The sequence below is a fragment of the Patiria miniata genome, unplaced genomic scaffold (assembly GCF_015706575.1).
Source record: "Patiria miniata isolate m_02_andy unplaced genomic scaffold, ASM1570657v1 HiC_scaffold_9, whole genome shotgun sequence".
In the NCBI taxonomy this organism is placed as follows: domain Eukaryota; kingdom Metazoa; phylum Echinodermata; class Asteroidea; order Valvatida; family Asterinidae; genus Patiria; species Patiria miniata.
Window position 1 is genome coordinate 14,725,205 of NW_024037076.1, and position 72,089 is coordinate 14,797,293.

At 40.2% G+C, this 72,089-nt stretch overlaps 2 protein-coding genes and 1 long non-coding RNA gene across 3 annotated transcripts; all 3 read right to left on the reverse strand.

The window, feature by feature from the left end:
• Positions 1-1,408: 1,408 nt before the first annotated feature.
• Positions 1,409-1,822, reverse strand: LOC119720878 (ataxin-8-like). The gene is made up of 2 exons (XM_038190745.1): positions 1,646-1,822; positions 1,409-1,561 (listed from the first exon to the last, which is right to left on the reverse strand). Exons 1-2 carry the CDS (start codon positions 1,820-1,822, stop codon positions 1,409-1,411), a joined length of 330 nt encoding a protein of 109 aa, XP_038046673.1.
• Positions 1,823-10,218: 8,396 nt separating this feature from the next.
• LOC119721013 lies at positions 10,219-11,541 on the reverse strand. Its single transcript, XR_005270131.1, has 3 exons — positions 11,500-11,541; positions 10,487-10,831; positions 10,219-10,239 (listed from the first exon to the last, which is right to left on the reverse strand). It is a non-coding gene; the product is annotated as an uncharacterized LOC119721013 (long non-coding RNA).
• Positions 11,542-23,964: 12,423 nt separating this feature from the next.
• LOC119720879 (low-density lipoprotein receptor-related protein 12-like) lies at positions 23,965-26,442 on the reverse strand. The gene is made up of 5 exons (XM_038190746.1): positions 26,439-26,442; positions 25,749-26,093; positions 25,492-25,608; positions 24,864-25,217; positions 23,965-24,095 (listed from the first exon to the last, which is right to left on the reverse strand). Exons 1-5 carry the CDS (start codon positions 26,440-26,442, stop codon positions 23,965-23,967), a joined length of 951 nt encoding a protein of 316 aa, XP_038046674.1.
• Positions 26,443-72,089: the final 45,647 nt, after the last annotated feature.

Below are 72,089 nucleotides of genomic sequence, written 5' to 3' on the forward strand. Positions count from 1 at the left end.
AGGCATAAAATTTTCCTCATATTTGGCTTAAACATTTATTTGCATAGAGTACGATCACATTATTTTACAAATACCAGTTCAATCATGAAATATTGGGTCAATCCTAAATTGTTGCACAAGCCAGTTGTGGATGTAACATAATACGAAACAAGGGAATCCATATGTTACATCAACAACCCAATTTAATTTGTGCAAGCCATTTTGGCAAAACAGTTTAACATCTGATATTTACATGGTACATCTTCTCGCTATAATTTGTGTACAACTTCAACTCCAGTCCACTTGTTTTCTTTTCAAAATGAGTTATTTTTGAACTGAAAGTTTCTTTGTCACACTTTTTCCTCATGTTTTATGCCGGACACGATAACATTTACAGAATTCGGGTATAAAAGTTATTTTTGAATATCATCGAGCGTGGTATCATTTAAAAGATTATCTTACCCTTATTGTCAAATGATATTTGTTTTAAATATGTATATATATATATATATATATATATATATATATATATATATATATATATATATATATATATATATATATATGTTTTTAGAGAGGCCTGATAATATTTCGTCTTAGAGCAAATACTTTTTCAAAGGCAATGACAGTGGAACTAGAAACAAACATTTAGGAGACACACAAGCAAGCAGGGTTGGGGGTATCTGGGGGTGGCAGACCAGTACAGGTGAGATGAAAGGGGATATTAAGGGAACAAAGGATGGTAGAGAAAGGGGTTTTGAAGGAAAGAATGATGCAGGGGGATAAAGGAGAGCAGTGCATGAATGTGGTATTGTTGTGAAAGGGGATGATAAAAGGACGGGATGGGGTGGGGCAGGGGGAGACAGGTGGAAATGGAAATGGTAAAAAAAGGGCTGGGCAATTAATATGGTAATGGTGTATAAAAGGGGATGGGGTATAGTGGGGGCAGGTTTTACTTTTATTGGGTTTGGATTATAATTCACGATTGAAAGTTTTAACTTTCAATTGTGAATTATAGTAATTTTAAAATTACTTGCTTTTGCTAATCAGGATATAGGAAGGTTTTCCTCCCACGGGTTACTATTGGAAACGAGGTTGAAATTAAAATAGATCCTGAGGTTGTGTCTTAATTCAGACTAATTGTCTGATTTATTGATTGACTTGTGGTGAACTGGTGAGGATCTGGCTACAACTACTATTAATTTTAAATCAATATTAGGCTTTGGCCTTCACCGATGTATAAACTCTGTATATTCGTTATGTGATCTCGAGTGAGACTCGAACCCACGACATCATGCTTTCTAGTACCGACGTCTTACCAGTCGACCACCGAGCTAACGGGATCGGTTGGAATTTTTAATGTTTATACGTCGGTGAAGGGCAAAACCTGATATTGATTTACGTCACCCCGACGCAAACATTCCATCTCTTAAACACAATTAATTTGTGAATCGGTGCGACGTCCACGAAAAGATGACATTTTGAATGTCTTGTCTTCAACCTCGTCGCCAGGGTATCGAAGCCGTACAAAGAACACTCGAACTTTCTCGTTGATGGATGAGGGACGAGGTTGCCTGTACTCCTATTGCAAAATGATTATCGCCAAAAACAGTTTTCTAACACCTGTTGCATTAAAACAATAGCACAAAAGCTAGGACAAACCAACCTGTTGTAGTTGCATCACCACCTGCTGCTGCTGTAGTTGCATCACCACCTGCTGCTGATGTCGTTGCCTCACCACCTGCTGCTGCCGTGGTGGCGTCAACACCTGCTGCTGCTGTTGTTGCATCACCACCTGCTGCTCCTGTCGTTGCATCACCACCTGCTGCTGCTGTTGTTGCATCACCACCTGCTGCTGCTGTTGTTGCATCACCACCTGCTGCTGCTGTTGTTGCATCACCACCTGCTGCTGCTGTTGTTGCATCACCACCTGCTGCTACTGTTGTTGCATCACCACCCGCTGCTGCTGTCGTTGCATTATCACCTGCTACTGCCGTTGTGGTGTCATCACCTGCTGCTGCTGTTGTTGCATCACCACCTGCTGCTGCTGTTGTTGCATCACCACCTGCTGCTGCTGTTGTTGCATCAACACCTGCTGCTGCTGTTGTTGCATCACCACCTGCTGCTGCTGTCGTTGCACCATAACCTGCTGCTGTGGTGGCCTCACTACCTGATGCTGGTGTTGTTGCCTCACTACCTGCTGCTGTTGTGGTGGCGTCACCACCTGCTGCTGCCGTAGTTGGCTCACCACCTGCTGATAATGTTGTAGCATCAGTACCTTCTGTTGCCGTAAATGCCTCACCACCTGCTGTTGCTGTGGTGGCATCACCACCTGTTTCTGTTGATGGCACTGTTGTCGAATTTGGTGCATGGGTAGGTTGTGTACTTTCTGTAAGAAATGGTGTGAGATATCCATGAAACAGGAACTTTTTAACAACTAAAATTCACTCAAACGAGTCACGAAGGTCGAGTCCGATACGAGTGATTGACCTGTGTAGTATATGTGGTGAACTTGTGGTGTACTGGTAGTTTACTTGTGAGGACTGGCTACCACTACCATGACATTTGATAAAAAAACATATTTTTCAATTCTTCTTTCCCGGCCAGTCAGTAAGAAGTCCACGACGAGATGACAGTTTAAGTAAACGAGGTTGCCTTTACTGAAATCGGTAAAAAGAAATATCGCATTTACCTAAAGAACAATTTTCTAAAACCTGATGCATTAACAACTAGCAGTTGCAGGTGGTGACACATTCAAACAATTTCGGTATTACTGGAATGGCACTGAAATGGTCTACATCGTATCTTGAGAACCGAGTCCAGTCTGTAAAAGTTGACAGGTCCTTCTCATCTAACACAACACTACGCTTTGGTGTCCCTCAGGGATCAGTGCTTGGTCCCTTGTGGTTTTCCCTTTACTCCTTACATGTGGCCAACATTGCGAGAAAACACGGTTTGTCGGTTCAGCTTTATACTGATGACATCAAGCTCTACTTGCCTTTCGTCTCAGTGAATGCAAATATTGCGGTTGCGGCAAGGACCATGTTATGAAAAAGTAGAAGATTGGGTATAGCAATACGCCTAATCACGAAGACCATACCAGACGCGAACCAACGTCTTCAGTTTTGTACGTACACAAGATTGAGATTGATAAATAGTTCCAGATAACCAGCTCAAACACGCTCCCAAACACCCTTTCTGAGCACGATTGCTATATTTACAACCTGAAGCGCGAAGATGCGTGGAATGACGATTTCCATCGGTTTCAGAAGAAATACTCAAAACTCGTAGCATTGTGCACATTGCCTTTAATCGAAACCTTTAACATACGTGTACTTTAAAATGAAAATATATTGGCTGATTCAGGACTGTTACGAATAAACTAATGCATATTAAAGAAAAGACACGTTTGTTACTTAACCTATACGATAGGTGAAAATCGGAGAATGATTTCAGAAAAGGTGAAATTACCTGTGGACATGGTTTGTGATTGTACAGTGCCAACGGCAAAAATATACATTGCAGCGAAGAAAAGCAGTAGTCTACATTTCACCTCTGGACACATCTTGTTAGCTTGAAATTGTCCCCGAAAACAAATCAACTTTTGGAACCGAGCAGTGGCGATTGGATTTGTGTCAATGTGGTAGTCTGATGTGACTCCAGGCCTATGTGAGTGGGCGTAAACAGCAAGCGCGTTATTTACTTGTTTCAGGGTTTGCTGAGCAACAAAGTCTATTAACCGACACCCAAAGTCTAACCGTATAGGGCCTCAAACGCAACAAAAAATGGTTGCAAGGAAATGTCAACAATGTTTGCTTGTGGAAAGGCTCCTTGAGAAGATAAACCCCCAAGTTATGCATTAATATACATATATCTATAGACTGTTTATTTAGCTGAGTATGGTATAAAAAAACTACAGTATGGAAGTCGCAAAGGTTAGATTGCCTAATTCGCATAACCTATGGAATGTACCATAGCAACTGGATATCGATAGTAAACAGTTAGCAATCTCTGCACTCTGTACGGATCGACCAAACTCCATCCTCGTCAGGCTACGTCTATTAGGGCGCCCCTTTTTATTTTTATAATAACTGCCATTTTTTTGCCTCTGTAGAAGGGTCGGTAGTTCGAAAAAAATCTGGAAAAAATTCAGTTTCACCGGTAAGGATGGCTCAATTCAATGATGCAAAGTGCGTCTCTACTTTTGTTTATTTCAATGAGTTTATCATGTCTTATCACTGCATAAAATAAAACCATATTTGGGAAGATTTAGCCTAGTTGATTTGAAATATATCTGCCCCAAGTAGATCACTTACGTTTTGGATGTAGTGGCAGCCATGACCAGTAAATGTATACTATATACACTTACCATAATGAGAAGAAACATCCTCTGTGTATAATGTGGGTGTTTTTAGCTGATTAATGTGTAGTGTTATCTGGAATTTGATTTATTTATTGTTTTAGAGTGTGTACAACTGGGGTATTTTCAGCTGATTAATGCTGATTAATGCATTGTGCCTCATTGGCGTTTATTCTTTTTTTTCTTAAAAAAAGTATTTGTTTTTTTTTATTAATGTTTTGTAATGTACAGGTTTTTAAGGTTTCTGAGAATTTTTGATCATATTAATGATAATTGATCAGATTTTCATTGTAATCCTTTGTTGGTTTTCGTTACCTTTGATAGGGATTTATAGTGTAGCACCTCAGAACATTTCATTTTTGATTAAAGGGAATGTACGTCATTGGCTTTTGCTGTAATTTTCAGAAATTAACTATTTGAAGGGTTAGTATTATAGATCAAATATTGTTACCCTGACATGTTTGAAATTTTGTGTTTCGAAAATGCTTGACAAACCAAGAAAAACAAAAAATGTTTAAGTAGTCAGGCTCCCTGACTCCACTAAAGATAAAATGGATAGTTGTCGGAAAATTGTAAGGTAAGGGAACCAGTCTAGCTGGCCTGCACCCGTTCATGAACATGTAACCAATAGCAAACAAAATTTGGACTGAAAAAAGTTGTAAATTTGGAGCAGTAGTTGAAAAATAGTTAGGTTTTTCCAACGGTGGTCGGCCGACCACTGTTGGAAATGTATACAAAAATACAATTTCCTTGAAAATGACTTGACACCAGGTGCCATAATTTTACAGGATGCTTTAGACTGTCGTTTACCAACATCCTAGTAAGGTATTTCGTAAAAACTTGGTAGTTTTATTTTTCGATGTTTGCAAATGTTGTATATTCCCTTTAAGGTGCGTTGTAATTATTATTTGTATTATTATACAACTAAATGGTACCTTTGGGAGATGTGACATTTAGAAATGAAAAAATATAGATCGAATGTGAAATTGTATAACATGCATTTGAGAAAAACTCAAATGTCAATCGTGGGGGAAAAAGTGCCCCTGCGGACGTTCTGGGATCGTCCGACCCCAGAACCCCTACTGGCCTGAACTGACGTCAGCTTTTCGGGAAGAAAAATGCATATGTAATATCTACGGACGGGTGTACACGATTATATTTTAGTTTTACATGTGACCGTAAATTGTCAAGTCATACAAAGTCTTCCCTTTAAAGGAAGGGATAAGAGTACAACAACTCTCAGTTTCACAGTTGCAGAAATAACCCAAAGAAAAATGACAAACAAATACTCTGTCGATGTTTGTGTCTGTGAATCTTGAATTGTGGCGCCTAAGAAAAGTAATATGTAGTAAGTCAGGGTCGATATAATCATTGTTATTATTGTAGGTTAATCACATGTGGAAATAGGAGTGGAAAAAAGAGGTAATAGTTTGCGACAAAGCTTACCTGGATTTGTCGTCAGCAGTGGATCACCAGTTGTCCATTGCTGTCCATCTGTTTCGAAAATGAGAGAGAGGCAATTATGCACAATTAACTACTCGCTTTACGAAGTCAAGCAAATATCTCACTTCGGTAGATGCATGCATATATTGGCATATATTAATTGCACAGAGTCTCTGTAACCGAACTTTTGAAATGTCATTCCCGTTCTTGAAATATACTTTAGAGATGGACCATTATTAATTTTGGCAGATTTGATGATCGAAATTTGATTTCGGACTTTTTTTTAATTAAAGAACCAATTTGTGACTCTTGAGTAATGGATCCAGTACGTGACACTATGGGAAAAGAAATTACAACAGGCAGATTGGGATAGGTGGTAAAAAGATGCCAAAGACTAAAAAGATTGAGAAAAAAATGAGGTAATAAACAGCACACAAGGCCTATGAAATCGTGTAGGTCTGTAAAATCACGCATAATTACCGCAGAACACTTCATCGCTTCCATCGTAGCAATCCGACTCATAATCGCACCGCCAGGAGCCATTGATACACACTGAATGTCCGCAGTCAAACTCACTCGCAGTACAAGTCACATTTTCTGATGAAAAAATAACATTTTAGTTCTGATCAATTGCCATCAAGAATTCGTCAACGTTAACTTTAGTTAGCTTTAAAGGCTTTCAGAAGAAAGACAACGAATTTGTCTTTATTAAATCAGTGATCGTTCAGTGTTTTTTTTAGCCGACTGAAGATTTAGTGACATTTTATCACCACTCAAATAAAGCATTCACCAAAAATTCACAAGTGGTCACGAGTGATATGCGCGTCGCCGCGTGTGGATCAATTCTTACCAGCCGATGGGATGCTTGAAGCAGACAACACAAATCCAGATGGCGTTGAACTCCAATAGGACGTGAATCTCAACCAGATCTGATTTGCATGAGAGATCAGATCGGGAGGTTTCTTCCACCTTCGCCACTCGAAGAACTGGTTGCTGTAAATGTTGTCACCATCACCCGCCAAAAAGTAGGCGGAGTATTCATCAGCTTCGAAACTGGAAAAGGTGATGTAGATTTTCTGGTTCTCCTCCGCGTGGAGGATCCAATTCTTGTCGATGTAATCTGAATAGTTGCCGGGATAGTTTGGCGAAGATATCTCCAGGGTGTCGCTTGCATTGATGTACAATACAACAGTATCTGTGAAGGAAGGTCGGTTGGTATCAGAGCGGATTAAAGAGTTTTTAAAAAAAATGTTTGAGCTTTAAAACGGTGTCGAGTACGTTTGTCTTCAGAAAGGATATGTTGATTGTCCAGCTTTGTTCCTCCCGTGATTGGTAATTAGCCTATTACGGAACACCTTTGCAGATGCTTATGCTGATTATATACATTAAGATCAGGCATTATTCGTAAAAGAAAAAGAAATACCGAAATATAAGAGCTTAAATGTTTTTTTTCTTCGCACTGGTGTCATGTCCCAAAATTAACTGCATTTCTTTATTATCCGCTGTATCGGTCATGTGGCAAGCGATGGTATACGCATATACTGAGACGTGAGCATATTCGATCTTTTAAAAGCAATGATATGTTGAAAAGTTTTCTGCAAAAATAGTTTCTAAACAAGTCAAATGTGACTGTTCCCATGACATAACACCACTTTTTTTAATACCAACTTGTACGTGTACTTGGGTCATATGGAACGTTCATTGACATCATTTTTGTTGTCAGTAGGTTTTATATGAATTAATGAATCCCCTTGATCTCAGAAAAAGTACAAGATTTCTGTTGTTTTAGCCACTGTGACATTGACCATTGACCTTTCAGTCCCAAATGCAATAAGTTTCTTAGGATTACCATGAACAATCCACGAACCAAATTTGAAGTTCACATTAAAAGTATTTCTCAAGTTAGCGCGCTGACACGATTCTATTGTTTTAGCCACTGTGCCCTTGACCCTTAACCTTTCGGTCCAAATGCAATAGGCTTCTTAGGATTACAAAGAATAGCCCACAAACCAAATTTGAAGTTCATATGTTAAGTATTTTCAAGTTATCGTGCTGACAAAAGGAAAAGTGTGAGGACAAGTAAAGGTGAAAAGTGTGAGGACCTGGGACCTTTTAGGGTGTAGGAGTGAATATTTACCAGTATTATACCCCGTTGGTGCCACACTCGTCCACATCTGCCCACCTATTGAACACAATAAGAAAAAAGTCGTAAATCAAATATATTGTTACGTGTTTGGTTTGTCGTCAGTTGCCTATAACTCTATTTTCTAAACAAAACCATTCTCCGTTTTAAGGCCAGTATCGTATGATGGCTTCATTCCTTTAACGCCCAATAAGGAAACCTCTCAATTTCGACTGTAATTCAACAAATTCAGGATTAATAGTTTCATATTTAACACATAACCGATTACTTTAATAGTGCACAAAATTGAAGTTTATACAAGTGTGTGACAAAATATCATGCATAATTACCGCAACTGAGTTCATCGCTTCCACCGTAGCAGTCCCATTGATAATCACATCGCCAGGAGCCATTGATACACACTGAATGTCCGCAGTCAAACTCACTCGCAGCACAAGTCAAATTTTCTGATACAAAAAAGGTAAAAGGACGATACATTTAGTTCTGATCATTTTTAATGCAAACATCCTCTGCACATTTTTTTTTGTCACGAATTAGTCAACGGAGTTTAATTATGGGCTATCCCAAAACAACGAAGCCATCTGTTAAATCGGGCTTCATCTAGTGCATATTACAGGCCCATAACATAAACAAAACACATGTGCAAACCTATTAAACAATAGAAAAGTCGTCAACAAAATATGATTCTAGGGTGATTGCTTTGTTATCAGTTGCGTAACTCAATTTTCTGAACTAAACTCTTTGGTGCATTTAAAACCAGCGTCGTCTGATGGCTTCATTGCTTTAACGCCTAAAGAAATATTTCCATCTTTACTGCACTTCAGTTAATTCAGTAAAGTTTGATTTGATAGACTACGCAATAGAGGATAGCATTTTGTTTCGAAATTGAAATAACAAGGAGATGACAACCAAATCCAAGCTGGCCAGGATTGACAAAAGTGTAATAAAACACTGTGACTCGAAAGCCTGTCCATCCTTCAGTTCAGATCACTTTTATACTGCAAACATCCTCTGACGTGTTTTCTCAACAATTTGTCAACAAGTTAATTAATTGGCCATTACAAGACAAATGGTCACAAGTCAAATTGATCACAAATGGTCACGAGTGACCGGCTTGTGGATCAATTCTTACCAGTCGATGGGATGCTTGTAGCAGATAACACAAATCTAGACGGCACTGAACTCCAATAGGACGTGAATCTCAACCAGATCTGATTTGCATGAGAGATCAGATCGGGAGGTTCATTCCACCTGCTGTAGCTGTGCCACTCGAAGAACTGGTTGCTGTATAGGTTGGCACCATCACCCGCCGAAAAGTAGGCGTAGTATTCATCAGCTTCAAAACTGGAGAAGGTGATGTAGATTTTCTGGTTCTCCTCCGCGTGGAGGATCCAAGTCTTGTCGATGTCATCTGAACTATTGCTTGGATAGTTTGGTGAAGATATCTCGAGGGTGTCGCTTACATTGATGTACAATACAGTGGTATCTGTGACAGTAAGCCAGTCGATGAAAGCTATTTAAAAGTTGTTAGAAATCTTTAGGTTTAAAACGGTGTCGGGTAGTTTAAGGTTGGAAATTCACAGAATTAAAACAACTTTGCAACTACTTATTGGGTTGACCCCAAGCTCAGTCATAATGTGAAATTTGGAACTATAAGCAATAGTTCGTTTTAGCGAAGGTGTCGGATCCTCATAGTAACTTCCATCTGTATCGGCCAAAATCTAATCAACTTAAAAGATATTTGTCAAACGTACATGTGCCAAACCGATATGTGAACTTAATCTTTCTTTAATAATCAATATTGTTGTGAAATTTTCATTACGCAAGAGCAATTGTGGAGTCAATTTTTACCGGGATTATACCCGGTGTCTTGACGGTGATCCACGTTTGAAAACAATTAATACAAGTCGGAACGTTACATCTATTGTTGTGTTGATTGTTTTCTGGTTGGTACCGTTACTCAATTTTTAAGATGCGAATAATTATTATGTATCCAAGGCTAGAGTCGACTGATGGATTCATTTTTTACACACCTAAAGAAATATCTTCATCTTCACTGCTATTCAATCAATCAGGAAAATTGAATGTGATTGACAGCAGAACGCCGATGACATTTTATCAACAAAATTAAGGTTATTGCCACGATGTGACAAAAAAGTTGTGGATTATAAAGATAATATCATTCATAAATAATTACCACAACTGAATTCATCGCTTCCATCGTAGCAGTCATATATTTTGTCACAGCGCCAGGAGCCATTGATGCACACAGAATGTCCGCAATCGAACTTACTCGCAGCACAAGTCAAATTTTCTGATAAAAAAACGAAAGAAACCAATACATTGTAATTAAGTGTTACCACAAACGTCCTCGGCAGTTTGTTTTCAAAAATAGTCAACGCATCATGGATATCAAAATACAACGAAAATTGTTTAGGCTTTATCTTATGTATATTGTTGGCCCACTTAAGATTTCGTTAAATTTCGTGACAACAACGTGAAAGCAGAAAGTTATTGATCACGAGTTGTTGTGAGTGACCGGCTTATAGATCAATTCTTACCAGTCGCTGGGATGCTTGAAGCAGATAACACAAATCCAGATGTCGCTGGAATTGAATAGGACGTGAATCTCAACCAAATCTGATTTCCAGCCGAGATCAGATCGGGAGGTTCTTTCGACCTGTACCAATTGAAGAACTGGTTGCTGTAAATGTTGTCACCATCACCCGCCGAAAAGTAGGCGGAGTATTCATCAGCTTCGAAACTGGAAAAGGTGATGTAGATTTTCTGGTTCTCCTCCGCGTGGAGGATCCAATTCTTGTCGATGTAATCTGAATAGTTGCCGGGATAGTTTGGCGAAGATATCTCGAGGGTGTCGCTTGCATTGATGTACAATACAACAGTATCTGTGAAGGAAGGTCGGTTGCTATCAGAGCGGATTAAGGAGTTGGTGAAAATGTTTGAGCTTTAAAACGATGTCGGGTACGTTCAGGAAAGGATATGTTGATTGTCCAGCTTTGTTCCTCACTTGATTAGTAATTCATCAATTACGAAACACCTTTGCAGATGCTTTTGCGGATTATATATTAAGCTCAGCCATTATTCGTCAAACACACAGAAATACCAAAATAGTTGCAATATAATTTTTTTTCGCAATGCCTTAGATCCCGAACTGAACTACATTTCTTTATAATCCGCCGTATCGGTCGTATTATAATCAAATTTAAACTATGGCATACGCATACTGAGACGGGAGCATATCTGTTCTTTTAAATATGTATATGTTGGAAAGTTTGCTGCGACCGGAACGAAATTAAAAAAAAAAACCCGTTAAGATTTGACCCAGAATTGGCTTGACACGATTCAGGGTCAAAATCGACACTTCTCTGGGTCACAATGACACTATTGGCAGGTGATTCTTGGTCAACTTTGACAAAAATAATGAGTCGGAGAAGTGTCACTCAGACCCCCAAAAGTGTCAGTTTTGACCCTGAAAAGTGTGAGGTCAAGTAGAACTCTTATTTCGGGTCAATGTGACCCGTGACTTTTAATTAGTATAGGAGTGAATATTTACCAGTATTATACCCCGGTGGTGCCACGGTCGTCAGCGTCTGCCCACCTGTTAAAAACAATTAAAAAAAAGTCGCAAATCAAATCTGTTGTTGTGTGATTGGAATGTTGTCAGTTGCTTACTTCAATTTTCTAGACGAAACCATTTTGTGTGTTAAGGGCAGCGTCGTCGGATGGTTTATTTCCTAAGGAAATATCTTTATTTCTACTGTAATTCAATAAATTCAGGATTAATAGTTTCGATAGGCAACACATAACCGATGACTTAGTGTCATAAAATTGATATAAATACAAGTATGTGACAAAAATATCATGCATAATTACCGCAACCGAGTTCATCGCTTCCACCGTAGCAGTCCCATTGATAATCACATCGCCAGGAGCCATTGATACACACTGAATGTCCGCAGTCAAACTCACTGGCAGCACAGGTCAAATTTTCTAATACAAAAAAAAAGGAAAAAGGACGACACGTTTAGTTCTGATCACTTTAAATGCAAACATCTTCTGCATTTTTTGTCATGAATTAGTCAACGAGTTAAATTACAGGTTATCACAAAACAACGAAACCATTTGTTAAATCGGGCTTCATCAATTGCATATAACAGACCCATAACATAAAATAAAAGCACGTTTGGCCAACCCATTAAACAATAGAAAACTCGTAAGTAAAATATGTTGCTAGATGAGTGTTTTGTTATAAGTTGCGTTACTCAATTTTCTCGACAAAACCATGTTGTATTTAAAACCAGCGTCGTCTGATGGCTTCATTACTTTAACGCCTAAAGAAATGTCTCCATTTTTACTTACTGCACCTCAATAAAACCAGGAACGTTCAATTTGATAGACTACACAACAAAGGATTACATTTTGTTTCAAAAGAAAAATTACAACCCAATTCAAGCTGATCAAATTAGTTGTTTTTGCCCTTCACCGACGCTTAAACACTGTATACTCAGTGCGTTACCACCCGAGTGGAAGTTGGAAAAATCACTCGGGTTGGACTCGAACCCACGACCTCCCTATTTCTAGTGAAGATGTCTTACCACTCGAGCACCTAGCTAACGGAATCGGTTGGTTGGTTCGAATCTGATGTACATAGCAGCGGGTACCGCATAAACTATTATGAGAAGGAATTTTGCGTCGGGGTGATATCAATCAAATCAGGGTTTTTTTTGCCCTTCACCGACGTTGAAACACTATATACTCAGTGTGTTACCTCTCGAGTGAAAGTTGGAAAAATATCACTCGGGTGGGACTCGAACCCACGACCTCCTGCTTTCTAGTGCAGATGTCTTACCACTCGACCACCGAGTTACCGAGATCGGTTGGCTGGTTCGAATCTGATGTAAATAGCAGCGGGTACCGCTTATATTATCTTATAATAGATTATGCGGTATCCGCTGTGTTGTACATCAGATTCGAACAGCCAACCGATCCCCTTAGCTCGGTGCTCGAGTGATATGACATCGGCACTAGAAAGCAGGAGGTTGTGGGTTCGAGTCCCACCAAGTGATTTTTTTCCAACTTTCACTCGGGAGGTAACACACTGAGTATATATTGTTTTAATGTCGGTGACGGGCAAAAAACCTAATTTGGTTGATATCACCCAAACGAAGTTTAGTTCATTGGCTACCACAGGACAACGAACACATTTTTAAATTAGACTTGATGACAACGAAAACATTTTAAAATTGGACTTCATGAAGAGCATTTTATAGGCCCGCTGTCAATAAATGCAGTGACATGTTGTGACTACAAATAAGGCAGGCTTATGGGTCAATTCTTACCAGTCGATGGTATGCTTGTAGCAGATAACACAAATCTAGATGGCGCTGAACTCCAATAGGACGTGAATCTCAACCAGATCTGATTTGCATGAGAGATCAGATCGGGAGGTTCATTCCACCTGCTGTAGCTGTGCCACTCGAAGAACTGGTTGCTGGATAGGTTGGCACCATCACCCGCCGAAAAGTAGGCGGAGTATTCATCAGCTTCAAAACTGGAGAAGGTGATGTAGATTTTCTGGTTCTCCTCCGCGTGGAGGATCCAAGTCTTGTCGATGTCATCTGAACTATTGCTTGGATAGTTTGGCGAAGATATCTCGAGGGTGTCGCTTGCATTGATGTACAATACAACAGTATCTGTGAAGGAAGGTCGGTTGGTATCAGAGCGGATTAAATAGTTGTTGAAAATGTTTGAGCTTTAAAACGATGTCGGGTACGTTCAGGAAAGGATATGTTGATTGTCCAGCTTTGTTCCTCACTTGATTAGTAATTCACCAATTACGAAACACCTTTACAGATGCTTATGCAGATTATACATTAAGCTCAGCCATTATTCGTCAAACATACAGAAATACCAAAATAGTTGCAATTAAATTTTTGTTGGCAATGCCTTAGATCCCCAACTGAACTACATTTCTTTATTATCCGCCGTATCGGTCGTATTATAATCAAATTTAAAATATGTGGCAAACTATGGCATACGCATACTGAGACGAGAGCATATCTGATCTTTTAAATATATATATGTTGGAAAGTTTGCTGCGACCGGAACGAAATTTCTAAAAACAAAGCCCCGGTTAAGATTTGACCCAGAATTGGCCTGACACGATTCAGGGTCAAAATCGACACATCTCTGGGTCACAATGACACTATTGGCAGGTGATTCTTGGTCAACTTTGACAAAGATAATGAGTCGGAGAAGTGTCACTCAGACCCCCAAAAGTGTCAGTTTTGACCCTGAAAAGTGTGAGGTCAAGTAGAACTCTTATTTTGGGTCAATGTGACCCGGGACTTTTAATTAGTATAGGAGTTAATATTTACCAGTATTATACCCCGGTGGTGCCACGGTCGTCAGCGTCTGCCCACCTATTAAAAACAATTTAAAAAAAGTCGCAAATCAAATCTGTTGTTGCGTGATTGGAATGTTGTCAGTTGCTTACTTCAATTTTCTAGACACGACCATTTTGTGTTTTAAGGCCATCGTCGTCGGATTGTTTATTTCTTCAACACCTAAGGAAATATCTCTATTTTTACTGTACTTCAATAAATTCACGATTAATAGTTTTGATAGGCAACACATAATCGATGACTTAGTGTCATAAAATTGATATTAATACAAGTATGTGACAAAATTATCATGCATAATTACCGCAACTGAGTTCATCGCTTCCACCGTAGCAGTCCCACTGATAATCACATCGCCAGGAGCCATTGATACACACTGAATGTCCGCAGTCAAACTCACTGGCAGCACAGGTCAAATTTTCTAATACAAAAAAAAAGGAAAAAGGACGACACGTTTAGTTCTGATCACTTTAAATGCAAACATCTTCTGCATTTTTTGTCATGAATTAGTCAACGAGTTAAATTACAGGTTATCACAAAACAACGAAACCATTTGTTAAATCGGGCTTCATCAATTGCATATAACAGACCCATAACATAAAATAAAAGCACGTTTGGCCAACCCATTAAACAATAGAAAACTCGTAAGTAAAATATGTTGCTAGATGAGTGTTTTGTTATAAGTTGCGTTACTCAATTTTCTCGACAAAACCATGTTGTATTTAAAACCAGCGTCGTCTGATGGCTTCATTACTTTAACGCCTAAAGAAATGTCTCCATTTTTACTTACTGCACCTCAATAAAACCAGGAACGTTCAATTTGATAGACTACACAACAAAGGATTACATTTTGTTTCAAAAGAAAAATTACAACCCAATTCAAGCTGATCAAATTAGTTGTTTTTGCCCTTCACCGACGCTTAAACACTGTATACTCAGTGCGTTACCACCCGAGTGGAAGTTGGAAAAATCACTCGGGTTGGACTCGAACCCACGACCTCCCTATTTCTAGTGAAGATGTCTTACCACTCGAGCACCTAGCTAACGGAATCGGTTGGTTGGTTCGAATCTGATGTACATAGCAGCGGGTACCGCATAAACTATTATGAGAAGGAATTTTGCGTCGGGGTGATATCAATCAAATCAGGGTTTTTTTTGCCCTTCACCGACGTTGAAACACTATATACTCAGTGTGTTACCTCTCGAGTGAAAGTTGGAAAAATATCACTCGGGTGGGACTCGAACCCACGACCTCCTGCTTTCTAGTGCAGATGTCTTACCACTCGACCACCGAGTTACCGAGATCGGTTGGCTGGTTCGAATCTGATGTAAATAGCAGCGGGTACCGCTTATATTATCTTATAATAGATTATGCGGTATCCGCTGTGTTGTACATCAGATTCGAACAGCCAACCGATCCCCTTAGCTCGGTGCTCGAGTGATATGACATCGGCACTAGAAAGCAGGAGGTTGTGGGTTCGAGTCCCACCAAGTGATTTTTTTCCAACTTTCACTCGGGAGGTAACACACTGAGTATATATTGTTTTAATGTCGGTGACGGGCAAAAAACCTAATTTGGTTGATATCACCCAAACGAAGTTTAGTTCATTGGCTACCACAGGACAACGAACACATTTTTAAATTAGACTTGATGACAACGAAAACATTTTAAAATTGGACTTCATGAAGAGCATTTTATAGGCCCGCTGTCAATAAATGCAGTGACATGTTGTGACTACAAATAAGGCAGGCTTATGGGTCAATTCTTACCAGTCGATGGTATGCTTGTAGCAGATAACACAAATCTAGATGGCGCTGAACTCCAATAGGACGTGAATCTCAACCAGATCTGATTTGCATGAGAGATCAGATCGGGAGGTTCATTCCACCTGCTGTAGCTGTGCCACTCGAAGAACTGGTTGCTGGATAGGTTGGCACCATCACCCGCCGAAAAGTAGGCGGAGTATTCATCAGCTTCAAAACTGGAGAAGGTGATGTAGATTTTCTGGTTCTCCTCCGCGTGGAGGATCCAAGTCTTGTCGATGTCATCTGAACTATTGCTTGGATAGTTTGGCGAAGATATCTCGAGGGTGTCGCTTGCATTGATGTACAATACAACAGTATCTGTGAAGGAAGGTCGGTTGGTATCAGAGCGGATTAAATAGTTGTTGAAAATGTTTGAGCTTTAAAACGATGTCGGGTACGTTCAGGAAAGGATATGTTGATTGTCCAGCTTTGTTCCTCACTTGATTAGTAATTCACCAATTACGAAACACCTTTACAGATGCTTATGCAGATTATACATTAAGCTCAGCCATTATTCGTCAAACATACAGAAATACCAAAATAGTTGCAATTAAATTTTTGTTGGCAATGCCTTAGATCCCCAACTGAACTACATTTCTTTATTATCCGCCGTATCGGTCGTATTATAATCAAATTTAAAATATGTGGCAAACTATGGCATACGCATACTGAGACGAGAGCATATCTGATCTTTTAAATATATATATGTTGGAAAGTTTGCTGCGACCGGAACGAAATTTCTAAAAACAAAGCCCCGGTTAAGATTTGACCCAGAATTGGCCTGACACGATTCAGGGTCAAAATCGACACATCTCTGGGTCACAATGACACTATTGGCAGGTGATTCTTGGTCAACTTTGACAAAGATAATGAGTCGGAGAAGTGTCACTCAGACCCCCAAAAGTGTCAGTTTTGACCCTGAAAAGTGTGAGGTCAAGTAGAACTCTTATTTTGGGTCAATGTGACCCGGGACTTTTAATTAGTATAGGAGTTAATATTTACCAGTATTATACCCCGGTGGTGCCACGGTCGTCAGCGTCTGCCCACCTATTAAAAACAATTTAAAAAAAGTCGCAAATCAAATCTGTTGTTGCGTGATTGGAATGTTGTCAGTTGCTTACTTCAATTTTCTAGACACGACCATTTTGTGTTTTAAGGCCATCGTCGTCGGATTGTTTATTTCTTCAACACCTAAGGAAATATCTCTATTTTTACTGTACTTCAATAAATTCACGATTAATAGTTTTGATAGGCAACACATAATCGATGACTTAGTGTCATAAAATTGATATTAATACAAGTATGTGACAAAATTATCATGCATAATTACCGCAACTGAGTTCATCGCTTCCACCGTAGCAGTCCCACTGATAATCACATCGCCAGGAGCCATTGATACACACTGAATGTCCGCAGTCAAACTCACTCGCAGCACAAGTCAAATTTTCTGATACAAAAAAAGGTAAAAGGACGACACGTTTAGTTCTGATTATATTTAATGCAAACATCCTTTGCACAGTTTTTTGTCACGAATTAGTCAACCGAGTTTAATTATGGGCTATCCCAAAACAAAGAAGCCATCTGTTAAATCGGGCTTCCTCTTGTGCATATTACAGGCCCATAACATAAAATAGAAGCACATGTGCAAACCTATTAAACAATAGAAAAGTCGTAAATAAAATATGATTCTAGGGTGATTGCTTTGTTATCAGTTGCGTAACTCAATTTTCTGAACCAAACTCTTTGGTTCATTTAAAACCAGCGTCGTCTGATGGCTTCATTGCTTTAACGCCTAACGAAATATTTCCATCTTTACTGCACATCAATTAATTTAGGAAAGTTTGATTTGATAGACTACGCAATAGAGGATAGCATTTTGTTTCGAAATTGAAATTACAAGGAGATGACAACCAAATCCAAGCTGGCCAGGATTGACAAAAGTGTAATAAAACACTGTGACTGGAAAGCCTGTCCATCCTTCAGTTCAGATCACTTTTATACTGCACACATCCTCTGACGTGTTTTCTCAACAAATCGTCAACGAGTTAATTAATTGGCCATCACAAGACAAAAAAAAATTAAATCGGACTTCAGAAACTGTAAATTATAGGGCCATTTTCAACAAAGTAAGTGACGTGTTGTGACCACAAAATAAAAACAGTAAGTTTTTGATCACAAATGGTCACGAGTGAACGGCTTGTGGATCAATTCTTACCAGTCGATGGGATGCTTGTAGCAGATAACACAAATCTAGACGGCACTGAACTCCAATAGGACGTGAATCTCAACCAGATCTGATTTGCATGAGAGATCAGATCGGGAGGTTCATTCCACCTGCTGTAGCTGTGCCACTCGAAGAACTGGTTGCTGTATAGGTTGGCGCCATCACCCGCCGAAAAGTAGGCGGAGTATTCATCAGCTTCAAAACTGGAGAAGGTGATGTAGATTTTCTGGTTCTCCTCCGCGTGGAGGATCCAAGTCTTGTCGATGTCATCTGAACTATTGCTTGGATAGTTTGGCGAAGATATCTTGAGGGTGTCGCTTACATTGATGTACAATACAGTGGTATCTGTGACAGTAAGCCAGTCGATGAAAGCTATTTAAAAGTTGTTAGAAATCTTTAGGTTTAAAACGGTGTCGGGTAGTTTAAGGTTGAAAATTCACAGAATTAAAACAACTTTGCAACTACTTATTGGGTTGACCCCAAGCTCAGTCATAATGTGAAATTTGGAACTATAAGCAATAGTTCGTATAGCGAAGGTGTCGGATCCTCATAGTAACTTCCATCCGTATCGGCCAAAATCTAATCAACTTAAAAGATATTTGACAAACGTAATTGTGCCAAACCGATATGTGAACTTAATCGTTCTTTAATAATCAATATTGCTGTGAAATTTTCATTACGCAAGAGCAATTGTGGAGTCAATTTTTACCGGGATTATACCCGGTGTCTTGACGGTGATCCACGTTTGAAAACAATTAATACAAGTCGGAACGTTACATCCATTCTTGTGCCGATTGTTTCCTGGTTGGTACCGTTACTCAATTTTTTAGATGCGAATAATTATGATGTATGCGATGCTAGAGTCGACTGATGGATTCATTTTTTACACACCTAAAGAAATATCTCCATCTTCACTGCTATTCAATCAATCAGGAAAATTGAATGTGATGGACAGCAGAACGCCGATGACATTTTATCAACAAAATTAAGGTAACTGCCACGATGTGACCAAAAAGTTGTGGATTATAAAGATAATATCATGCATAAATAATTACCGCAACTGAATTCATCGCTTCCATCGTAGCAGTCATATATTTTGTCACAGCGCCAGGAGCCATTGATGCACACAGAATGTCCGCAATCGAACTCACTCGCAGCACAAGTCAAATTTTCTGATAAAAAAACGAAAGAAACCAATACATTGTAATTAAGTGTTACCACAAACGTCCTCGGCAGTTTGTTTTCAAAAATAGTCAACGCATCATTGATATCAAAATACAACGAAAATTGTTTAGGCTTTATCTAATGTATATTGTTGGCCCACTTAAGATTTCGTTAAATTTCGTGACAACAACGTGAAAGCAGAAAGTTATTGATCACGAGTGGTTGTGAGTGACCGGCTTATAGATCAATTCTTACCAGTCGCTGGGATGCTTGAAGCAGATAACACAAATCCAGATGTCGCTGGAATTGAATAGGAAGAGAATCTCAACCAAATCTGATTTCCAGTCGAGATCAGATCGGGAGGTTCATTCGACCTGTACCAATTGAAGAACTGGTTGCTGTAAATGTTGTCACCATCACCCGCCGAAAAGTAGGCGGAGTATTCATCAGCTTCGAAACTGGAAAAGGTGATGTAGATTTTCTGGTTCTCCTCCGCGTGGAGGATCCAATTCTTGTCGATGTAATCTGAATAGTTGCCGGGATAGTTTGGGGAAGATATCTCGAGGGTGTCGCTTGCATTGATGTATAATACAACAGTATCTGTGAAGGAAGGTCGGTTGGTATCAGAACGGATTAAGGAGTTGTTGAAAATGTTTGAGCTTTAAAACGATGTCGGGTACGTTCAGGAAAGGATATGTTGATTGTCCAGCTTTGTTCCTCACTTGATTAGTAATTTTTCATCAATTACGAACACCTTTGCAGGTGCTTTTGCGGATTATACATTAAGCTCAGCCATTATTCGTCAAACATACAGAAATACCAAAATAGTTGCAATATAATTTTTTTTCGCAATGCCTTAGATCCCGAACTGAACTACATTTCTTTATTATCCGCCGTATCGGTCGTATTATAATCAAATTTAAACTATGGCATACGCATACTGAGACGGGAGCATATCCGTTCTTTTAAATATGTATATGTTGGAAAGTTTGCTGCGACCGGAACGAAATTTCCAAAAAAAAAACCCGTTAAGATTTGACCCAGAATTCGCCTGACACGATTCAGGGTCAAAATCGACACTTCTCTGGGTCACAATGCAACTCTTGGCAGGTGATTCTTGGTCAACTTTGACAAAGATAATGAGTCGGAGAAGTGTCACTCAGACCCCCAAAAGTGTCAGTTTTGACCCTGAAAAGTGTGAGGTCAAGTAGAACTCTTTTTTTTCGGGTCAATGTGACCCGTGACTTTTAATTAGTATAGGAGTGAATATTTACCAGTATTATACCCCGGTGGTGCCACGGTCGTCCACGTCTGCCCACCTATTAAAAACAATTTAAAAAAAAGTCGCAAATCAAATCTGTTGTTGCGTGATTGGAATGTTGTCAGTTGCTTACTTCAATTTTCTAGACAAAACCATTTTGTGTTTTAAGGCCAGCGTCGTCGGATGGTTTATTTCTTCATTACCCAAGGAAATATCTTTATTTTTACTGTAATTCAATAAATTCAGGATTAATAGTTTCGATAGGCAACACATAACCGATGACTTAGTGTCATAAAATTGAAATTAATATAAGTATGTGACAAAAGTATCATGCATAATTACCGCAACCGAGTTCATCGCTTCCACCGTAGCAGTCCCACTGATAATCACATCGCCAGGAGCCATTGATACACACTGAATGTCCGCAGTCAAACTCACTGGCAGCACAGGTCAAATTTTCTAATACAAAAAAAAAAAGGAAAAAGGACGACACGTTTAGTTCTGATCACTTTAAATGAAAACATCTTCTGCATTTTTTGTCATGAATTAGTCAACGGAGTTAAATTACAGGTTATCACAAAACAACGAAACCATTTGTTAAATCGGGCTTCATCAATTGCATATAACAGACCCATAACATAAAATAAAAGCACTTTTGGCCAACCCATTAAACAATAGAAAACTCGTAAGTAAAATATGTTGCTAGATGAGTGTTTTGTTATAAGTTGCGTTACTCAATTTTCTCGACAAAACCATGTTGTATTTAAAACCAGCGTCGTCTGATGGCTTCATTACTTTAACGCCTAAAAAAATGTCTCCATTTTTACTTACTGCACCTCAATAAAACCAGGAACGTTCAATTTGATAGACTACACAACAAAGGATTACATTTTGTTTCAAACGAAAAATTACAACCCAATTCAAGCTGATCAAATTAGTTTTTTTTGCCCTTCACCGACGCTTAAACACTGTATACTCAGTGCGTTACCACCCGAGTGGAAGTTGGAAAAATCACTCGGGTTGGACTCGAACCCACGACCTCCCTCTTTCTAGTTCAGATGTCTTACCACTCGAGCACCTAGCTAACGGAATCGGTTGGTTGGTTCGAATCTGATGTACATGGCAGCGGGTACCGCATAAACTATTATAAGAAGGAATTTTGCGTCGGGGTGATATCAATCAAATCAGGGGTTTTTTTGCCCTTCACCGACGTTAAAACACTATATACTCAGTGTGTTACCTCTCGAGTGAAAGTTGGAAAAATATCACTCGGGTGGGACTCGAACCCACGACCTCCTGCTTTCTAGTGCAGATGTCTTACCACTCGACCACCGAGTTACCGAGATTGGTTGGCTGGTTCGAATCTGATGTAAATAGCAGCGGGTACCGCTTATATTATCTTATAATAGATTATGCGGTATCCGCTGTGTTGTACATCAGATTCGAACAGCCAACCGATCCCCTTAGCTCGGTGCTCGAGTGATATGACATCGGCACTAGAAAGCAGGAGGTTGTGGGTTCGAGTCCCACCAAGTGATTTTTTCCAACTTTCACTCGGGAGGTAACACACTGAGTATACATTGTTTAAATGTCGGTGACGGGCAAAAAACCTAATTTGGTTGATATCACCCAAACGAAGTTTAGTTCATTGGCTACTACAGGACAACGAACACATTTTTAAATTAGACTTGATGACAACGAAAACATTTTTAAATTGGACTTCATGAAGAGCATTTTATAGGCCCGCTGTCAATAAATGCAGTGACATATTGTGACTACAAATAAGGCAGGCTTATGGGTCAATTCTTACCAGTCGATGGGATGCTTGTAGCAGATAACACAAATCTAGATGGCGCTGAACTCCAATAGGACGTGAATCTCAACCAGATCTGATTTGCATGAGAGATCAGATCGGGAGGTTCATTCCACCTGCTGTAGCTGTGCCACTCGAAGAACTGGTTGCTGTATAGGTTGGCACCATCACCCGCCGAAAAGTAGGCGTAGTATTCATCAGCTTCAAAACTGGAGAAGGTGATGTAGATTTTCTGGTTCTCCTCCGCGTGGAGGATCCAAGTCTTGTCAATGTCATCTGAACTATTGCTTGGATAGTTTGGCGAAGATATCTCGAGGGTGTCGCTTGCATTGATGTACAATACAACAGTATCTGTGAAGGAAGGTCGGTTGCTATCAGAGCGGATTAAATAGTTGTTGAAAATGTTTGAGCTTTAAAACGATGTCGGGTACGTTCAGGAAAGGATATGTTGATTGTCCAGCTTTGTTCCTCACTTGATTAGTAATTCACCAATTACGAAACACCTTTACAGATGCTTATGCAGATTATACATTAAGCTCAGCCATTATTCGTCAAACACACAGATATACCAAAATAGTTGCAATTTAATTTTTGTTGGCAATGCCTTAGATCCCCAACTGAACTACATTTCTTTATTATCCGCCGTATTGGTCGTATTATAATCAAATTTAACATATGTGGCAAACTATGGCATACGCATACTGAGACGAGAGCATATCTGATCTTTTAAATATATATATGTTGGAAAGTTTGCTGCGACCGGAACGAAATTTCTAAAAACAAAGCCCCGGTTAAGATTTGATCCAGAATTGGCCTGACACGATTCAGGGTCAAAATCGACACATCTCTGGGTCACAATGACACTATTGGCAGGTGATTCTTGGTCAACTTTGACAACGAAAATGAGTCGGTGAAGTGTCACTCAGACCCCCAAAAGTGTCAGTTTTGACCCTGAAAAGTGTGAGGTCAAGTAGAACTCTTATTTCGGGTCAATGTGACCCGGGACTTTTAATTAGTATAGGAGTGAATATTTACCAGTATTATACCCCGGTGGTGCCACGGTCGTCAGCGTCTGCCCACCTATTAAAAACAATTTAAAAGAAGTCGCAAATCAAATCTGTTGTTGCGTGATTGGAATGTTGTCAGTTGCTTACTTCAATTTTCTAGACAAAACCATTTTGTGTTTTAAGGCCATCGTCGTCGGATTGTTTATTTCTTCAACACCTAAGGAAATATCTCTATTTTTACTGTAATTCAATAAATTCAGGATTAATAGTTTTGATAGGCAACACATAACCGATGACTTAGTGTCATAAAATTGAAATTAATACAAGTATGTGACAAAATTATCATGCATAATTACCGCAACTGAGTTCATCGCTTCCACCGTAGCAGTCCCATTGATAATCACATCGCCAGGAGCCATTGATACACACTGAATGTCCGCAGTCAAACTCACTCGCAGCACAAGTCAAATTTTCTGATACAAAAAAAGGTAAAAGGACGACACGTTTAGTTCTGATTACATTTAATGCAAACATCCTCTGCACAGTTTTTTTGTCACGAATTAGTCAACCGAGTTTAATTATGGGCTATCCCAAAACAAAGAAGCCATCTGTTAAATCGGGCTTCATCTTGTGCATATTACAGGCCCATAACATAAACTAGGAGCACATGTGCAAACCTATTAAACAATAGAAAAGTCGTAAATAAAATATGATTCTAGGGTGATTGCTTTGTTATCAGTTGCGTAACTCAATTTTCTGAACCAAACTCTTTGGTTCATTTAAAACCAGCGTCGTCTGATGGCTTCATTGCTTTAACGCCTAAAGAAATATTTCCATCTTTACTGCACATCAATTAATTTAGGAAAGTTTGATTTGATAGACTACGCAATAGAGGATAGCATTTTGTTTCGAAATTGAAATTACAAGGAGATGACAACCAAATCCAAGCTGGCCAGGATTGACAAAAGTGTAATAAAACACTGTGACTGGAAAGCCTGTCCATCCTTCAGTTCAGATCACTTTTATACTGCACACATCCTCTGACGTGTTTTCTCAACAAATCGTCAACGAGTTAATTAATTGGCCATCACAAGACAAAAAAAATTAAATCAGACTTCAGAAACTGTAAATTATAGGGCCATTTTCAACAAAGTAAGTGACGTGTTGTGACCATAAAATAAAAACAGGAAGTTTTTGATCACAAATGGTCACGAGTGACCGGCTTGTGGATCAATTCTTACCAGTCGATGGGATGCTTGTAGCAGATAACACAAACCTAGACGGCACTGAACTCCAATAGGACGTGAATCTCAACCAGATCTGATTTGCATGAGAGATCAGATCGGGAGGTTCATTCCACCTGCTGTAGCTGTGCCACTCGAAGAACTGGTTGCTGTATAGGTTGGCGCCATCACCCGCCGAAAAGTAGGCGGAGTATTCATCAGCTTCAAAACTGGAGAAGGTGATGTAGATTTTCTGGTTCTCCTCCGCGTGGAGGATCCAAGTCTTGTCGATGTCATCTGAACTATTGCTTGGATAGTTTGGCGAAGATATCTCGAGGGTGTCGCTTACATTGATGTACAATACAGTGGTATCTGTGACAGTAAGCCAGTCGATGAAAGCTATTTAAAAGTTAATTATTATAATTATTATAATTATTATGTATCCAAGGCTAGAGTCGACTGATGGATTCATTTTTTACACACCTAAAGAAATATCTTCATCTTCACTGCTATTCAATCAATCAGGAAAATTGAATGTGATGGACAGCAGAACGCCGATGACATTTTATCCACAAAATTAAGGTTATTGCCACGATGTGACAAAAAGTTGTGGATTATAAAGATAATATCATGCATAAATAATTACCGCAACTGAATTCATCGCTTCCATCGTAGCAGTCATATATTTTGTCACAGCGCCAGGAGCCATTGATGCACACAGAATGTCCGCAATCGAACTCACTCGCAGCACAAGTCAAATTTTCTGATACAAAAACGAAAGAAACCAATACATTGTAATTAAGTGTTACCACAAACGTCCTCGGCAGTTTGTTTTCAAAAATAGTCAACGCATCATTGATATCAAAATACAACGAAAATTGTTTAGGCTTTATCAATTCTTACCAGTCGCTGGGATGCTTGAAGCAGATAACACAAATCCAGATGTCGCTGGAATTGAATAGGAAGAGAATCTCAACCAAATCTGATTTCCAGTCGAGATCAGATCGGGAGGTTCATTCGACCTGTACCAATTGAAGAACTGGTTGCTGTAAATGTTGTCACCATCACCCGCCGAAAAGTAGGCGGAGTATTCATCAGCTTCGAAACTGGAAAAGGTGATGTAGATTTTCTGGTTCTCCTCTGCGTGGAGGATCCAATTCTTGTCGATGTAATCTGAATAGTTTCCGGGATAGTTTGGCGAAGATATCTCGAGGGTGTCGCTTGCATTGATGTACAATACAACAGTATCTGTGAAGGGAGGTCGGTTGGTATCAGAGCGGATTAATGAGTTGTTGAAAATGTTTGAGCTTTAAAACGATGTCAGGTACGTTCAGGAAAGGATATGTTGGTTGTCCAGCTTTCTTCCTTCCTTGATTAGTAATTCATCAATTACGAAACACCTTTGCAGATGCTTTGGCGGATTATACATTAAGCTCAGCCATTATTCGTCAAACACACAGAAATACCAAAATAGTTGCGATTATTTTTTTTTCGCAATGGGTTCATATCCCCAACTGAACTACATTTCTTTATTATCCGCTGTATCGGTCGTATTATAATCAAATTTAAAATATGTGGCAAACGATGGCATACGCATACTGAGACGAGACCATATCCGTTCTTTTAAAAGCAATATGTTGGAAAGTATGCTGCAACCGAAACGTAGTTTCTAAAAAAAAAAAGCCCCGGGTAAGATTTGACCCAGAATTTTTTTTTTTTTTATTTCGCCTGACACGATTCAGGGTCAAAAGCGACACTTTTTAAGGGTCACAATGCAACTCTTGGCAAGTGATTTTTTGTCAAATTTGACACAGAAAGTGAGTCGGAGAAGTGTCATTTCGACCCTCAAAAGTGTCAGTTTTGACCCTGAAAAGTGTGAGGTCAAGTAGCACTCGTATTTCGGGTCAATGTGACTCGGGACTTTTAATTAGTGTAGGAGTTAATATTTACCAGTATTATACCCCGGTGGTGCCACGCTCGTCCACGTCTGCCCACCTATTAAAAACAATTTTTAAAAAAGTCGCAAATCAAATCTGTTGTTGCGTGATTGGATTGTTGTCAGTTGCCTGCCTCAATTTTCTAGACAAAACCATTTTGTGTTTTAAGGCCAGCGTCGTCGGATGGCTTTATTTCTTTCACGCCTTAGGAAATATCTCTATTTTTACTGTACTTCAATAAATTCAGGATTAATAGTTTTGATAGGCAACACATAACCGATGACTTAGTGTCATAAAATTGAAATTAATACAAGTATGTGACAAAATTATCATGCATAATTACCGCAACTGTGTTCATCGCTTCCACTGTAGCAGTCCCACTGATAATCACATCGCCAGGAGCCATTGATACACACTGAATGTCCGCAGTCAAACTCACTCGCAGCACAAGTCAAATTTTCTGATCCAAAAAAAAGGATGAAGGACAACACGATTAGTTCTGATCACTTTTAATGCAAACATCTTCTGCATTTTTTGTCATGAATTAGTCAACGGAGTTAAATTATGGGTTATCACAAAACAACGAAACCATTTGTTAAATCGGGCTTCATCAATTGCATATAACAGACCCATAACATAAAATAAAAGCACGTTTGCCAACTCATTAAACAATAGAAAAGTCGTAAATAAAATATGCTGCTAGGATGAGTGGTTTGTTATCAGTTGTGTAACTCAATTTTGTAGACAAAACTATGGTTTATTTGTCTGATGGCTTCATTGCTTAGTTGAGGATCTAAAGAAATATCTCCATCTTTACTGCACTTCAATAATTTTAGGAAAATTCAATTTGATATACTACACAATAAAGGATAGCATTTTGGTTCAAACATTCAATTACAAGAAGATGACAACCCAATCCAAGCTGGCCAGAATTGACAAAAAAGAGAATAAAACACTGTGACTCGTCAGTCTGTCCATCATTCATTTCTGATCACCTTTACCGCAAACATCCTCTGAAGTTTGTCAACAATTTGTCAACGAAATTAAGTTCATGGGCTACTACAGGACAACGCATGTTTTTTTTATTTGATTAGACTCGATGACAACGAAAACAATTTTAAATCGGACTTCATGAATGGTATATCATAAGCCCGTTGTAAATAAATTTAGTCACCTGTTGTGACTACAAAAAAAGCATAAATTTAATGATCACGAGTGGTCACGAGTGACCGGCTTATGGATCAATTCTTACCAGTCGCTGGGATGCTTGAAGCAGATAACACAAATCCAGATGGCACTGAACTCCAATAGGACGTGAATCTCAACCAAATCTGATTTCCTGTAGAGATCAGATCGGGAGGTTCATTCGACCTGTACCAATTGAAGAACTGGTTGCTGTAAATGATGTCACCATCACCCGCCGAAAAGTAGGCGGAGTATTCATCAGCTTCGAAACTGGAAAAGGTGATGTAGATTTTCTGGTTCTCCTCCGCGTGGATGATCCAAGTCTTGTCAATGTAATTTGAATAGTTGCCGGGATAGTTTGGCGAAGATATCTCGAGGGTGTCGCTTGCATTGATGTACAATACAACAGTTTCTGTGAAGGAAGGTCGGTTGGTGTAAGAGCGGATTAATGAGTTATTAGAAATGTTTAAGCTTTAAAACGATGTCGGGTACGTTCAGGAAAGGATATCTTGATTGTCCAGTTTTCTGCCTCCCTTGATTAGTAATTTACGAAACACCTTTGCGGATGCTAATGCGGATTATACATTAAGCTCAGCCATTATTCGTCAAACACACAGAAATACCAAAATATTTGCGATTGAATGTTTTTTTTTCGCAATGGGTTCAGACTCCCATTTTAACTGCACTTCTTTATTATCCGCTGTATCGGTCGTACTATAATCAAATTTAAAATATATGGCAAGCGAAGGTATACTCAAACTGAGACGTGAGCATATCCGATCTTTTAAAAGCAATATGTTTGAAAGTTTTCTGCAACCGAAACGTAGTTTCTAAAAAAAGCCCCGGATGAGATTTGACTCAGAAATTGGCTTTTCAATTGGCCTGACACGATTCAAGGGTAAAAATCGACATATTTTTGGGTCACAATGACACTATTGACAATGATTCTTTATCAAATTTGACACAGAAAAGAGTCGGAAGAGTGGCACTCCGACCCCCAAAAGTGTCAGTTTTGACCCTGAAAAGTGTGAGGTCAAATAGAACTCGGATTTCGGGTCAATGTGATCTGAGACTTTTTATTAGTAAAGGACTGAATATTTACCAGTATTATACCCCGGTGGTGCCACGCTCGTCCACGTCTGCCCACCTATTAAAAACAATTAGAAAAAGTCGTAAATCAAACCTGTTGTTTCGTGATTGGTTTGTCGTCAGTTGCCTAACTCTATTTTGTAGACATTAAACCATTCTATGTTTTAAGGCCAGCGTCGTCGGATGGCTTTATTTCTTCAACGCCTAAGGAAATATCTCTATTTTTACTGTATTTCAATACATTCAGGATTAATAGTTTTGATAGGCAACACAAAACCGATGACTTTGTGTCACAAACTTGAAGTTAATTCAAGTATGTGACAAAAATATCATGCATAATTACCGCAACTGAGTTCATCGCTTCCACCGTAGCAGTCCCACTGATAATCACATCGCCAGGAGCCATTGATACACACAGAATGACCGCAGTCAAACTCACCCGCAGCACAAGTCAAATTTTCTGATATAAAAAAAAAGGAAAAAGGACGACACATTTAATTCTGATCACTTTTAATGCAAACATCCTCTGCAGTTTTTTTGTCACGAATTAGTCAACGGAGTTTAATTATGGGCTATCCCAAAACAACGAAGCCATGTGTTAAATCGGGCATCATCCAGTGCATATTACAGGCCCATAACATAAACAAGAAGCACGTTTGCCAACTCATTGAACAATAGAAAAGTCGTAAATAAAATATGTTGCTAGGATGAGTGGTTTGTTATCAGTTGCGTAACTCAATTTTCTAGACAAAACCATGTTGTATAAAAACCAGCGTCGTCTGATGGCTTCATTGCTTTAACGCCTAAAGAAATATTTCCATCTTTACTGCACCTCAATAAAATCAGGAACGTTCAATTTGATAGACTACACAACAAAGGACTGCATTTTGTTTCAAACGTTAAATTACAAGGAGATGACAACCCAATCCAAACTGATCAAATTATGGGTTTTTTTGCCCTTCAAGTTCAACCGACGTTTAAACACTGTATACTCAGTGTGTCACCTCCCGAGTGAAAGCTGGAAAAAATCACTTGGGTGGGAATTCGAACCCACGACCTCCTGCTTTCTAGTGCAGATGTCTTACCACTCGACCACCGAGCTAACGGGATCGGTTGGCTGGTTCGAATATGATGTACATAGCAGCGGGTACCGCATAAACTATTATAAAAAGGGATTTTGCGTCGGGGTGATATCAATCAAATTAGGTTTTTGCCCTTCACCGACGCTTAAACACTGTATACTCAGTGTGTTACCTCCCGAGTGAAAGTTGGAAAAATCATTCGGGTGGGACTCGAACCCACGACCTCCTGCTTTCTAGTGCAGATATCTTACCACTCGACCACTGAGCTAACGGGATAAGTTGGCTGGTTCCGCTTATATTATCTTGTAATAGTTTATGCGGTATCCGCTGCGATGTACATCAGATTCGAACCAGCTAACCGATCCCGTTAACTCGGTGGTCGAGTGGTACGACATCTGCACTAGAAAGCAGGAGGTCGTGGGTCGAGTCCCACCCGACTGATTTTTTCCAACTTTCACTCGGAAGGTAACACACTGAGTATACAGTGTTTAAACGTCGGTGAAGGGTAAAAAACCTAATTTGATTGATATCACCCCGACGCAAAATTCCATCTTTTAACAATCCAAGCTGGCTAGGATTGACAAAAGTATAATAAAACACTATGACTCGAAAGCATGTTCATCCTTCCGTTCTAATCACTTTTATACTGCAAACATCCTCTGAAGTTTGTTTTTCAACAACTTGTCATCAAAGTTTAGTTCATTGGCTACTACAGGACAACGAAAACATTTTTAAATTAGACTTGATGACAACGAAAACATTTTTAAATTGGAATTCATGAAAGGCATATTATAGGCCCGCTGTCAATAAATGCAGTGACATGTTGTGACTACAAATAAGGCATAGAGTTATTGATCATATATGGTCACGTCTGACAGGCTTATGGGTCAATTCTTACCAGTCGATGGGATGCTTGTAGCAGATAACACAAATCTAGATGGCGTTGAACTCCAATAGGACGTGAATCTCAACCAGATCTGATTTCCATTAGAGATCAGATCGGGAGGTTCATTCCACCTGCTGTAGCTGTGCCACTCGAAGAACTGGTTGCTGTAAATGATGTCACCATCACCCGCCGAAAAGTAGGCGTAGTATTCATCAGCTTCAAAACTAGAAAAGGTGATGTAGATTTTCTGGTTCTCCTCCGCGTGGATGATCCAAGTTTTGTCGATGTCATCTGAACTATTGCTTGGATAGTTTGGCGAAGATATCTCGAGGGTGTCGCTTACATTGATGTACAATACAGTGGTATCTGTGATAGAAAGCCAGTCGATGAAAGCTATTTAAAAGTTGTTAGAAATCTTTAGGTTTAAAACGGTGTCGGGTAGTTCAAGGTTGGAAATTCGCAGAATTAAAACAACTTTGCGACTACTTATTGGGTTGACCCCAAGCTCAGTCATAATGTGAAATTTGGAACTATAAGCAATAGTTCGTAGGGAAGGTGTCGGGTCCTCATAGTAACTTCCATCCGTATCGGCCAAAATCTAATCAACTTAAAAGATATTTGTTAAACGTAAATGTGCCAAACCGATATGTGGACTTAATCGTTCTTTAATAATCAATATTGCTGTGAAATTTTCATTACGCAAGAGCAATTGTGGAGTAAATGTTTACCGGGACTATACCCGGTGTCTTGACGGTGATCCACGTTTGAAAACAATTAATACAAGTCGGAACGTTACATCTATTGTTGTGTTGATTGTTTTCTGGTTGGTACCGTTACTCAAATTTTTTGATGCGAATAATTATTATGTATCCAAGGCTAGAGTTGACTGATGGATTCATTTTTTACACACCTAAAGAAATATCTTCATCTTCACTGCTATTCAATCAATCAGGAAAATTGAATGTGATGGACAGCAGAACGCCGATGACATTTTATCCACAAAATTAAGGTTATTGCCACGATGTGACAAAAAAATTGTGGATTATAAAGATAATATCATGCATAAATAATTACCGCAACTGAATTCATCGCTTCCATCGTAGCAGTCATATATTTTGTCACATCGCCAGGAGCCATTGATGCACACAGAATGTCCGCAATCGAACTCACTCGCAGCACAAGTCAGATTTTCTGAAAAAAAAACGAAAGAAACCAATACATTGTAATTAAGTGTTACCACAAACGTCCTCGGCAGTTTGTTTTCAAAAATAGTCAACGCATCATGGATATCAAAAGACAACGAATATTGTTTAGGCTTTATCTAATGTATATTGTTGGCCCACTTAAGATTTAGTTAAATTTCGTGACAACAACGTGAAAGCAGAAAGTTATTGATCACGAGTGGTCGTGAGTGACCGGCTTATTAATCAATTCTCACCAGTCGCTGGGATGCTTGAAGCAGATAACACAAATCCAGATGTTGCTGGAATTGAATAGGAAGAGAATCTCAACCAAATCTGATTTCCAGCCGAGATCAGATCGGGAGGTTCATTCGACCTGTACCAATTGAAGAACTGGTTGCTGTAAATGTTGTCACCATCACCCGCCGAAAAGTAGGCGGAGTATTCATCAGCTTCGAAACTGGAAAAGGTGATGTAGATTTTCTGGTTCTCCTCTGCGTGGAGGATCCAATTCTTGTCGATGTAATTTGAATAGTTTCCGGGATAGTTTGGCGAAGATATCTCGAGGGTGTCGCTTGCATTGATGTACAACACAACAGTATCTGTGAAGGAAGGTCGGTTGGTATCAGAGCGGATTAATGAGTTGTTGAAAATGCAGATGCTTATGGTGATTATACATTAAGCTCAGTCATTATTCGTCAAACACACAGAAATACAAAAAATACAAGCAATTTATTTTTTCCTTCGCAATGATGTCAGGTCCCCAAATTAACTGCATTTGTTTATTATCCGCTGTATCGGTCATTTTATAATCAAATTTAAAATATGTGGCAAGCAATGGCATACGCAAACTGAGACGTGATGAGCAAATGCGATCTTTTAAAAGCAAACTGCATTGATGTACAATACAGTAGTATCTGTGAAGGAAGGTCGGTCGGTGTTAGTGTAGTAACGAGTTGTTGTAACGTTTTAGCTGAAAATACGTTTAATGGAGGATGTCTTGATAGACTCACATTCCTTCTTCTGTGATTCGACATTCACCAATAGAAACAATATTCCATCACTTAAAGGGGTTGCTTAAACTCGCTATTCAATTTTATCCAAGGAAAGGAATTGGTAAATTACGTTGCAAAAGATTCGGGCCCCCAAAGTTATTATATTTTCCCCTCTTTTTATGATAAGCCGCTTTTTGCAATATGTAAAGAAATTTTAGACACGAGGCAAACTGTACTGTAAGCGTGATCGATTTTATATTTGAAAGGAAACTACAACCACTTGAAATAATTAGTTTGCGAAAACCAGCGATTCTAAGTACATGTATGTATATTACAAAGATTGACATTTCCTCAAAGGGGCAATTTAATGATGTCATGTTGTAGAAAAGTACTTTTTATGTACTTACCGGTATAATGTCCCGGTGTTGCAACGCTCGTCTGCCAACCTGTTTAAACCATCAGAAAAAGTCCTATGTTGCAAATCTCCATTTTACAAACAAAATCAACGGCTTCTTTAATCAGGGACAGTACTATTTTTGTTTGCAGAACGTATCACGTACTTTTTCTATTAGTCAGCAAGTCGGCAATTTATAAGTCATACTATTTCAAACAATAAATAAATTGGCTGAACCCAACGTACTATAGAATAATGGAGTGGTATTATGTAACCTAAGGTTAAGCTCATGGTCGTTTTAATTTTCAGTATTCAATGTATACACTGCCACTTTAAATGATCAGAATGACTGATAAACATACTGTGACGGAAAGTGAAGTTTTATGCCCTTGTTCATGTTATTGTATTCTAATCTTATGAATGAACTGTAGTATAGTACGCCCGTGACTGGGTGTGGCTTAGCAGTCAGGGTGTGCGTGTATGCACGCACGCGATTGGTTAACAAAGCCCCATATGTTTAGTGCATCATAATGGTTTAGTGCATGTGCTATGTATGCGCGTAAGTAGATTGCTACGTACGTACGCGCGGGAGGTTTCTGGCAAGTGGCAGCGAGCTGTACGAACGTGAGTTGAGTGTGCTCTCGCGGTGGCGTGTATTGCTATATGGTGATTTGCGCTATATGCTAGCTACGCGCGGGCGAACTGTTGGACAGTTTAGCCGTACACTTGTGGGTGCATTGTGGTTGATTGGGGCTGGGCCCATGGTTTCGTAGTGCTACGTGCGCACAAACCATATCCCCACAGTGGCACTGAGCTATGCAATGCGATATTGTTTAGGCAGTGCAGCATTGGTTGTTGCGTTGCTGTATTGTTTCTACATTGCAGCATTGGTTTGTGCATTGCTATAGCGTTCATGTATTGCAGTATTGGTTGTGCATTGCTATAGCGTTCCTGTAATGCAGCATTAGTTTGTGCAGTGATTATTGGAGTGAGCAGTGCGATATTCGTTGTATATTGCAAATAGGGCTCATATTCGAAAACCACAGGTTGTAATAAAGCTACCCAAGACAATTACTCCCAAATCATTTAATCATTTAATTGTTGTCTCTGAAATAAATCATCGTGTTACTTGAGATTACCGACCATTCAGTTGCCAGTTGTCCTTGTTATTGTGTTATTGCCTAGTTAACAGAAGGTTTAGGGATCAATTCCTGCGGCGGTAGATTTCCACCCAAAACGAGCCTGCATCCTTAGCCTTTAGACTGCTTTGTGTAGTCCCTGGTCCGAGGAATAACTTGGTTCGGGAACAGTCCCGCCACAAATGGTGTCAGAAGTGGGATTGGAATTGATTAAGGTGACTTCTCTGTTGACTAATAGAATTGCACAATTGGTCTTCACGTGTTGTTGATTTCGGTGGTGATTTTTGGGTAGAGATGAGCGATCCAGGCTCGAAAGGTCGAATTGGCACCTCGAGTGCTGAGGTCGAGGTGCAACGACTGCGGATGGAAAACCAAATACTGCAGTGGGAAAAGGACCTCACTGAAAAGAAGTTGGCGCTAGCTGCCATGGACTTGCAGTCGGGTGATTCCCCAAATGGAGGAAACGGGGGTACGCAAGCCGAGAGTGGGCGTGTGCGCCGTCGTGTTGATTCCGATGTTGAGTTTAGGTTGCCCGAAGAAACATCTGGGTATGTCTCTGGAGCGACGGGGAGAGAGTCAGGTGCAGGTGTGGTGCCTGAGTTGGCCCCTAAAGAGGGGAGGGGGGGTGAGCTTTATTGAAAGTACACCTCGGAAAGGACAAAGCTCAGGGGTGTTCCCCCGAGCGCAGTCGACACCTATTTCTAGGGAGACGGAGGGTCCTAATGGGGATCTGTTGTCGTTCACGCCTGAGGTTGGTGTGAGACGGGGTAGGGCGAGTACCAACCCGTTCGTTGAAGATAAGGAATTGTGTACCCCTAAACAGGTACATAGTGAACTGTTGAGTTTCGCGACTCGACCAGTAGAGGCAAAGAACAACAGTTCAGCTCAAGTTGACATCTCGTCAGGGGGTCCGTGGCCACTGAAAAGAGAGGCACGGGTCCATGGTGGTGTGGGTCAGATGGGTAGTTTGGAGCGACCAAATCGCAGGCCAAACATAACCCCTGATCGGTACAGTGGGAAGGTACTCTGGAAGGAGTACTTCCGCCATTTTGAGTCATGTCGTGAGGTGAATATGTGGAGCGAGGAGCAGGCTGCGAGGTGGTTAGCCGCAAGCTTGCAGGGAGACGCTCTACGGTTGTTGGGTGACTCAGGCCACAAGTACAAGTACAGTGCACTTGTTAAGCTGCTGGAGCGCAGGTTTGGGTCAGCTCGACAGAGTGAAAATTATCTTGTCGAATTGAGACATCGACGCCAAAAGCCAAAGGAAGGGTTGCAGGAATTAGGGCAAGCGATTCACGAGTTAACAGCAAGAGCATACCCTGAGTTGCAGGAGGATGCTCGGGAGAGGTTGGCTAAGAACCACTTCATAGACGCCGTTGATTGTCATTCAGTCAGGGAGGGCATTCATCGGGCTCGTCCAAAAACTTTGGATGAAGCGGTCCAGGCTGCCCTAGAGACAGAGAACTTTGATAAGGTCGAACAGCAAAGGTTGTTTGACCGGAAGCCCGCCAAGCTGGCGAGAGCTGTTGACTCCGGAACAGAGCAGAGGTTTGAGACTTTAGAGAAAAGTATCGGTGAACAGGCCCAGGCATTGAAGTCTGTGGCTGAATTGGTAAAGTCGTTGTCGACTCAGATTAAGGGTCAGGGTCAGGGTCAGGGCATGTCCCCCAAAACGAACAAGCCCAGTACCCTGAAGTGCTTCAGGTGTGGTGAGATAGGGCATTTCGCCCGGGAGTGTCAGAGACATCCACAACAGGGAAACGGCAGTCAGCCCCCCGTAGGACCCGCGGGAAGGCTGAGTGGACAAAAGGGTCCAAAAGACAACAGAGTGACAGCGAGGGTGGTAGTAGAGAAAAGAGGTCAAAGCATGGGGATGGGCAACGAGTAATAACTCTGCCCAACCCAAGTCGCGGCCCTCGTTATGGCTTATTTGTTGATGGAATGGTGAGAGGGACCAAGTGTCGGTTTTTGATTGACACGGGGTCCACCGACACCTTGATAAGTAGTACGGTGTACTATCAAATTCCAAAGGAGAAGAGACCCATCTTAGAGACGGAGGAGGTCCAGGTGAAGCAAGTAGACGGTAGTCGATTGCCCGTGCTTGGCATAGCTTGGGTGGAGGTGCAAGTTGGTCGAACCACGCACCAAGTAAGGGCGGTGTTTACCGAAATGAAGTATAGTGGCATCCTGGGCATGGATTTTCTCGTGCCAACAGGTGGAAACATAGACTTCCAGTCAAGAGAGTGGAGGCTCAATGGTGAGCGAATCAGGTGCACAAACGGTGCCGGTGAGCCCTTTGTGGGACGTGTAGTGGTTTCAAAAACTACCGTGATTCCGTCCGGTCATGAGGCCATGGTCCCAGGTATAATTGCCCGGAAGGGTGCCGACTTGGTCGGGCCAGCCATGGTGGAACCAATGGAAGGTGGCGGTGACCTAGCTAAGAAGGGTTTGGTTTTGGCCAGATCTCTGGTTGAGACGGAAGCGGAGGTTATTCCGTTGCGGGTCTTCAATCCCGGAAGGGAGAAAAGAGTTGCACGTGAGGGGACGACGGCGGGAACGATCTCCCAGGTAGAGGTTGGTTCAATTCATGGTGAGTTGGATGTGGTGGCAAATGCTGGTGAGGAGTTACCCCAGCACTTGCAAGATTTGTTTGAGAGGGGTACAGCCAAGGTAGAGGCTATGTACCATGAGGATGTCCGGAAATGTTTAGTTGACTTTCAGGATGTATTGTCTAAGGGTGACCACGACATTGGTCGCACGGACGTGGTCCAGCATCACATAAGCACGGGTGATGCTAAACCGGTGAGAGAACGGATGAGGCGTCATCCGTATTGCCATCAGGAGGAAATCCAGAGACAAGTCGGTGATTTGGAAAAGAGGGGGGTGATTGAACCCTCCGACAGTCCATGGGCGGCAAATGTTGTTTTGGTTGACAAAAAGGATGGTACGAAACGCTTCTGTATTGATTATAGAAAGTTGAATTCGGTGACCATCAAGGATGCCTATCCTGTGCCGCGCATTGATGAAACATTCGATGCGTTGAGTGGGGCGAAGTGGTTTTGTACACTTGACTTGGCGTCGGGGTACTGGCAAGTCGCTCTGGATGAGGACGCCAGCCAAAAGTCGACATTTGTAGTGAGAAGCGGGTTGTACCGGTGGAAATGCATGCCTTTTGGGCTGTGCAATGCCCCGGCAACATTTGAGCGGCTCATGGAAAAGGTCATGGCCGGCTTGCAATGGGAAATCCTACTGATTTATTTGGATGACGTCATCGTGTTTGGTCAATCGGTGACGGAGACCCTAGAACGTCTCCGAGTTGTGTTGGGGAGGCTTAGAGACGCTGGGCTCAAACTCAAGCCCAGCAAGTGTCATTTGTTTCAGAGGTCAGTGACTTACCTCGGGCACATTGTGTCCTCAGAAGGGGTAGCCACGGATCCTCAGAAGATTGAGGCAGTCGCAAATTGGCCGGTCCCGAGGTGTGTACGAGATGTTAGAAGCTTTTTGGGCCTCGCATCGTACTACCGGAAGTTCATAAAGGGGTTTGCAGAAGTGGCAAGTCCACTTCATGCCTTGACCGAGAAATCAAGAGAGTTTGTGTGGACTGAGAGTTGTCAGGAGGCATTTGACGAGCTGAAGGGCAGGCTTCAGGCCGCCCCAGTTTTGTCATACCCAATGCCCGAGGGCGACTTTATCTTGGACACTGATGCCAGCGGTGAAGGTATCGGGGCGGTGTTGTCGCAGGTCCAGGGTGGTGACGAAAAAGTGCTTGCGTATGCGAGCCGGAAGCTCAGCAAACCTGAGCGAAATTACTGTGTCACTCGTAAAGAGTTGTTGGCTGTGGTTGTGTACTTGAAGTATTTCAAACAATACTTGTACGGCCGCAGGGTGACGGTCAGAACTGACCATGCCGCATTGCGGTGGGTACTTAATTTCAAGAACCCCGAGGGTCAGCTGGCGAGGTGGATGGAAGTCCTGTCCCAGTACGACTTAGTGGTTGAGCACAGAAGCGGCAAGAAGCATGGTAATGCTGATGGGTTGTCGAGGCGGCAATGCAAACAGTGCGGCCGGGAGGAGGTGGTCGACGAGGCAATTGGTGTAGTACCCGAGGTTCAGCCTCAGGGGAGTGAGTTTTTGGTTAGGGGCGTAGCTGCCCAACCAACCCTGTCCCGAAGTGCTTTAAAGGAAGCACAGTCACAGGATGACACCATGAGCTGGCTCATGAAGTTGAAGGAGGACGGCGATAGTCGTCCTGAGTGGAAGACGGTCTCGCACTTGTCGGCAGCCTGTAAGACCTATTGGTCACAGTGGGACCAGTTAGAGGTCCGGGAAGGAGTTCTACATAGGCGATGGGACTCCGATGACGGGAAGTCCATCCGATGGCTGTTGGTGTTGCCATCAAAGTTCCGGAAGGAAATTCTGTCTGAGTTGCACGGTGGGCAACTTAGTGGTCACTTGGGGGTTAGCAAAACTCTGGCCAAAGTCAAAGCCAGGTACTTCTGGCCAGGCATGTCTGCGGACGTGCGGTCATTTCTCCGGGGCTGCAATATCTGTGCCAGGAGAAAGTCGGCTGCAAAGAAGAGGGTTGCGCCCTTACAGCAGTATCGAGTTGGTGTTCCGATGGAGCGAGTAGCAATAGACTTGCTCGGGCCATTGCCCGTCACGGACAATGGTAATCGTTGGGTGATGGTGGTTGGCGACTACTGCACTAAGTGGATGGAAGCATTTCCGCTTCCTGATGCTACTGCAGTTACAGTAGCGCACACATTGGTGACTGAGTTTGTCTGTCGATTCGGGGTGCCCCAAGAGCTTCACTCTGATCAGGGCACAAACTTTGAGTCGGAGGTGTTCAGTAAAATGTGCCAAATCCTCGGCATATCGAAGACTCGGACAACCGCCTATAATCCGAAATCGGACGGCATGGTTGAGAGGTTTAATAAAACCTTGGTCAACATCGTGGCGGTGCTGATTGACCCTGGGCGAAGGCAGAAAGACTGGGATGAGTTCCTCCCCTTTGCCACCTTCGCTTACAGGTGCACGCCGCAAGACTCGATCGGGGAATCCCCCAACATGATGATGTTGGGAAGAGAGGTGAATGTCCCAGTGGATCTGGTGACAGGGTGTCCTGAGGTTGAGGAGGAGGTGACTGCAGACTTTGCCGAAAGGTTGCGAAGTGATATGCAGGAGGCCCATAAAAGGGCTAGGGAGTGCCTCGGGAAAAGTGCCCGGAGGCAAAAGAAGAACTTTGACAGAAGAGCATCTGAGCATGGGTTGAAGGAGGGCCAATTTGTGTGGCTACACAACCCTGCAAAGAAAAAGCACATGTCCCCTAAATTACAACTTAGGTGGGAAGGACCATGGCTGATTCTTAAGAGGTTGTCAGATGTGACGGTTCGAATCCAGCTTAAGCGTGGTAGCAAACCAAAGGTTGTCCATGTGGACCGACTCAAACCATATGTCGGTGAGGCCATCGAATCTTGGGATTGTCCATCAAGGGACGAGGTGACAGAAAACCTCCCCATGGTGACGGAGGGTCAGTATGACCAAGGTTCAGTTGAGGAGTTGGTAGATGAGTACCCTGTGGTGGATGAGGCCATTACAGAGGAACCAGTTCCAGACAGTAGAGTCAGTCTGCCCGAGAGGCAAGACATGTCACCGCCCAGGCGGTATCCTAAGCGGTCACATAGGTTGCCCCTGCGGTTTCGCTAAGATAGTAGGTGTGGCTTTGATTCCATAATTGTTTTCGGGGTGAGGTCGAAACTAAGTTGTGGTGTATATATTTTGAATTCTTCTTTCCTTCGTGTTTTTCAGGAGTTGAAGAAAATTGATTCTCAGCATGACGAAGGGTGAGCCGAGGCGATACAAGTGCCGTGAGTGTACCAGTTGGTACCTGCACCGGGCAAGCTTATGGCGCCATATCAGAGACATCCATGGGTCGTCGACGAACACCTTGATGTGTAGCAGGTGCGATTACGTTGCAGGTCAGGTGTATATCCTCCAGCATCACATGGAGACGGTACACAAAATTGGTGTGGTGAAGGGTGCAGCTGGTCCTTCCCAGGCACCAGAGTCTTGGAGCGTCAGTACGGTGACAAAGGTCGCAGGGAGCCGTGCAGCAGGTCCGGGTACGTCCTCCAGTGCTGGGTTGCCACCGGCAGCAGTGCCAAGTGGGGTCACGCCGGTCGTCGATGCATTGTCCCTGTCAGCCTCACCGATCCAGGAATCCCCGAAAGTTTCAACCTCGCCAAAGTTGGTTGTCCCCCCTTTTCGCCCCTTGGGAGGCAAGCCGAAGGGGATGATGCAGATGGTGAGAGCGGCCGAGGCCACGTCCCCATCCTCAGCATCACAGTCTTCATCCCAGGAGGAAGAGGAGATGTTCCCCACTCAGAAAAGGGAGGATCCTCCGAAGAAGAGAAGGCGCACAGCTACCGTCCGAGAGTACACCTGCATGCAGGTTTTCCTCGATGGGAAAGTGGTCAAGACGGATGAGCATAACAGCGTCTACACGAAGCAGATTGAGGTAGATGATGAGGGAAAGCCAACAGGGAAATAAGCAGGATGACGCGTTCAAGTTTAGGTTTTTGTTTCATTTTTCTGATTAACCAAGTTTTCTTAAGGTTTCCAAAGTGTTGAACAGTTCCAAGTTTTCCAAAAAGTTTTATAAAGTTAAGGTTTATTGTCGGTAAAAAGAGAGAAAAATAATAATAATAATAGAATCAGTCTTGAAATCATATAGAAAATCTTACAAAATCTGCTGATGTGAATTTCGATGTATAAAGAAATCTTTATTTTATATAAAACAGAAATCCTAATTAACAATTTCGTAGATCTTGTAAAACGCCTAATTTTGCACTGGGTGATTCCTCGTAAAAACAAATTGTGTAAATATTAAAATTGACAAATTCGTAGCTAAGGCTCTGTAAAATTTATCCTAGTCAAATCATGTAAAATTTCGAGTTGAGAAAATCTTACATCATATTTAATGTGTATTTCATTATTTCAGAATTATCTTAACATTCCAGCAGGTGATCAAGCGAAAAATTATTTCAGAGCATTTATATTTTAATCGTTGTAAAATCAGTGGAAATAATCTGTAAAATTTCTTGTGAATTTTTAATGAGCTGAATTTAAGGAAAATTGTGTACGATCATTCCCTGTAAAATCTTGTGAATATTAATTAGCAAACTTTGGTGTTCCTGTACATGTAGAGTACATGTAAGGCAATGGCCCTTATCCGGTGTATAAGAGCTTGTGAATATTTAATGAACTTTGAAATCTGCCCCCCCCTTATGTTTTATATTATAATTTAAAGAAAAAGTTAAGATTTAAGTTTTATATTATAATTTAAAGAAAAAGTTAAGCTTTAAGTTTTATATTGTAATTTAAAGAAGAAGTTAAGATTTAGTCACACTTTCCTTTTATTTTTTTTATTTATGGCTTAGAGTTGGGGACAATCTCTGCCATTGGTCGGGCCCATGTGACGGAAAGTGAAGTTTTATGCCCTTGTTCATGTTATTGTATTCTAATCTTATGAATGAACTGTAGTATAGTACGCCCGTGACTGGGTGTGGCTTAGCAGTCAGGGTGTGCGTGTATGCACGCACGCGATTGGTTAACAAAGCCCCATATGTTTAGTGCATCATAATGGTTTAGTGCATGTGCTATGTATGCGCGTAAGTAGATTGCTACGTACGTACGCGCGGGAGGTTTCTGGCAAGTGGCAGCGAGCTGTACGAACGTGAGTTGAGTGTGCTCTCGCGGTGGCGTGTATTGCTATATGGTGATTTGCGCTATATGCTAGCTACGCGCGGGCGAACTGTTGGACAGTTTAGCCGTACACTTGTGGGTGCATTGTGGTTGATTGGGGCTGGGCCCATGGTTTCGTAGTGCTACGTGCGCACAAACCATATCCCCACAGTGGCACTGAGCTATGCAATGCGATATTGTTTAGGCAGTGCAGCATTGGTTGTTGCGTTGCTGTATTGTTTCTACATTGCAGCATTGGTTTGTGCATTGCTATAGCGTTCATGTATTGCAGTATTGGTTGTGCATTGCTATAGCGTTCCTGTAATGCAGCATTAGTTTGTGCAGTGATTATTGGAGTGAGCAGTGCGATATTCGTTGTATATTGCAAATAGGGCTCATATTCGAAAACCACAGGTTGTAATAAAGCTACCCAAGACAATTACTCCCAAATCATTTAATCATTTAATTGTTGTCTCTGAAATAAATCATCGTGTTACTTGAGATTACCGACCATTCAGTTGCCAGTTGTCCTTGTTATTGTGTTATTGCCTAGTTAACAGAAGGTTTAGGGATCAATTCCTGCGGCGGTAGATTTCCACCCAAAACGAGCCTGCATCCTTAGCCTTTAGACTGCTTTGTGTAGTCCCTGGTCCGAGGAATAACTTGGTTCGGGAACAGTCCCGCCACAATACTACAAAGTGTTCAAAAAGTTGTGTGTAAATATCACGCATAATCACCGCAATTGAGTTCATCGCTTCCATCGTAGCAATCCGATTCATAATCACATCGCCAGGAGCCATTGATACACACTGAATGTCCGCAGTCCAGCTCACTTGTAGAGCAAGTAACATTTTCTGAACCAAAACAACAAACAAACAACACATAAGAAAACAGTCATGTACGCGAATCAGTTCTCACCAATGCTACAAACTACTCGAAAGAAGTTAAACGAAAGTTCAAATGCTGTCACAAATAATTGAGAGGTCCGTTAATCTAAGTACATCAATAAATGACCATTGGCGACCTCCAAAATAACAAAAAGTGTGCAATGTATGAACGTTGTCTTACCACTTGCCGTGATACTTGTAACCGATAACAAAAACCCAGAACGTGTTGAACTTCCATCCGACGTGAATCTCAACCACATCTGATTCCAAGAAGAGATCAGATCGGGAGGATCTTTCGTCCCGTGCCACACGAAGAACTCGTTGTAGTAATTGTTGTCACCATCACCGGCCCGAAAATAGTCATAAGCTCGCTCAGTTTCAAAACTGTGGAAGGTGATGTGAATCTTTTGGTCCTCCTCCGACTTGATGATCCACGTCTGTTGAACGTTATTGGGGTAGTACATTGGATAGTACGGCGAGGATATCTCGAAGGTCTCACTTGCATTGATATTCAATACAACGGTACCCTCTGTTATAGAAAATGGAAATAAGATAGGAACCTCCAAAAAAATAAATAAACGAGATTGTACATTCCTTTTTTGTTTTTGACAAAATTTGAAACCATTGAGGCTGTAAGCAACATATATAATGTAATTACTTTATAAAAATATTGAGTTGTAAAATGTGCAGAAAACGATAATCTGAAGTGACGTACAAATGAATGCGTGTTGTATATGGGCAAAAACGACTGGACTTCCCCACTGCATACTTACAATTAAAACAGTGGCCTTTGTGTGTTAATTAATTTGTAATCAAATTGCAAATCTAAATGCAGTGCAACTCGATTCTTATCTCATCGCATAAAAGTGGGGCTGTTAAGGTCAAATATGTGATACAATTGTGCACTTTGTGACAAAAGCTTGGAACTTCGCATGTTAGTTCTTCATGCCATGAAGAAAATTTTTAGATGTAAAGACATTTCATATTCGACCTCTGGTGACCTTTGAGAGGTCAATGACCTTTACATACACTATTTATAATAATTTTTATTGAAAACACCACTTTCCTATGACCCCAGTCTATGTCATAGGTCTTCAGGCCATGGAATTAATGATCAGATGTGAAAAAAATCATGCTTGACCTCCGGTGACCTTTCAGAGGTCAATGACCTATATATACAGACCCAACTCTAAAAGTTAGGTTTTCATGCTATAAAAAGCATTTTCATATGAAGGGCATTTCATATCTGACCTCTGGTTACCTTCAAAAGGTCAATGAACTTTGTATAAAAAAATCCCACTTTTTTATGACCCAAGTCTAAAAGTTGGCTCTTCGTGACATGAACGGAATTTTCAGATCTGGGACCATTCATATTTGACCCCTGGTGACCTTTTAGAGGCCAATAAACTTTGCATACCCTATTTATCATATTTAATATTCCAAATGCCACTTTTCCCTGACCCAAGTGTAAATAGTTCAAAACAAGTGTATTTTAAGTATAATTCTACAGCATGTCATGAATTCAGACCCAAGGACAATTTTGTTATGACCTCTGATCTCAATTTCCCTTTTTGAAGGGCAGACAGGGGCGCAACAGAATACAGGAGGAACATTGGACAAGAATCACACCCATTATAACATAACAGTGACCAGTGGGCTTGATAATAAAGTTAAAAATGTGGTGACCCAAGTCCATCTAGATACCACAGAGTGTAATAAGTACACAAGAGTGACTATTGTGAGACATTTGTACATATTACATTGAAAAGAAAGTCCAATAGTCTTCTATCCCAGTTGCCACATGTTGCGTCTGCCAATTGAAAAAGGGAAATGGAGGAAAATTGTCGCACCAAATGTTGTTTGATGGATTTGAATTCCTTACATGACTATATAATAAAAGGTGCAATACCTTTCTTTTGCAGTATTGGGGCTTTGGTCACGAAAAAAAGGCGTTTTGACGAATAAATATAAAAAATAGCGAAACTGATTAAGGTATATGAAGTTCATTGACCTATCAAAGGGTACCAAAGGTCAGAAATGATTTTCCCATATCTGAACATTCTTTTCATGTCAAAAGAGCCAACTTTAAGTATTGGGTCATGAAATAGTTGGGTTTTGAATAATAAATCTTATAAATATCTATAACTAGGGCATAAAAAGTTCATTGACCTCTTAAAGGTCACCAGAGGACAGATATGACATGCCCTACATATGAAAAAAAAATCATAGCATGAACACAAAACATTCAGACTTGGTCTTGAAAAAGTTGGGCTTTATATAAAGAGTAAATCGTTATAACGATAAATATATATATAAAAAGGTCAATGACCTCTGGAAGGTCACTAAAGGTCAAATATTTTTTTGCTTTCACATCTGATTTTTATTTTCATGGCCTAAAGACCTATGAGATAGTATTGGGTCATAGGAAAGTGGTGTTTTGAAGAACAATTGTTATAAAAAGTGTATGTAAAGGTCATTGATCTCTCAAAGGTCATCAAAGGTCAAATATGAAATGTCTCCACATCTGAAAATTTTCTTCGTGGCATAAAGAGCCAATAATCAATAATGGTTCAATCATCGGTTCTGGTTTGACAAAAGAGTTTGCATTGGTAAGTTTGTGGGTCTTTTCATGTATTTGCACAAGCGCACAATGCAGTCAAATTTTCAACAAATGCTACCGCAATTAGGTTAATTTTAAGTGATACAAAAGCGGAGACGAATGCAATTTGATTGATAATGAATCTCAATAAATCGATGAAATCGCTGAAGTTAATAAAACACAGACACTGCCTGCATTGAATGCAAAACTGGAAGCTTACCTGCAGTCGCATATCCCGATGGTATATCGGTTATCTGATCTGGAGTGGTGGTTTGCCCGTAGGATACCTGTGTCACTGTAAAGAAAAATGTCAGGAATTAAATTGCCATGAATATAATTGTCTAACGCGTCGGTAGGGTAGCAAGATGTGCATGTAGAAGTCAGGTTTTCCAACAGCCTTTGTAATCTCTTCCAGTTAGATCCCATTAAAGAACGCCATTGAAGTCGACACTGCATTTACTCAACAAGTATGTTTTTCTTAGCAGTTGTGTCTCGAAAACCGTGCGTAGTAAGGTTTCATAGTGAAAATGTCGTGACACGGTGTTGGAGAATATTACGCAGTATTATACTTAAAACACGATTTCACAAACATGTGTAAAATTTGTCAAATTTGGGTATAAATACACCATATTTGCGCATCGGCCATCTTAAATTGAAAGCAAGGAAAAGTCTTTATTTTTGAAAGTAGAAATTAAAACAATGCCATACAAGTTCAGTACAAATTGATGATGAATAATCTAAAATGTTTGAATACACGTAATCCTGATGTTTTCGGCCATATTTACAAAAAAACTGAAATGGAGGTCTGGCAAGCATTTCAATTATAAAATAGTCTGGCACCATCTGATTCAACAGTTAGCAATTTATTAAATAGACTCAGGGAACACGACAGAAAATGATTCAACGTGAATGAGGTCCAACCTGAGTGAACCTCAACCTCGTGCCCCGTGGGTACGATCTTGCAGCGCCATGTTGTTTCCCATCATGCCTTGCACGATCATAACCCCTGGAGTTGAATATACCGAAATACGGTATATTATAATTAGGGCTGCATTTTATCCATTTTACGTGCCTACGCCATCTTTAAAATGTTAAAAGTTGTGATTTTGAAGATCAATCCTTTCAAACACAACGTTTGGACGTTGTGTTAATTAGCAAAGATTTGTATTAAATGTACGTACCCCTTTCGTGCCTTTACAACCACAGATACAGGTTTTTTTTGCGAAAAACGTGTACGTACGGCCCCTCTGCACGCACGTCCAAAAACACGAGGTCATACGTCACAGATTGTTTATGCATATTCATGAGTTTGCACGAGCGCGCCTGCAAATGCATAAATTACAGACTGCACAATAGTCGTAGCCTTGTTGCCATTTTGTGATTGGACAATGAACGACGTTCATTTGATGGTGTCTTCGTATCTCCAGTGCAAGTAGCTGTAAGCGCGGTCGCAAGTAGTGCTGTTTACACACCTGGGATCCGTCCGCACTCAGTATACAATACGTTCAGAATCATTTTAGTGACGGTCTGTTTTCATAAATGAACATCATGTAAAGGAAATAAATTTCAAATTTTCCAAATGATTTATGATTACATCGTGAGATCATTTAGACACAACTCCCATAGATGCATTAAAGTGAATACTTGAAAGTGAATACCTTAACTTTGGAAATTTTTTCCTGGATGAAAAGATAATCTCGATCAAAATCTGTAGCAAAATCGCTACATCAGCGGGAAAGAAAAATTCAGTCTGTGAGGAAGCATTGAGCGTCGGGCCGTACTACTAGAGTAAAACCGGGTCATACTAAGAAGGGTTGTTTTAACAACAAGTGTAAAAGAAAAAAACAACTGTAAAAGGAAAAAAAAAAGCTCAGTCAGGGTGTGTCTGATCCCAAGCAGCTAAACACGTGCCCAAATCGGTGTACACACAAAATCCTTATTCTTTAGGTGCTCAACCCAGAATTTGCACAAGCAAAGTTGTTCTCCCAAGCTAGACGCCAAAGCAGGGTATTGGTCTGACCATCTCGCAGAGGATTATCAAGAGCTGAAAATATTCAGAACACCATTTTGCCGCCACTGCTTGCGTCGCCTACCCTTCGGCTTATCAGTTAACAGGGATATAAATTATTCTAACAACATATGGATCGCGTCATAAACCAGGTGCCTGGATGCGTTAAAATCGCCGATGACACTGCAGTCTTCGGTTGCACCGAATAGAAGCATGACAAACATCTCATTGCCCTGGTAGAAACCGCCAAAAGAAAGGGCCTGTTATTCAACTGAACACATTTGAAATAAAAGTCGGGCAAATACACATCTTCGGCTGCATCTGCTCTGACAGCTGTATCCGACTGCGCCCCAGACAGGGTTACAGGCATTCAATCCATACCCATACGGCAGAACAAGGAGGACCTCCAACGGTTCCTTGGCATACCCAACGTTATCTCATCCTATATTGGAAATTACTAAATTCCACACAATCGAATATCGATTGGAAAGCTCTGGCACTTGTGTTTGGTATCAGAGATATCTTGCCAAGAATTGGCCTCTCACTTCCGAAAATCTAAAATACATTGTACACTAGTGGAACTAGAAACACTAGTACAAAGATGAATGTTTATGAAATAATGTTGTGGCGGTCATTTGGTAAAAACTGATACTTAAATAGGAGACTATATACAAATATCTTTTGGACACACCATGTATTTGAATAAACTTGAAGGACTAATTCTCATTTACAAACATATCTAAAATGACCATTGATAAGAACTGTATTCAAGCAAGCCCGACTAAATCTAGAATCCATCTGATGCAGGTAGGTAAATCATTTTCGTTCTCACGCAAGCTTGCGAAGGGAAAACAAACGTGATTGAACAAGGAGCCCTATTAAAAGTACGAAAATCCGGTTATCGTTAGTAAACTTCGTTTAGTACCCATCTCCAACTGATTTCTTATCATCTTTTCTTGCGGAATGCCAAAATAGATTTCCAACATGCGCTTTTCGTAGCGTGATATACGGTTAGAAATCATTCCATATATTCATGAGATTTGTTTTCCATATGTAAAGCCATCGCAAACTTACCCTTTTTGAGGCGTGGCAGCCATTTTGGAAAAATGGGGGGAGATACTCTAATTGTGTGAGACACACAGACGTTTGTATTGATGAGAAAAAAATCCAGATGTGCAGCCGTCGCAAACTCAACCTTTTAGAGGCGTGGCAACCATTTTGAAACTTGGGTGGAGGGGGGGGGGTGTAGTCATGCCCGCCGTGAAATGTGCCTACCTTTCATAAATGCATTTAACTTCACCATATATATTCCTGAGATGTGAAGATTTGAAGCTTTCGGAAACTTACCTTTTTAGAAGCGTGGCACCCATTTTAAAAATGGGGGTGGGACTTGGCCGGTAACATTATGATCTCATTTGGTAACACTACAACTTCTGCATACGAGCATGTTACTTTAATTAAGTTACTTATTTTGTGCATGGGTGTGTTTAGGTTAAACAGGAGGCTGATATTGTGCCGGTACAGTCATTGTGTACATACACCACCATGTCATAGACATCTAAATTTCATATTCTCGACAACACATATACACCAGAGTAGTAAAGTCCACAAGATGCACTCACCCCAGGTATAGTGTCATTCGTTGAATCTGTCCAACCCCACTCATAGGCACAGCCAGCGGGGAAGGGGGGGGGAGGGTATTTCACTTCCCCAATTTTTTAAAAAGACTGCCCTTTTGCATTCAAGTGCCTTTTTTTCTTAACAAGCCCGGTGCCTTTTTTTCCGAAAAGTGTCTTTTTTCCCTGACAAAAAGTGCCCTGTCCAAAAAAATTAATCGTGCCTTTTTTGTTCCATCGGAAGTTACTTGTCTACATTTCAGGACGGATGTGCAAGTGCCTTTTTTTTAAGGAATGTTTTAACCCCCCAATAAAAGTGACCGCGCTACGCCACTGCCACTTACTAGGAGAAGCCCTTTCAGGATATCTGATTAGTGGTTTACCTTAAATAAAATCTGCCTTATAGAAAGCGCTTCTAACGTGTTGGAGTAGGGCCGCCATTGTAGGTGGAAGTGACTGCAACATCCGGCACGCCCTTTCTTCGTATTAAACAGATGCATTCTTGCCTCATCTACAGTATATTAACCCAATTTGCTGGTTCTGTCAGTGATTGTGAACCAATCAATTGCAGCAATATCTGAATCGTGTATAGCCTGGAGTGCCTCATAATATTTGAAAGGAAGCTGTTACTTCTTCAAACACATTCCACAAGTCTCCCATGCCTTTCTCCCCCGGGGCCGTATCATAAGTCCAAAATTTCGGACTAATTAGGCGTCGGACTTATGAGACATACAATTTATTTATTCCGGCTCATATGTCCGACGCCTCATAAGTCCGACGCCTCATAAGTCCGACGTCGGAAAACTAAGCGTACGCGGCGTCGAAGCTATGAGGCATTGGAGCTATGAGGCGTCGGAGCTGTGAGGCGTCGGAGCTATGAGGTGTCGGACTTATGTGGCGTCGTACTTATGAGCCTTTATATGGTTAGGGGATGCGATTTTGTCGGACTCATGAGGCGTCGGGCCTATGAGGCGTCGGAGCTATGAGGCATCGGAGCTTTGAGGTGTCGGAGCTATTTGGCGCCGGACTTATGAGGCGTCGGACGTATGAGCCTTTATTTGGAAAAAATAAGGAAAACAGAAAAGGGAAAAAAAAGAACAGATTCAAAGTCAATACTTTACTGCACATTGAATGTATATTGAAGCCTGGAAACCCTTAGAAGTGGCCCGAAACTGCGGCTATACGTACAAAAATATGTATATGAATGGTTTTGAAAAGCTCCCCTAAACGTCAAATGATGTTCAGCTCCCCCCCAACCCCCCCCCCCCCAGAATGCAAAAAAAAAAAAAAAAAAAAAAATACAGTCTGGCGCTGCTGTGTATACGTGTGATTTATATGAGAGTACCAGGGTACCGGGCAACCATCATTGCAAGAAATCGGCCACAGAATATGAACATTACACTGTTTACGTTTTTATAAATGGCGGCCACGCCTCTAAAAGAGTGAGTTTGCGATTATAAATGTATGTGTTCAGTGTGATGCGTTTATGAAAGGCAGAAACAATGCTTTTAAAGTGGGCTGCGTAAGGAGTACCCCCCCCCCGTTTTTAAAAAGGGTAAGTGGATAATGCGATGGCTCCACATCTGATTTGTTTCATGTGAATACAAACGTATGATTGAGGTCCAATGCGTTTATGAAAGGTAGGCACAATCTTTTAACGGGTGGTATTATGAGTAGACAAACTCTCATTTGTTAAATGGTTGCCACGCCTCTAAAAGGGTGAGTTTGCGATGGCTCCACATATGATTTTTGTTCTCAAAATTATAAATGTATGTGTAAAGTTTCATGTGTATATGAAAGGTAGGCACAATTTTTCCACGGTGGCATAATGAGTGCCCCACCCAACCCATTTTTAAAAGGTTGCCACACCTCTAAGAGGGTGGGTTGGTGATGGCTTTACATCTGGATTGTTTGTTCTCATAAATATAAAAGTCTACGTAAAGTTTAAGTCGTTTAGGAACGGTAGGCACAATGTTTTTCACGGTTGGCAAAATGAGTTAAGCTCCCCCATTGTAACAAAATGGAAGCCCCGCCTCTAAAAGAGTGAGTTTGTGATGGCTCCACATCTGAAAATTTATTTCTCACGATTATTTCTCATTATTTTTTTCTCATGTGAAATTTCATCAGTTTATGAAAGGAAGGCACAATCACAAAGGAAGGCACAAAGGAGTACCCCCATTTTTTTTAAATGGCTGCCACGCCTCTAAAAGAATGAGTCGCGATGGTTCCACATCTGAAAAAAATTCTCAGGAATAAATATGTCTGTGTGCAGTCTTGTGTTTTTATGAAATATTTTTCATGAGAAATATGAGTCCCCATTTCAAAAAATGGCTGCTACGCCCCTAAAAGGGGGAGTTGCGCTGGCTCCTCATCTTAAACAAATTTCACGCTTTTATGAAAAAGTACGCAATTCATCAGTAGTTGTCACGTATCCGCTGGACTATTACTTACAGTTACTTATAAGTGTCCACGCTCAAAAAAGAAAGGGTGGGGTATGACCACCCACCAATAACTTGGCTTTGTCGGTAAAATCATTGTCACATGGGCAAAAATCATGTGTTTGCAAGCCCCAATGAATAATAATGGACATATCCATTGTCCTCTGATTGGAGTGCATCCATTATTCAAATGATGTCCAGTCCTCCCCTCCCAGTTAGATCCCGCCCCTTCCCTTGCCACCAAATTCAGATTTTGATTTCTACATGTATGTGCCTAAATTAAATTAAATTGTAAATACTAGATATCAATTTGCAAGTGAAGCTTTTACAATCTACACCAACAGCCGTCTCACAGCCAGCCCCTTCCCCTGCCACCCCACTCCCAATGCTCATTAGAGAACCCCGCCCTCTCCCCCCAAAAGTCAACAAGTACAATTTTGATTACATACATGCATATGGCCTTGGAGAAATTCTGAATTACGTATTTTTTTTTTTTTTTTTTTTTACAACACGGGGCAGCTTGGAATATCCGAAAAGCGAGGAGGAGAAGGGGTGTGTATGTCGCGGGGGTGGGTTGGGGTGGGGGAGGTGGGAAGGGTGATCTGGACACACGCATGTACACTGTACATATATTTTTTTATATTGCAAGTTACTTTTGGAATTATAGTAAAGGTGTGGTGAACAAAATGACGTTTATTTTATTATTTTCAAAACGGAAAAGATCTGGCGATTTAGACATTTATTTGTTATATTGAAATACATGTACTTCAAAACAAGGATCACTTCAGTGAAAACTCCGAGAGAAAACAGCATCAATTTGATTGAATGTATTTCAATCTGACTTGACTTGGCTATATACATGTACATGTAGTTAGGATGTGTCTTCCAAACTTGTATTTGCTGATCAACATGAAATTTTGTGACTTTTCCAAACATTTAACAGCGGTCACCATGGCACCAAACACGTTTCTGTAGTATGACAACCGATGTAAAGACATACATGCTCAGAATGTAACGTGGACGCCATTGGTGCGAGAAGCCCATGTAATTTTCACCTTTCAATTTGTACCATTTTCTTTGTTTTGATGTCCTTTTCTGATAGTTATTACATGAATCAATTGCAGAGCATTAAATAACATCACCATAATTATGTATATTTACTTCAGTTTTACCAATTCGGGTTGAAAACCCACCAATTTTGGGAATACAATCAGTATATAGTCTATAGTATATAGTCCCTATGGCAGTGACAATGGATGCACACAATTACCTGACTGGGATGAATGTGTATACCAATAATGTTTGTTCTTAATATAGAACCATTTACACATAAAATACAGAAATTATGCTCAAAATGTTATCTACAGCCTGTCTAAAAAAAATGGTACAATCAGAAAAAAAGGTTAAATATGAAATTTCAAAATAAGTCATTCTTACTTGGCATAATATTAAAGAACAAAGACTGGGCTTTCCAATAGTGTTTGTTTGATCTTATTTGCTTTTGTCAATTCAGAGATATAATCAATTTAGTGCGATACACCAACATTTTTGTGCCACTTGTATGCATGGGCAGAGTTGTTTCGAGTACTGTGCCATGCTGTCTTCAAGCTCACAAAAGATTGCAACTTGGCAAAAAAAAAACTCGATAGTTGTGTTCCGCATTAAACTGGAGTTATCTCTGGATTGACAAAAGCAAATGAGATGAAACAAAAAGTATTGGATAGCCTGGTCTTTTTTCTTTAATGTGATGCTCAAAACGACTTACTTATGTTGAGATTTAATATTGAAAAAAAAAATCGTTTTCGATTGTACCATTTTTTTTTTAGACAGGCTGTATACACGAGTTTGGAAAAATATATAGAAAAAAACACCTCTATTGGAAGCAGCAGTAGAACCAAGAATGTCATATTATAGAGTAGTGGTCAACCAATATTTTCCTGTCAAATCAGTTGTAGGAAAATCGTTCAAAGCATATATGCAAATTAACATGGGGATCACAATGTGCTGTACCCCTCCCTTTCAGAAAAAAACCCAAATACCCGCCGGAAAGGTTTAAAATCTGTAAGCACTTGGTTTGATGGGGAAGTTGATATTTGTTTAATTAACACATTAACAAAACATTCCCTGTTTGTATACCAAAAACAAACAAAAAAACCCTGTAATTTATAAGCACCCATTACAAATTGCTTGCCATGCAACAATGAATGGACTACAGAAGTGTGGCCATGTTGACTACTGATAACAGTTTGGAAAAGACTCTGGATGTCATGCTGATTACGAAATTACGAATTTGGAGGGCATAGCAGCACCAACATTAACGGTACAATATTCAACTTTGTATGTAGGGCCAAGACAATTCAATCAATCAAAATAGAATTCGTTTTGAGTTTTCACTAGAGTGGTAGTTGTTTTAAAGTACATGTATTTTAATATAAAAATATTAGTTTTTCGCGCTTTCCAGATATTCCAAACTACTCCCACGTTGACAAACAAAATAGCCACACCTTCATGGTGCCAAGGGCGGATCCAGGGGGTGGGGGTGGGGGGGGGGGGTCAAAGGGGGCCATGGCCCCCCAAAAAAAAACGAAACCATTTTTTTTTTTTGTGACATCGCAATAAAGGCAGGCAATGAGTACACCACCATCTTTTCCTCAAAAAACATTGGTTAAAGTGGTCAAAAATTGCCTCAGATCGCACTACAGAGCATCTAGAATCCAAATTTTTTTGGGGCCCTTAAGCGGGCCCCGACCCCCACGCCGGGCCCCGACCCCCACTTTTTGGGGGAACAAAATTTGTTTTGCCCCCCCCCCCAAATTGTGTTCTGGATCCGCCCTTGCATGGTGTATATAAATATGTGGACTTTCCGCAGGGCAATATGTAACCTTAACAATAATTACATGTTGAATTCTTTGGGGAGGGGTCGTTGCTCATAATAAGCACTGGAAGAGGTGTGGCAGGGGCGTGGGCTGTGAGACGGGTACGGCTGTTGGTGTAAATTATGAAAGGTTCACTTGCAAATTGATATCTATTTACAATTTTAATGTAGGCAAATACAAGTAGCAATCAAAATCTGAATTTGGCGGAAAGGGGAGGGGCGGGGCCTAACCGGGAGGGGAGGACTAGACGTCATTATTTTTACTAATGGATGCACTTCAATCAGAGGACAATGGATATGGCCATTATTATTCATTGCGGCTTGCAAACACATGATTCTTGCCCATGTGACATTGATTTTACCAACGAAGCCAAGTTTTCGGTGGGTGGTAACACCCCACCCTCAACCCCAAGCAATGCACCGGGGTGGGGGAAGGGAAGGCTGTGAAAAGGAAGTCTATGTAATTTCTAAAGTGTTCACTTGCATATTATTTATTTACATTTGTTTCGTTATGCAACATACAAGTTCTACATTCGGTGGCAAAGGTGAGTGGGCGGGGCCTAGCCAGGTGTGTGTGTGTGGGTGTGAGCTTGTCTTACATACGCAGTGTGGACTTCCGAACAAAAGACGTCCACATAATGTAGGTAGCAGCGACGAAGTGTGGACTTGCCCACGTCCACACAGTGTTTCCCCATTTCTGGAAAACAGGTTTAGAGGCATTTTTGGGTTAGGTTTATCTGTAGCAGAATGAAGAGAAACACTAAAGGGAATCATTGAAAAAAAATTGGGTTGTAAGAGTTTTCACAGTTTGAGAAAAATGAGTTTTTCCACTGGTGTTCCTTAACTACACGAAAAGAAAGGAAAGTCAACACTAGGTATGTGAAACAAGTCTGGGTGGGTGTGTGTGTGTGGGTGTGTGTGTGTGTGGGGGGGGGGGGGGACTACACGACCTACTATTCATCTACTGGTCTAAAAATAATACACAGTCTGATTCTGCTTGTGAAACTGTGCTAGATTCATGAAAAATACCAATTATACAAGTTATTACTCAAAACAAAGGAAAAAACTGAAAATACACTTTTTAAGGTTTTTGTGAAAATTACCATTTTTGGAGCGCTACTGCACAAAGGATATACAATAACCCAAGACTTTCTCACCAGATATGAAAAGACCAATGTATGAACTAACCATAGCCGAAGGAAAATTACTCTGAGTGCCCTGGCAAGTGCCATTTTGGAGGGTTAAAAATGTGGAAAAATGCAATTGTACTAGTTGTAAAAACATGTTGTATTGTAGGGCCTTAAAATAATATAAAGGTGATTTTTCAGAAGTGTTTCTCTTTTTTTCTTGTAAGGGTAACGATGATACTTTGTCGTGATATAGTTACTTTTGTGACATTACTTCGCAGTTTGGCTTGATGACCTTTGAAAATAACGCAAAAAATGAATTTTTTGCAGCCTCAAGTCAAAGTATAAAAACATTCGATTTTTGGAGCGTGGACACTTATATGAAGTATTTACACGAAATGACTCTTTAGCATTTACAGTTTGACTTAACAAAAACAAAAATGAAAACAAAGTATGCTATAATCGTGGGAGTAGGATGGAAAGTGGAAGTACATGCTGCGGTTGTTGCTGTGACAAAAACACAAAGAAACAGCAAGGGGTCGATGTTTCCCCTGAGTCCTTTACAAACGTATCCACAACAGACGAGTACGGTGGAAGTGCAGTCAGTCAGTGGCCGTGTCACACCACGGATCCTACACACAATGATTAACAACTCGCCCAACACCTGGTTAGACGCGTGATAACGGCCAGTACTGGTGGCAAATACCATGAATACTTTTCAACAAAGACCACTGCGCGCGGTGGCTTTCAGATTCGCAAGGCTCTGTGCCCGATCTGGCGTCGAAGTCTGTCAAGCCAGCGAATTATATTTTTGAATATTCATGAGTCTACGTTTTTGGTCTTTATTATTGAGTTCTGATAGGTGATAACTACATAACCATGGTAATGCCGAGCACAATATCTTTAGCTTTAAGATGATGAAATGTCGCTTTTGTTTCATCGGTTCGGCATCACATCTCTCTAAACCTTTTTAATAAAAGCCTAATTAAAAACAAAATTTGGGTAAACGGTGTTCTCCTCGAAATTTGACGTTTATTTCCCGGGTAAATACTTCATCTATGACGACAAAAACTGCACAATACCATCTGTTATATCGTGCAGTATATATTTTTTTAAAAATAATTTGGAACAGTTATATCTTAAATAAAAAGGAGTTTTGCTTACAGTTTTATGAATATTTCTGTTTAAGATGTCATGCAAAAGCCCAACACAATGGCACATCTGGAACATTCGCTATTACAAGCCAACGGGTATTAATGCCCGTTATCACGCCGTCACCGACACCATGAAGTAACACTTTACCGTGTTAAATTATATTTGTTTCGATTTTCAGATTTATTCATCAAGGCCTACCATTGCACGAAGTTTCAAAGCTTCAAGAGCTTTACTTTAATAATTACGCTAAGTATCCATGGCAACTTTTGCGCAAAAGTGACAATTTTCGTTTTCACGAACACTCAAGTTCCATTTACCATTGAAATGCATGGCGTGCACTCTGCTCATAAGTGAGCAAAAACATTTTCACGAAGTAACACTCTTCTTGTAACAAGTTGTATGAGCGCGCGCGCGCTGACCTGAAGTTGCACTTTCCTCGTGTTGAATACATTGAAGAGTGTTACTTCGTGAAAACGGAAATTTACAGTTTTGCAGCCTTTTCGGTTTTACGAACTAACACTCATCTTTTTTTCTCTTATTTCTTGTTTATTTAATACACGAACGGGTGAAAAACAGCAGATTTAATAAATTCAATTCATCAGGTGTCCACAACGAGAAACCCAACTGAAAATACTCTGTCGTTTTGACGCAAAGTGTTGTTTTAGAAGGCGTTTAACTTTAGTTGCCGTTTTCTCCGATTGCTAGTTTTTACTGGTATGTTAGACGACGCGTCTAACCAATTAAGGCAAGTCCACTTAGTGCATTTTGTACTAGAGATCAGAACAGTCGTTTATCCTGGTGTCTAGGATCCGTGGTCACACACAGAGCCCTTACCTGTTTGACCTCAGTTTTTTGTTCCGGGGTCACGCACACATGGCCCGAAAGCCTACACGAGATTTTACAGAATGCATTCGAGACGACAGAAAAACATCGACAACTAGTCGGATGTACCACTATCGACCAAGATGACAATGTTAGTGAAAAGGTGAAATCGTGAGCTTTACTTCGATACCGAATATATCTGCTTTTGACAAAATTGACATGTTGTTAAGGCGCCTGAAACAAAAATCATACTTTAATTGCAACAAAAGCGAGGGCCGACTGTTTTTAGGTGTACATTCGATTCTTACAAGAAGGCAAGTTTCAGCAGGTAGAGGATTGTGTACGCTTCATTTACATGTGAAAAGCGTGCAGGAGCCTTTTATATTTTCGGTCCAAATCACCGGTTGAAAAATGATTTTTTTTTGCGAATGGGGCTTGAATAAGTGCAGTGCACCCTCACGTTCGTACGTTGGCCTACGCGCGAACTGCATGCAATGAATGCTATAATGAATATCAAGCAGAGCATCTGAAGCTCGACCAATCAGTGGGCGTACATCTTTATTGGGGTCACAGGGTCATACAGTTTCTCGTTGCTTGAACAATTGAGATCGTCTTTCGCGTTGTACAAAATTGAGGTGGTTGGAAACATCAGGTGTACATGGAATTATAAAAAATATTTACGACATCACGTTCACGAGATTTTTTTGTAGATGAAGGTTCATTTTAAATTTGATACCCTCAACATTCTGGAGACTTTCGTCGTTGTCGACAAAAAAGGACATTTCATCACGTATTTTTTCTAGTAGATTAGTCCCTGAAATAATATCGTCAAAATGCTTCGAAATCCCTTTTTGAGAAAACAATACCCTGATGTACGTAGTAGGTCTTTTACTACCTATAACAGCTTTGTTTGTGTGGATCTGTTGTGGTTGGCATGAAAATCGTGAATTTTCTGAAGCCCTCGCGTTGCAGTCAGTTTGTGTGGACGTGAAATGCGACTAGCTACGCGTGACACGGCAACTGGCTGAAGATCTTTCAAAGTGAAAACTCGCGAGTAGGACCTTTTATACCTCTTCGTGGGAGACCACTGGGGAAATGACAAATGTCCCGTCTATGATTAAAACCCTGTACTTTGTTGCTTTGTTGCAGTTGAAAATTGCAATGCCTGACTGCCGGTGAATGTCCCCTACTAATATTTCGTTGATGGGGAAAGCCATTGGCAAATTCCCCTGTGTAGGTTTGTACCGCTAAAATGTTGTAATACTTTTCTCAGCTTGTGACAAACTCATAAGGCTCACACACCACCAATATAAATATAAACCACAGTGCATAAAGTAGCCCGTGGAGACAGGAAGATTGGTGAAATGATCAGTTTTAAAGGTGATGGGAGGAAACCCCGAAAGTCAATCCTACAGGAACCAAATGAAGCAGTTTATGGAACTGAAACCCGCCAATCCACAAATCAGTCGGGTGGGAAATTGATTCCAATGCTACGGTAGAGAAATGCACTTCTGCGCCAACTTAAGTTTTCGTGTCAGGTTGTCCACCCCTCAACTGGATCGATCGAACATGCTGTGGCTGATTGTTTTATGCAACGCCTAAATAAATCCCCGTCATTCGATTGGTGGGTCACCGTCATGGAATTATTCGCCCAAACATACGGCGCGGCCGCACAGCTAAAATAGAAGTTCTATTGCAGGGTAAATGGAATTTGCATTGCATGGTCATACTTTTGGGGGTTCTGACCAATCAGATGACGAGGATTTTTTAAGATGTTTTATAAAACAAATAATGAATGTTTCACATTCGAGCAATGACAAGAATAATTCCATTTGGTGACGGATGGAATGTCCATTGTCACAAAAAAATATTCTTGCCATTGCACTCACAAACATTAATGACTTCCATAATATGGGCCTTTTTATAGAACGCCCGTATCAGGGATAATTGTAGAACGGGTCTGTAAATGGGTGATATAGCAAAACTCATATTATCGCAGAAGATAGAGATAAATGTACGCATAGTTATGGACATGCTAACTGGTCAATGGCTCCGTCCATTTTACTACAGAGGGATTACAACAAAGCGTGGTGCAAACAATCCATGTGTTTGTATTACAAACTTATGAGTTTAAGAATGTATTTGACTGACTGACTTACTTCTCCAGTAAAATTCACTGGCCTGAGACGTACGAAATCTACTTTAAAATGTTCCACTTCTATGAGCAAGCCAATACATTAGAGTGATATTCTTTGAACGGATTGAGCAACTTCAGTATTTTTTTCACCCAAAAGTAGCTTATGAAATTGGCTTTCCAGTTATTGTTTTGTTTAGTGCTACAATATTTCTTTAAATATGAAATGTATTTTGGGGTTTGGTATATATATACATCTTTCAAAAAAAAATCTTCAAAGCCCTTGTAAATCAATCAAATTTGAGAACTATTTCCGGTTGAAAGAAGACTAACCTAATGTCTAGAAGTTCCCGGTCTCGAGAAAGGACGAAAAACCCCGGTTGTTTACATCGGACGCGGCGGACATTTTGTGGCATAAGCACACGTATTTCAAGTCGTCTCTATTCAATGAACTGTACACACAGAACCAATACACACATGTTGTTTCTTACACGTCCGCAGCATGCGAACCACTGTGCAACAGGATTCACAACTAGCACTCACAGCTCCATTTTTCGGGGACAAAATGTGACCCCGAAATTCGTTCTAACATGGTTCTCGCAGGAATGACACAAAACGCCCAGTTTCTTACGTTTAAATGATCTTTCCAATCAATATAATTTCGTTTCAAATGTGTTTTGTAGCCCAACTGCGCGCATTCCAGGCCGTAATATCCCTTTAACTCGTACCTAAATATGTCGCACCATGTGTTCTTATCTCTCCATGGTCGTACCCGCCTGTACGAATTAAATACAAGAAACGAGCCATCGTTTAAAAAAAAAATGGAAACTACCCCGTGGTATAGATAGAGAGTGTAAGCGCTTTTTGCCGGTGCGAGTCAAAAAAACCTATATACTTTTAAAATTGGGCATAGTTTTATTTTGTAGCAATATAGATAAGATATTTTCATATGTAACATAATTATGTAACTCTTCTTGCTTATTTTGGTGACATTTTAAAGAGACAATTAAAGGGGTCTGTTGAAATCTGACTTGCGCCAGCTGGTCAGGGCTGGATAAGAAAGAGATAATTTAAAAAAAACCATCCATGTGCGTCGCCAGGATTTTTTCTTGCGGGGGGCAAAGCCACTTCCCCCCCCCCCCAAATCCCTATACTGTCCAGCATTTTCCCGATTGATCATTTTTTTTAGGGTGGGCACGGACATTTGCCCCCCCCCCCCCACCCATTAAATTAACAATTATGATTTCACGCCTCTTTCTCTTTTTTGTTCCTTTTTTTCTTTGTTTTTTTTTCTTTTTGTCTTTGCTCGTTGGCCCCCCATGAACACAACCATTGTCTAACAAAGAGACAAAACATGATTTCAATAGATTTTAAACTTTTAAATGTTTATTTAAAATCTAAATAATCGTTTAATGCACAGCTAGCTGAGCTCGGCGCATCATTGCTGCAACAGCACGGCGAATCACCTCCCTGTCTTGTCTGAGAATGTCAGTTTCACGAGTTATCCTTTCCTGGAGGTCATCCAGATTTGCCTACTGAAACTCTTGCAAGCAAGATCCACAAATCTGAACTGATTATGCATTCCATGACCAGAACCAAGGCAATGGTTGTGTTCCTTTCAATTGTCTCATTCTTATCCAGCCCTCCCCAGTTGGCGCAAGTCAGATTTAACCCGACCCCTTTTTTAATAATTGTCTCCTGTGTAGTCATGCATGAATATCTTATCTATATTGCTACAAAATAAAACTATGGCCAATTTTAAAAGTGTATAGTTTTTTGTGTGACTTGCACTGTATCGCAGCGTGATTTTCCGCATTGCTCAAGCCGGCCGTTGCCTCCAGTGTACGGCCCAAGGTGGTCGTCCGTGCACGGTGACATCGGATCGTACCATTCGACTTTTTTAACAGTTTAATTTTTCATCCCTTCATTTTATTTTCTACCATAACTATGCATCACTATTTTACCATCAGTTTAATACCATCAGTTTAATGTAGTTTTTGTATCCTACGTTTACGCCTGCCTTCCACATGACCCTGGACAATATTCTTCACGGCTGTCCCCCTCTCCTCTTGAAACATGACCAAAATATTGGAGTTTATTTCTGTCAATCCTCTGGCACAAGGTGAGCTCATCACCAATCAGGCTCCTCACAAAATCATTGGATTTGTTATGCTCCTTCCAAGATTTTCTCAACATGACATGCCTTTAATATAACAATGGTTTATCCAGTAACAGATCGGGATCTGAATTAAGGTACTGAGAACAACATTGTGTATCGAGGTCATCTGCGCTTTTGTCAGCACCTGACGTGCACAAGGATCTCAGATTTGAAGATAAATAATCGGAGTTAAGTATGAATCCTATAAAATCGCTAGAGTGAAATTAAAGTCCCTCCCATGTCAAAATATGTCCATCGCATTTGAATGATACCAGTGTTATTTTTTTCTCTCCTATGGACTTAGTAAGGCCGAAAAAACAAATACTTCTGCTTCCGATTACATGCCTTTCAAAAATAGGGTCGGTCGGTCGGAATTTTTTTTTGGGCCAATTTTTTTTTATGCAGATTGAACAGGGTATTCATTTATATGCGAAGTTTTAGCCTGAACTATTTCCATTGCACTACGAAAGCTATACACAAAATGGCCACAAAAAAAGTGAATAAAACCTACCTTAATTATTGTCAATATATTTACGTTCGATAATTCTTAAAAAATAATGGAAATTTCAGGTCGTTCGCACCATATGCACAACGCTAGTCAAGACGGGAAGCTGGCCAAAACTCCGAAGTGTATGATGCACTGTGCATCTGTGGTGCGCGGCCGACAGACCTCGTTTTTACGATCGAAAATTTCAGGAAACACGCTGCATGTATCAGGCACTCCAAATACGAGTAGTGCGATCCCAAAATGAACTCTTGAATACGGAAAATACATACACAGACAAGCTAGATCGATTCTGTGAATTAACTTGCGAAAATGTTCTTTCTCCATCGGTGTTTTCTTGGCATTTTTACGATGTCGAATCCGACCAGTTGACAGTGCACGTGCCTGCATAGCCATGCTAGCGCTATCGATCGCATATGATATATAATACTGGTTACCGCATTTTTATCATGTCTTCTAAAATGGCCCCTGCGCGGCTCGCGGCGTCGCTGCATTGAGCTAGATTTACGCATAGAGCGCACGTGATTATAGTCACTGTGACATCGAATTGCAAAGTAGTAATATCGCGAAGTGAGTTTGTAAAAAAACGGGAGGTTTCCTTTTGAAAAAAAATAGCAAATGTAAGTAAGAAAACAAATAAATACAAGCATTTTTTTTTTACGCAAAAGGGTTGTTGAGAGGAAGTTTTGTAAAGACAGAAAGACAACAAGTTTTTATTTTTATTTATTCAATTATTATTATTTTTTTGGAATTGCCGAAAACATTTTTAGGGTCGCAGCCTAAAAATAGGGTTGGTCGGGTGACCGGAAGCAGATGTATTATTTTTGTTGGCCTAATCAAACGAATCATTTAACAATGTTGAAGATTGTTTTAACTCAGTTTAAGCATGGATGCTGAAAAACAAGTTGAAGTGGAATAATAGCAAAGCAGAAATTATTTCATTTGGGACTCACCACAAATTGGATAAAATGATTATAGATCATGTCGAATTGAGACTAATCATATACAAATTGTTTGCAGTTTGGGCATCGGGTTAAATTCCAGGTTTTCTACGGATAGTCACGTTCACTATGTTTGTAAGAAGGTAAATTATAGATTACATGATTTGCTTGGAATAAGACAAAAATCAATTACGTATATATCGTTATTTCACAAGTTATAGCAATTACAAAACTGTACTGCTAGGGTGATTTGGGGACTATGTATATGCACGACAGAATTTCACAAGCGCCGATGGATTTCCATTGGCTCCCACTTCGTACACCTGTTAATTTTACTTTACTTTTACTTTACTTTTGGCTTTAAAAATTTCAAGAATAAAGTAGTGGATTATTTGTCCGATTTGATTGTGAAATCACGGTGTAATTATGGCTTACTTACCGGTAGTCAAGATGCTTTGAATGAATCTGCTTGTTTCTCGATAATAGATTGAATGACTAAATCTGAAATGCTTGTCACACAAGTTAAAGACTATTACTAAGGAAGAAGAAACTAAGCGTGCAAATAAAATAAAATGTATCTCTTTACTAAAGTTTTATGATTAATGTTAATCTTTTTACTTGCTAATGTAAATGTTGGTAATTGTGCTGTGTTCTTGTGTAGAATTCTCACATGAGTGTCTTTAAATTTTTATATTGTACTGTTAGCGCTTTTGAATAGTTTAAATAGAATTAGCGATTAAGAAATAAAACAAAGTTTTATGTTAATGACAAAGTAATGGCTGTGCAAAATGCGACTGTTTTTCTACTTTTTTTGCAGTGCGTTTTTCCTTGCCGAGCCTTTGTTGTAGACAAAGATCTAGACTAATGTCATGCGGTCGTTATGACACAAATGTCATTAGTAAGACAATGAATATTTATTTTCTTGACGCTGGGTACATTTTTTCTATGTACAGGAAGAAAAATTTATTCGTATTCACAGGCAGACGAAAGGGCAGAATCTAACGCATCATTATTACAAAATCTTTCATTTGATTGAGCTAAAACCATTTATGCATTTAAACAGGTTGATTTAAACAAGCGGAACCCAAACCCCACACATTTTATTTAATATTTAAAAAAATATGAAGCATCAAAAATAAAACTGACTGTAAAGCCAATTTCATAAGCTACTTTAAGATGAAAACAATGTCTGAATTTGGTCAATCCGCTCAAAAAAATCACTATTTAAACACAAAGACCCTAAAACCTATCTCGTCCAAAACAAATGCGATTACAAGAATCGTGGTCGCAATTGTCTTCAAACATCACCAGCGATAAAATGTTGATTTAAACGTTAGAAATATTTAACAAAGTCCCTTTGAAGGCCCGTCTCTAAAAAAATAGATTTTATAAACCATATCATTTGCTTAACCTGGGTTGTTTATAAAGATATTGTGTACTACAGTTAGTGACAGTTGTTGAAATAAGTAGTCCGGGTCATTTTCGTTGTTGTTCCAAACAGTCAAAACACAATAAATTGTTTTTTTTGGACGATATAGGTTTTAGGGTCATTGTGTTTCAATGGTAATATTTTTGGAACGGATTAAGCAATTTCAGTATTTTTTTCATCTTAAAGTAGCTTATGAAATTGGCTTTCCATTCAGTATTATTTTTGGTGCTACATATTTTTAAAATATGAAATATATTTTCTTATGATTTGGGTTCCTGGAAATCAGATTGTTTTCACCGCCACAATCACAGCAGTATTACTGACTCTAAAACGGAATTAATTTGTTACCGTTGAATGAGAGTAACACACTGAGCAGACCTATTGAACACGAAGACAATTTGGAGCAATTGGAAGGGTAATTCGTTATACATTACCTGTTGATGAAGGGAGAGAGAGAAACACCATACACAGCAAGAACATTTTCATTTTCACAGTGGGTCGCATATTCCCAATTGTTCACTTCCCGTCCCTTGATGAGCAAGCGTACATCAATTTGGGTCCTTCTTCTATCATTCACTGTTGAGCGATCCAATTCCCACGTCAATCCATGAGATGGTGTAATCAGCGAGTAAACCCACAAAATCAAACTTGGCCTGTGATAGAATGGTTTTTTTTTTTAGCTCGCCATGCCTGACTGCTTTTTGTGTCGAACGTGCAGGGTCAACGATATGTAAATTGTAAGCCTATTTAAGCTTGCGATATTGAAAGTTGATTCAATCCCACGTTGGGTAAATTTCTTTGTTAATGATTGGGATACGACACCTTTGTGTTTGCCAATAACCACAAATTCGTGTGGCTGTTGCCTGGCAACATTCTGCGTCCACACGTCTCCCTGGTGAGCAATCACAAAGACTGAATCTGTTCACAGGTCACGCATAGGCCTAAAAATAGTCTCCTGGAAAGGTAGTGGGAAAACCTTTGACCACGAAAACCTCCCAGATAATGCACGCTGTACGTTGGCTTCGTGTTGTGCGTCGGGTCGGGTAGAATTGACCAGGCCAAACCGACCCGAGACGTTATAGATATATACCGAACGCGAACCGAAAACGATCTGAACTTCCTCAAAAATTCAAGGAACACCAACCCGAACCGTCCTGAAACCGAACCGAATCTGTAGCCGAATCATACCGTACAGTACTCACAACGTGACCGATTGGTAGGCATGTAGTCTGGTCAATTTAAGTATTAAGAACTAGAACAAATTGCAATAGAAACCATTCAATCGTTAAACAATTTCAAATAAATACAGAAACAACATGTGAAAAATCTAATGGTTTCTATGGGGTGGAATGGTGTTTTTCAAGCATTTTTTGAGATTAAAATTTGGGACATTTTGACCTCGAACAATTCGTCTGGTGACTAGCTTCGATTTGCATGCCTATATAAGCTAATGTTTGGGATTCACGAACACACGCGAGTGCAGCGGACGACATTGCGCCGGACACTTAATTTTTAAAAAAAATGTGTCATACGTTTTGCTTTTTAAATATTTTTTCTCAGTTAGTTTTATATTAAGAGTAGTACACGTTTGAGACTTGGCATACAATTCTACTTATGACGGGGATACGTCTGCTTCAAGTCACAATTTTATGAAAGGCACTATACTGATAGAGTGGACGATTTTCCGCCTAGAGTGCGCAATAGACGAGATACGATTATTTGCAAAATGGAATGTATAAATCATGTTTGATCATACACAGATGAAAAACGGTTGGTCAGTGCGTGCTTGAACCATATTGAAAGTAAAGCGAAAATCTTAATTTAAAGATTATTGATTGAGCGCCTGAAAATGATTTGTTGGATTTGTTAAGATCATTCGGGAAGTACTGGGCCCGGGTTGTGATGCTTACAGTACATTTGTTAGTACATGAAAATTTGAAACAAAACAACTCAAAACACTTTGATCACAATCGCAAAAATGTCTATGAGGTTAATGAGAAACAAATGTAGTTCTGTACATGAACTTTGCATGTACGTCACACATTTTTCTTAAGTACATTTTTGTATTTTTATACAGCTAAATTGTGAAGATCCTGATTGAGGTATGAAAATTGATTGTGAAATCTATTTGTACTGTCAAGAGTGGAATGCACTACTCCAGAAACGCATACTTCAGTCCCGAAGAAATTATTCCTTGGATGGAACAGCCCTCGCTATGTTATTACTTAAAAAAAAAATGATCTCAATGGCATGGTCCACAACCCCCCGGCCAAATTAAGGCTTTGATCTGGGGGCACGTTTATTATTTTTAGAGGTAAAACACTTGTCACACTGCCTAAGTTCTTTTCTCTAAAGCCCAGAATTCAGCCAAGTTTTCACTACAAGATTTTAATCCAGGTAATTTGTCTTCAATAGCGTTCCAAGTTTTGAGTATACATTAATTTTTTTGACAACTCATAGGTTATTTAAAGGTTAGGCCAATGACCTAAATTGATCACCAAGCAAACACACTTATCTTGGATTTCGGATATTTCTCCCAATATCTAAAATTGGACTCCGGCCAATTTGGCGTAGACACGTAAATTTGAACTTTAAATGGATCTCTTTTTGTATCTATCATCGCCCAGCCTTGTTTCAAGTACACCTGTTTATGCAAAAAATCTCCTTGAATCAAATGGTTTATTTGAGGACAAAGTGATTTATCTTAACCAGTAAATAATTTGGGCAGAAAGAAAATCTCAAATTTCTTTTTTTTTCCAAAACAATATCCGATAGTATTTGGCGACTGAGTAAATTACCATGAAGTTTAATAATTGGTGGACATAGAAAAGTCGTCTGCTGTGATCAGTCGTGTCTCGCGAAGTCTCATACGTGATGTGAACAGATTTTCTGACGGGTAACGGACGCAACAGAAAACATAACGCCCTCCATACGACTGATTCACGTACGATATCAAATTAGTAGCGAAAAAGTGAATAAAAACACTTTTCCACTCCTTCGATAAAATTAGATTTTTAGTATGTTAAATAGTGATATTTCCCTAGCGTGATAGCATTAAAATAAATTCCATTGCAATTTGTTCAAGGTCAGGCCCTGTTTTGTTCAAAATTGACCGACTAATGTGTGATACAAACCGTGCATGATAAAACCGCAAACCACTTGGCCGTACCGGGCACAGTGACTTCACAATAAATATTGTCCCGTGTGAATTTCCGAACTGTTTCGTTTTTTTCCCCGGATATTCCCGCTTTATTTCGGGTTTTTCCAAAATGGCAGACCCGAAAATCGCAAACGCAATACCGAAACCGACCCGACCGGACTGAAATGATAGACAAACCGATCCGACCCCATCCGAAGTCGGTTTCGGTTTCTGGTCGGCTTTGCACAACACTACAGGGTGAGTCCAAAAAGCGGAACCCAAACTCCCAACAATATATTTCATATTTAAAGAAATATGTAGCACAAAAAAATAATAATGACTGGAAAGCCAATTTCATGTACTACTTTTAGATGAAAATATTACTGAAATTACCCAATCCGTTCAAAAATCACCATTTAAACGCAATAACCCTAAAACCTGTCTCGTCAAAGAACGAAAATATTTAATATACGTTTACAAAGAAGGTGACACAGAATACTTGTTTCAACAACTGTCACCAACTGTGGTACACAATATCTTTATTAACAACCCTGGTTAGGCAAACAATATGATTTATAAGATCTGAATTTTTTTTAAAAGAAGGCCCTCAAAAGGACTTTGTTTAATATTTTTAACGTTTAAACTGAGATTTTATCGCTGGTGATGTTTGAAGACAATTGTGACGACGATTCGCAGTTTTTGGACTAGACAAGCTTTAAGGCCATTGTGTTTGAATGGTGATATTCTTTGAACGGATTGACCAATTCCAGTATTTTTTTTCATCTAAAAGTAGCCTTTAAAATTGGCTTTCCTGTCATTAATATTTTTGGTGTTACATATGTTTTTAAATATGAAATATAATGTATGGGGTTTGGTTTCGCTTTATTTGACTCACCCTGTATTGTGCTCCTATGAGCGTTTGTATATCGTGCTCTTATGAGCATTTATATCTTGCTCTTCTGTGCATCTGTTTGTGCTCTTTTGAGCAATTTGCTCTTATTATGAGTTTTCAGTGCGCGTTTTTGTTTTGGTCATTTGCCGTTTTGTTTGAACATTTGCGTTGAACACATGCATTCTGTGGATGTTTTTAAAGTCAGTGTCATCGGAAAATAGACAAGGACTTCTCTCTTCCTCTTGCCAGTTCATGCATACAGTTGCTAATTTATGGAATTCTACGACAGCTGTCATTCTGAGCAACTTCTCCTGACACATGTTTGTGGCAGATCACTGCCTTTAAGCTTGTTTTTTTATATCCAGAAATGTCATGGTCACCTCGCGACCATGGCCATGGATTTCTTAACGGTGGATATCGTATCTGTGGATATTACTTATCTATGTACAATCTTCTGTTTGTATTGAAATTAACATTTGTTATTAGAACTTTAAATTAGGTTTTGCCCTTATTAGAACTTGAGCAACACAACACGTTTGTCTCAGGAATTTCCTTATTTTAGTTTTAATAGAACCCATCGTAGGCTATTATGATAAGAAAGATATGATATGTAACGAAGAGCGAATTTGTTTTAATTTGCTTGAATTGCGTCATCGTATGATTATTTTATTCATCATGAATCGAACAGTGCTTTAATTTGCTCACAAATCCAGCGGAATTTTTTGAGACTTCTGAATCAGGCTGGCTGATGACGTCATATGAAGATTTATTTTCGAACATGTAGTTTGCAACAGACAACTGCTGCTTTGAGTGGTTTTTCTGTTTGCAGGCCTAAGGATGCAAAGGCAAAACGGTTCGGCCAACTTCATTTTAAGGACGGGAACTTGTAAAGGTGATTGCACAAAGGGCAGCCATGGATTTCAATCTAAGGTCTGCGTTTCACAATCTTCAAAGTTGATTAAGACACAGGAATGTTGTCACCTGTGTGGTCGTGATGGATACAGGTATTGTTCTCCCTTAAAGTTAAACTGTGGAGATATGTCTACTGAGCTGGGACGGCCCAAGACACGACAACACCTTCAATAAACGAAGAACACTTCGGTTACTTGACAGCCGTTTCGGCAAGAGAAGGCGGACATGTCAATATTTTCGTTAACACCGTTATTCTCGGGCAGGGGCCGAACTCTGATTATAGCTGACTTTCACTGGGGGCTATTCAATTTTCAACAATGGGTACTTCTTCACGGGGGGGGGGGGGGGCGCTACTCCATTATAAACAATTGGTAAATAAATTTGCCCCTCCCGAACATGCACATTTTAGACGGGCACTGCACTAGTTTCCTTAAATCATATTAAATTTATTCTTCAAGTGTTCCCGTCGATTTTCACAAGTTTTGAGTCCTTTATCCAGAACAATTATTAGACGAAATTTCCATTAAGTACAATTTGTGTTTCTTGAGTCATCGTCTCCACAGAGTGCTTTATTTTTGTTCGCTTGAATTCGGATTGAATTTTAATAAACTGTATGCTCTTTTAATCATATTAAATTTATTCTTCAAGGGTTCCCGTTGATTTTCAAAATATTTGTGTCCTATATCCCGAACAATAATTTAACGAAATTTCAATTCAGTGCACTGTGTTGTTCGGGTTGTTCTTGAGTTATTGTCTCCACAATGTGTGTTTTATCTTTATCACTTATAAATGTTGACTTCGTTTGGGCAGATCGTGAGCCACGTTGACAGAAGTCTTTACGGTAGCGACCGGTATTTGTGTAGCGCGCCCTCTTTTGAAAGAAATCTGTCTTGAAAAGCGATCATCCTTTACCGCATGTATTATACACAAGCTGGTTTACCCGATCATAGATCGGGTAGGGCGTAGTGTAGGGGATGAAATTGTGGGGAGTTAAATGTAAATGGGGGATATCGTTGGGGAGACATGCAGTTAAAGAATAGCAATTTCTGTGGTGTGATCTGAGGCAATTTCTGATCACTAAAACCAATTTGAACAAAAGATCATCTGTGAAAGTTTTGAGTAATTGAATCAGCTACATGTATTCTGAGCAATAGAATCATTATTGTAGGCTACAATATTTTTATTCGGGGAAGAACAAGTGTGGGGGGGGGGGGGACCAAACAATGTCCCCCTCAAAATGGGTGTGTCGGTGTGAGCTTGTCTTACATACGCAGTGTGGACTTCCGAACAAAAGACGTCCACATAATGTAGGTAGCAGCGACGAAGTGTGGACTTGCCCACGTCCACACAGTGTTTCCCCATTTCTGGAAAACAGGTTTAGAGGCATTTTTGGGTTAGGTTTATCTGTAGCAGAATGAAGAGAAACACTAAAGGGAATCATTGAAAAAAAATTGGGTTGTAAGAGTTTTCACAGTTTGAGAAAAATGAGTTTTTCCACGAAAAGAAAGGAAAGTCCACACTAGGTATGTGAAACAAGTCTGGGTGTGTGTGTGGGTGTGGGTGGGTGGGGGGGTGGGTGGGTGTGTGTGTGTGTGTGTGTGTGTGTGGGGGGGGGGGGGGGGTTCCCCCTGTCCCCCGTCGATTTACGCACATGATAATTATGTACCATGGCAAGTGTCTGTAAATGTTGCCGTTGGTCTGTTAAATTAGCTTTTTGTGAGGCAGTCGCATTTGGAAAACGTAGTGAAAAGGTCACTGTAGTACACAGGCGAAGGCTGGTTGTACAGTTTGACAATAAATCATAATGCAATAAAACGTGAAGGTGTCATTTAAAATGAAAATGTTGAGTGTTACCATAAAATTACAAACGGTCTGAATCATGGAGGAAGGTCATAATTAAGTTTCAGTATTGGACTCTTCAACAAACGTAAACTTGAACTTCTTACAATTTGCGAGACCGTCTGCGATTCAACTTT

Coding starts and splice junctions, on each gene's coding strand:
- LOC119720878 (XM_038190745.1), bottom strand. CDS start 1,822: ATGCAACAACAGCAGCAGCAGGTGGTGATGCAACGACAGGAGCAGCAG. Junction 1,562..1,645: donor TGGTGATGCAACTACAACAG/GTTGGTTTGTCC, acceptor ATTTTGCAATAG/GAGTACAGGCAACCTCGTCC.
- LOC119720879 (XM_038190746.1), bottom strand. Junction 25,218..25,491: donor AAGCGATGAATTCAGTTGCG/GTAATTATTTAT, acceptor TTACTGTCACAG/ATACCACTGTATTGTACATC. Junction 24,096..24,863: donor TACAAGCATCCCATCGACTG/GTAAGAATTGAT, acceptor TTTTTGTATCAG/AAAATTTGACTTGTGCTGCG.